The 57,720-nt window shown below is 44.5% G+C and overlaps 4 protein-coding genes and 1 long non-coding RNA gene across 7 annotated transcripts; 4 read left to right on the forward strand and 1 right to left on the reverse strand.

Annotated features, from left to right (window-relative positions):
* Nucleotides 1-334: 334 nt before the first annotated feature.
* LOC101048744 (beta-defensin 106A-like) lies at nucleotides 335-3,168 on the forward strand. The gene is made up of 2 exons (XM_074384252.1): nucleotides 335-353; nucleotides 3,017-3,168. Exons 1-2 carry the CDS (start codon nucleotides 335-337, stop codon nucleotides 3,166-3,168), a joined length of 171 nt encoding a protein of 56 aa, XP_074240353.1.
* A 4,347-nt stretch (nucleotides 3,169-7,515) lies between these two features.
* On the forward strand, nucleotides 7,516-12,263 carry LOC120360612 (beta-defensin 104A-like). The gene is made up of 2 exons (XM_039461118.2): nucleotides 7,516-7,576; nucleotides 12,056-12,263. Exons 1-2 carry the CDS (start codon nucleotides 7,516-7,518, stop codon nucleotides 12,214-12,216), a joined length of 222 nt encoding a protein of 73 aa, XP_039317052.1. The 3' UTR covers nucleotides 12,217-12,263.
* Nucleotides 12,264-16,068: 3,805 nt separating this feature from the next.
* LOC141580882 (uncharacterized) lies at nucleotides 16,069-20,335 on the reverse strand. Its single transcript, XR_012513328.1, has 3 exons — nucleotides 20,141-20,335; nucleotides 19,906-19,983; nucleotides 16,069-18,342 (listed from the first exon to the last, which is right to left on the reverse strand). It is a non-coding gene; the product is annotated as an uncharacterized LOC141580882 (long non-coding RNA).
* Nucleotides 19,223-34,624, forward strand: SPAG11B (sperm associated antigen 11B). 3 transcript variants are annotated; one of them, XM_003944606.3, is made up of 4 exons: nucleotides 19,223-19,415; nucleotides 19,992-20,144; nucleotides 31,563-31,640; nucleotides 34,330-34,624. In XM_003944606.3, exons 1-4 carry the CDS (start codon nucleotides 19,223-19,225, stop codon nucleotides 34,362-34,364), a joined length of 459 nt encoding a protein of 152 aa, XP_003944655.3. In that variant the 3' UTR covers nucleotides 34,365-34,624. The 3 variants fall into 3 exon arrangements, with proteins under 3 accessions (XP_003944655.3, XP_010330886.3, XP_010330888.1); XM_010332584.3 differs by lacking the exon at nucleotides 34,330-34,624 and having other exon boundaries at nucleotides 31,563-31,860; XM_010332586.3 differs by lacking the exons at nucleotides 19,223-19,415; nucleotides 19,992-20,144; nucleotides 34,330-34,624 and adding an exon at nucleotides 30,096-30,202 and having other exon boundaries at nucleotides 31,563-31,860.
* Nucleotides 34,625-54,992: 20,368 nt separating this feature from the next.
* Nucleotides 54,993-56,139, forward strand: LOC101047788 (beta-defensin 103A). The gene is made up of 2 exons (XM_003944605.1): nucleotides 54,993-55,266; nucleotides 55,924-56,139. The coding sequence occupies exons 1-2, from the start codon at nucleotides 55,209-55,211 to the stop codon at nucleotides 56,067-56,069; spliced, it is 204 nt and encodes a 67-aa protein (XP_003944654.1). The 5' UTR covers nucleotides 54,993-55,208; the 3' UTR covers nucleotides 56,070-56,139.
* Nucleotides 56,140-57,720: the final 1,581 nt, after the last annotated feature.

Consider the following 57,720-nt stretch of genomic DNA (forward strand, 5'->3'; position numbering starts at 1 on the left):
TCCCAGAGAGAGGGTCCCCTTCAGTGGATGCCTGGGGGTGATCAACCCATCTACTACAAGAGGTGATAACCCCCTCATGCCTCTTCTGTAATTTCTTTGCATTTTACATTGTTATCGAGGAAGGGCTGTCACAGCTTTGAAAGAATAAAGGAGGGCCAGGAAACATGCCTTTTGGCATCCAATCTCATGCTCAATAACAAAAACATAACTTGGAAAAAAATGAAAAACAAGGATGGCAGTCTATGAACCTTGTAAAATGTAGTTATGGTAGAGCTTGAGACAGGTAAGGAAGAGAGACGGGTAAGGACTGGAGCTGAGAGACACCTCTGCATTCATGCCAGTCACGGAGACAGGTAAGGACTGCCATTTCCTAATCCATCTCGTCAAGCCACGTACTGTGATGAGAAGTTCCCGTAAAATGCATCTAGTCTTCCAGTGCCAGCGCCTTTAAGGAAAACTCTGTCCTGCTTCTAATTTAATGGTAGTTAGAGAAAATCTTTTTGGTTTTGGAGGTCTGTTTCACAAATTTGATTACAGATGCAGAAACTGTGCCTCAGATGGGCCAAGGCTTCTCAGAGTCATGTAGATAACCTAAATAAAGTCAGGGGAGGAGCCCGACAGTGAGGCGTTCAAGATGCCCCTCCCGTATCAAAACTCTCTGGACACTCTCCTGCTCCCACGAACTTCCAACTCCTCCGGTTGTATCCTCTCCAAAATTAAGGCATAAGACTAGGCTCATGACAGCCTTAGAGAGCTGAAGAAAGGGATTCTCAGAACCCACAGTAAGTCCCGGTTTGTGCCAGATGCTAGTGATACATGATCCCATGTGTAATGCGCACACTTTCACATCCGTTGTTCATAGCTCTGGTCTGTTTTGTGACAAGCCTGTCGAGTAGATTCTGTGTCAGAACATGAGGCTCTAGGACTCAAAGTGACCCATACTGTATTCAGGCCACTGGCTTTGATGTGCACATTGGAAATTGGCCACAGGTATCTTTGTCAGATGCCTCATGCTTATTACATAATTAGTCCAAACAATAGATGTTTATATACTATAAAATTATCTATTAGATAATGCTATGTTATACAATTGTAATTTACTATATTCAATTATAGATCATTATTAGCTATAATGATATAATTATTAGATATACTGTAGTATAATACTATACTATGATCGTATTTAGAGAAAATCTTTTTGGTTTAGTATGGTATTATAGTATAGCATAATATATACTATAATAATACACTAGCATTATACTAATTATCTATTAGATAATACTATAATTATACAATTATAATTATTTACTCTAACTATGTAATAATCTAAATTGTATAATTAGATAATCTAATACTTATCTATTAGATATACTGTAGTATAATACCATACTATGATAGTATTTAGAGAAAATCTTTTTGGCTTAGAAGAGACTTATAGTACAGCATAGTATATACTATAATAATATACATATACTAGCATTATACTAATTATTAGATAATACTATAATTGTACAATTATAATTTACTATAATAATTATATAATAGATAATTATAATTGTATAATTAGATAATCTAATAATTAGCTATTAGATACACTGTAATATAATACTATACTATGATAGTATTTAGAGAAAATCCTTTTGGCTTAGTAGAGTATTATAGTATACCATAGTACATATGCATTATATTATGGTATACTATATTATACTAGTATGTTATTAATACTAGCATAATATAGTCGAGGAGGGGCTGTCACAGGTTTGAAAGAATAAAAGAAGGCAAGGAAACATGCCTTTTGGTATCATGCTAACAAAAACAAAAATTGGAAAAAAATTAAGAAGGAAGTAGTATTATATACTAGTATACAGTATGTATAATGCTATAGTATATACTATAATACTAGTACATTATCATACTGGTATAGTAATATAGTATATACTATAATACTAGTATTTTTATGGTATACATATGCTATACTATAATACTATACTAAATTAAAAAGATTTTCTCTGAGTCCTATGCTATAGTCTATAGTACAGTATTGTATTAGTATCTTCCTTATAGTAGGGCAGAGAGAACATAGACCCCAACCAGTGAAAGCCAGAGTTCATTGAGCTTTGAAATAGTGGAGTATTTTCATTTATGAACTGATGTGCTGATCCTGGATAATTAGTGTATATGCTGGCACTAATCCATCTGGCTGTACGTTTTATGTAGATGTGAATTTTATGTTTACACTTATATGTTAACATTAAATGCAATCTCTATACATCTGATGCATTCATTATGTGTACCCAAATTGGGCAACTCTAAAATGCTGATCCTGTTAAGATGCGCTATCTGTCCTTAACTTGAAGTAGGCTGCTCTTGGGACTGCTACTGATAAAGCCCTAAGGTGGGAGGTGGAATTCTGTACAAACTGACCTGAGAAAATCTTAGAAAAACATTCCCAACATGCTACACCCTCCTGCTCTAAAGCACAAGCTTTCCACAGTCAATGCTTTGGTGGAGTATGGAGGAGAAATCAGGGTGAGCCTTCCAAGCAAGTCTCTATCTCCCAGAGTAGACTTGTTTTCTTTTTATATCTTTATCCCTTCCTTTGCTCTGGTCTGGAGCCATCTCCTCAGTCTCAGCTCTTACTCTGCTCTCACCAAGTAGCAACCTCTGAGTGTGCATCGGGGAAATTAGCAGCCTCTGGGGGTGTTTATGGGAGCAAGCAGTTAATTATCCCAACAGATTTTGATCAAACAACCCTAGCTTCTGTTTCCCAAAGCTCCTATGCAGCTTGGTCTCAAATGCTGGAAGACCAATCTGTTCCGTCTGGTATTTCATCCTGTGTGATCAGAAGACAGAAATATGACATAAAAAACAGGTTCCCTACCATCTCATCTACTGGTAGGATATGGCACTACGACAGCTTGTGAAGAAATCTTCACCAACTAGTCGTACAACTGTAACTGGTAAACAGACATGTCTGAAAAGTGAATTAATCCAAATGGCTCCTTCCCTTGTGTAGCCAAGAATGCATTTTTTGATGAGAGATGCCAGAGACTTAAAGGGACATGCACAGATTATTGTAAGAAAAATGAAGAAATTATTGCCCTCTGCCAGAAGTCTCTGAAATGCTGTCTGACCATGCAGCCATGTGGGAAGATGACAGAAGATTAATTCAGAAGATGTAGGTTTCCAGAGAAGCGTACATGACCTAGCATCTTTTTACTCTTGCCTCTGCTGCAAGTAGACACTTTAATAAAAATAAATGACTGTCTTTGCTCAGTTTGTCAAGTGTTTCATTGAGAAAGGAGAACATGACTACCTGACCTTGATGGTCCCTCCATCCTGGCTTATTTTTCTATAATTCTGTGGAAAAGAAATTGTCCCAAAACCATCTGATATTTTTCTTAAAAGGGAGCTAGAAGAGACTAGAAATCAACAAATCTCTAGCTTCTACCCAGTCACTTGGCCCTTGCTAACCTATTGAGATGAAAGAAGTAAGCAAAATGAAAGAAGATGAATAGATAGAGAAACGAGCAATACTTCTTTTACAAGTTTTACCATTATGCCATATGTCCATGTAAATGAGCATTCATTTAGATGAATAGTTACATTAATGACAAATTGATGGATAGGCAGTCCATTTATCAAGGACTTTTATGTGTCACACGCATACCCCTGTATAAATTAATCATCATTACTCCATGTTTTTAAGTAGAGCAAGTGAAATATTTCCCAAGGACTTGTTCCCTACATATAAGTCTGAGATAAAATTTGCTAATGGGCACGGGGATCATAAATATGAGTCCCAGTAACTCCAATGACCTAGATCCTCTTCCCCAAATCACTGCCTACTATTTTCCTAGGAACGGGCTGACAAGTTACCTTCTGTTCTAAGCCTCAAAATTACTGTTATGGTGGGAATGTGTTCTTCCAAAACGAATGCTGAAGCCTAATCCCCACTGTGATTAGAGGTGATTAAGAGGTGAGGCCTTTGGGGAGATGATTAAGTCTTGAGGGCACTGCCCTCATGAATGGAAATAGCACCCTTATAAAAGAGGTTGAAGGAAGCTGACTTGCTCTTCCACCACGTGAGGATGCAGTGCCTGCCTCTTCTGCCACGTGAAGGCTGAGCAACGAGCTGCTTTCTCGGAAGCAGAAATTGGGCCCTCAGAATATAACAAATCTTCAGGGGCTTTCCAGCCCCTAAAACTGTAAGTAATAAATTTCTATTGGTTGCAAATCACCCAGCCTAAGATATTTAATTATAGCAGCATATGTGGACTGAGACAATTACTTAGTTTAAGTAAGAATTTCCTGTCGTGTCCCCAGTGCTTAAGACTCAGTTTTGGTTTCCTGCTGTGTCAGAAATCTTGCCTTACCTCTCATTTAATTTTTCAAAGTTGACAGATTTAATTCTATTAGAATCAATAATTCTTTTATGACAAGGATGTTTTAGTTACACTTTCTGTTTTGAGATAATTGTACATTCCTATATCATTGTAAAAAATAATAAAAATACAGAGAGATATCCAGATCTTTTACTCTGTTTTCCTCAGTAGTAACATCTTTGTAAAACCACAGTGCAATGTCACAAGCAGGATACCGACATTCATTGACGCATAACATTCCCATCATCAGGATGACGTCTCCTGTTACCCTTTCAGAGCCAGTCCCTCTTCCCCCCAACCTCCATCTCCTTCTTAACCCCTGTATAAGCGATTTGTTCTCCATTTCTACAATTTTGTCCTTTTAGGAATGCCATATAAATGGAAAGTATGTAACCTTATTAGATTGGCTTTTTTTCAGTCAGCATAACTTTCTGGGGATTCATCCAATTTGTTGCATGTTTCAATAGCTCTTTCTTATTGCTGGGCAGTATTGCATGATGTGGATGAACCACAGTTTGTTTAATCACTACCCCGTGGTAGGACATCTGTCTCTGTCTCTGTCTCTGTCTCTCTTTCTTCCTCTGCTTCATCACCTCCCCTTCTCCTCTCTCCCTCTCCTCCACTTTCTCTTTTTCATAGGGGCATCTATTTGTTCAAGCACCATTTGCTGAGTACACTGTCCTTTCTCCATGACATTACCTTTGCTTCCTTAATAGACAACAGTTGCTTTGGTCTTTTCTGAGTTATCCATTCTGTTCTATTGATCTGTTTGATCTATTTGTTTATTGCTTCACCACTCCCATATTGTCTTCATCATTGCAGTTTTATAGTGAGCCTTGATACAAGGTAGTGTAAGTTCACTGTATTAATCCATTTTCACACTGCTATAAAGAAATATCCAAGATGGGGTAATTTATAAAGAAAAAGAGGTTTAATGGACTTATGGTTCCACATGGCTGGGGAGGCCTCACAATCGTGGCAGAAGTTGAAAAAGGAGCAAAGGTTTGTCTTACATGGTGACGGACAAGACAGCGTGTACAGGGGAACTGCCCTTTATAAAAGCATCAGGTCTTCTGAGTCTTATTCATTATCCTGAGACCAGCACAGAAAAAACCCACCCCCATGATTCAATTACCTCCCACCAGGTTCCTCCCATGACATGTGGGGATTATGGGAGCAAAATCCAAGATGAGATTTGGGTGAGGACACAACCAAACCATATCATCCACCAACATTGTTCTTTTCAGTACTATGTTGACAATCCTAGGTCTTTTGAATCCCTTTGGAAATATCGACAACATAGCTTTTTGAAAGTTTGACTGAGATAATATTTAATCTATAGATCAAGTTATAAATAATTGACATGTTAATGTTAAATGCTGTAATATATAAACACAGACTATTTCTCTTGTTAAAATAATTAAATAAGACACCATTAGACTGAGAGAGCTTCAGTGCCCTTGGTTTCTACATATGCAAACTGAAACCCAACTTAGTTTGAATGGTAAAAGAAAACTTTAACCAATCAGAAACCACCAACGAAACTCAACAAGGGACTGTCCACTGAAATGATCTGAATAAGGTTCCTACTCCCCTGTAGCCAATTAGATGCTGTTTGCCCTGCTTCCACTTTCACCCTATAAAAGCCTTTCCTCATGCCTCTTCACCTGAGCCCCAAAATACTTGTGATTTGGAGCCTGCCCGATTCTTAAATTGATATCTGCTCAAAAGAAAACTTTAAGATTCTTATGTACCTAAGTTTGTTTGTTTTTTTTTTTTTTTAATAGTTCTGGTGTCAGAAGAGGGACCCAAAGAAGCCCTAATGATGGTTACTGGGACAATGAGGAACCAGCTGTAGTTACTAGCTGAGCCCACTATACTCACTGCTTTCTCTTTGTGTCTGGATCCAACAGCAACTGGACTGGGTCCAACAGAAGATCTTAAGTAGGCAGGGTTTGGGGAAGACAAAGAATCATGAGCTTATCTGTATTCAAGCAGCTGGAAACCTTTCCCTCTGGGACTGTAGCTACTTTAGAATTTCTTTTGAAGTTTTATTATTCAGTCCCTGTATGTGAATTCCTTTTTCTCTGAAGAGCTGCTGAATGTTTATTATCATCAGAATTTTTCAGTTTTCTTCAGAATCCTAATCACAGAGATTACTTTAATATCAGCGGACTTATTTTTTTTCCCCTGGAGGCTCATCATCAAAAATTACTAAAGCCTAAAATGTGGCAGGCTAGGAGAGTCCCACGGGTCTTGCACGTTGGCGAGGAGAGCACCCCACAGCCTCCACCTGCTGCACATTTGCAACCTGCAGGAGGATTGCCACAGCCACCGCTCTCCCCCCGGCTGCTTCCAGTCGGTGAATGAGCACAATGTGGACTAGACCTGGGCCATGTCTGCCAGTGGAGGACAGTCTTTGCTGGGGTCCCCCACTGGCAATGCTGAAATTTTCTGCACTGCAGTCTGAGGCTACCCTCACTCCAAACCTTTTCACAGGTGTCAACTGGCATCATGGTTGAAAACTCCCCTGCTCAATCTTGCTCGGTCTCCCCTTCATCTTTTTTTTTTTTTTTTTTCTCAGAGACAGGGTCTTGCTCAACTGCCTGCACTGGAGTGCAGTAGTGCCATGGTAGCTCAGTGCAACCTCAAACTTCTGAGCTCATGAGACCCTCTCTCCTCAGCCTTCCAAGTAGCTGGGACTACAGGCACACACCACCATTCCTCGCTAATTTTCCTTTTCTTTAGAGATGGGAGTCTCTCTATGTTGTGCATGATGGACTCAAACCCCTGAGCTCAAATGATCCTCCTCCCTCGCTTGGCCTCCCAAAGTGCTGGGATTACAGGCACACACCACCATGCCCAGCTAATGTTTTGTATTTTTAGTAGAGACGGGGTTTCACCATGTTGACCAGGATGGTCTCAATCTCTTGACCTCGTGATCCACCCGCCTCGGCCTCCCAAAGTGCTGGGACTACAGGCGTGAGCCACTGCGCCCGGCCTGGAATGCTGCCTTTTAATAAGCCTCAGTGATCAGGAGCAGCCTCTGCCTGTAAATACACCTGCCCTGCTCCTGCCTGGCGTGATTCCCTCCGCCTTGTGTCTGCTTCTCACTGGCAACTCTGGCATTATGCAGAGACTTATACTGCTACTCTTAACCATTTCCCTTCTACTAGATCGAGATCTTCTAGGTAAAAAGAGACTCTCAGCTGGAAATATATACAGTTGCTGGGATGACAGGTAGCCAAAAACAAAACACAACAAAAAAAACCCCAAAAACATTTGATTTAGAAAATTCCTGAAGGACAGAGTAACCTTCAGTCTCAGCCTTGTTCTCTTGCTCATTGGGTCCATTAGTAAAACGCAGCACGTGGCAGTCCTCATATGCACCTCATGGCAACCAGGCTTACTAGCTCAAGGAGCAAAAAAAAAAAAATAAAAATAAAAATAAAAAAAAAGGACTCACTAGCCATGCTGTTCCATGGTAGGGCAGTGGAAGTGATTCACTGTTTATTTTGTAGAATGAGATGCCTTCCTCCACCCTCATCCTTCTGAACAGCTTTACTCTGCACAGAAGGGGCGCCTACTCATCCTCCTCAATTCTGCAGCTTTTCCTATCAAGTCAGATGATTAGGATTAAAAGGGATGCAATGCTTTCAGCAGCCAAGAACATAATTTACTGACAACACAAATAGCAGGTGCCTTTGAACTCTGCTGAGGAAATTCTGAAGTTAGACTGAGAGGTCAGCAATCTTCTGACTCCTATGTTGTTCTATGTCCCTTGAAGCATGTATTTCTTAATATATTTGGAATGGATATTAGAGAGCACTTAATCTAATTTCCTTCTTTTACAAGCTGAGTATCATCTTCTACAGTAGAGGGAGAGAAAATGTTCTTAGAGTTGCTTCACAGGTGTAGCAGTGCTGGGATGAAATCAATTGTTTTGACTCATAGAAACCATCTGATCTTCTCTTCCAAGCTATTCAGTTGATGTTCTGCTGATGCCCAGCACTCATCTTTTTCCTCTTTCAGGCTGTGTCTCTGCTGTGATTCAGATGGTTTTTTTTTTTTTTTTTTTTCAGAGGGTAGTTGTTTAGCTTAACTCTTCCTTCTTCTTTCTTTCTGGGTCATTTCCCAAAGACTCTTCTATGAAATTCTGCTATCAGCATGTCCCAGGTCTGTCAAAATACGACAGCAACCAAAGAACAGGTTTTCTTCAACCTATGATCCCAAGACAAAGAACTTTTTGGGATGGAAATCCTGGGTCAGAGATCCCTCCAGATCCCAGAGAATGTACCGCAGGGCTGGCTGCCGTTACCCGCACTTGGCTGCTGAGGGCTGGGTCAGACTGGCTTCCGTAGTCCAATTCTGAGAAAGTTCCTTAGCCGGAAGAGGATTTGGGAGGGAAGTGGCAGAAGCGGGTGAGGCTGAATGGCATGCACTGGCCACCTCATCTGCCGCCCCTGCTTTGGGCAGGTCTGGCTGTCACACACTGTCAGCTGCTCAGATACCCACAGCAACTGGGGACGGGCGCTGTAAACCAAAAATAAAATTCTAAGCCCCCTCCGCAACCATCTAAATAGACTACTTCCTCAACCCGGGCTCTTAAAATTTAATCGGAAACACTGGTTCAGGTCATGAAAGGAAGTGGGGGTCAGACATGCCTCATTATCCCTCCAGCATAACATCAACACAGACAAAGTCTGATAAACATTTTACAGCCTATTCTCTCTGAAGCCTGCCAGCTAAAAGCTTCAACTGCATGATACACCTTTGGTCTCCATAGCACAACCTGTTATTACAATCCAAACATTCCTTTCTATTGATCCCAGGTCTTTAGACAAATTCAAGTTTGAGTTGTCCCACCTTTCTGGAACAAACCAATGTAAACTGTCCAGGTGTGGTGGGTCCCACCTGTAATCTCAGCATTTTGGGAGGCTGAGGCTAGTGGATCACTTGAGGTCAGGAGTTTAAGACTGGGCTGGCCAACAGTCTCTAAACCAACTAAAAATACAAAAATTAGCTGGGTGTGTTGGCAGGCATCTGTAATTCCAGCTACCTGGGAGACTGAGGCAGGAGAATCGCTCAAACCTGAGAGGTGGCAGTTGCAGTAAACCTATATCACACCACTGCCCTCCAGCCTGAGCAAAAGAGAGAGATTCTGTCTAAAAAAAAAAAAAATGTAAACCTTACATGTATTGATTGATGTATTATGTCTCCCTAAAATGTATAAAAGCAAGCACGCTGTACCCCAACCACCTTGGGCACGTGAACCTGGCGCCTCCTGAGGTTGTGTCTCAGGCACATTCTCAACTTTGGCAAAATAAACTTTCTAACTAACTAACACCTGAGACCTGTCCCAGATTTCCTGGGTCTACAGAGCAGAGGAGGGGAATTGCTTATGTAAGAAAGAAACCAGTGTAATTTAGTCTATCTTGGAATGTATTTATTGCTTAGGATGTATTTATTATTCAGCTTCAGGGTGTAGATTGTATTCTCCCTTTTGCATTCTGTTTACTCAGACTGTAAGACATACCAACTAGGTGTTAATTTCAGCTCTGACAGATCAGTTGCTGTGTGATCTCAGGTTAGTCACTTTCCTTCTCTGAGCCTTAACTCTCATCTCTGAAGAGATGGCCCATGTGAGGGCTTGCTTAACACTGACAGTCTAACATTTGAACGTTGGTATTCTCTTCCTAGCCTATTCTTCTTCCCTAAGCTAAGCCTCATTTTCCCTGAGCTAGCACGGCATCCTCCTTTTCCTCCTCTGACTCCAGGTTGTAAAGTGGCCTGCCACAGACATGTCAGAAGCCATGTATCCGCTACCCAACCTCCACATACTCGCTTAGTGTGATAGACATTGCAGCTCACCTCACTGCTTTCTTCATTGCCTTGTACTGTGACCACAAGGGCTTGCTTTTGAACGAAGGTTACAGCAAAACAGGCTTTCCTCATCACCCACTGTGGGCACATTCCAAACATAAACCTCTTCAATATCCTGTCCGGCCCATGAATTGGTCCAACTGCCTTTAAGTCCTGCATCCAGGACAAAGAACCCTGACATCTAAGCATCCAAGAGAGGAGGCTTCTCTTGACCAGAACAAAGGAAAGACGTAAAACCCTGGTGCAAGGATTAGCAGCCTGTTTCACCTCTGCTGCCCTTCTGCTTTGTGGAAAATGAACAAACATGACAGGGGAAGAAGGACTCAGGACTCAGGTGAAATTAGGGCCTTGGGACCTCTGCAAAGAGAACCACTAGCAGTCCGGACTCTCCTCTTCTCATGGTTCCCCGATACGGTCCCCCAAGGCTGGCTCCTGCTGAGTTTGCTGGAGATCCTCACACAAAGCTCTCTCCAGCGAGGCTCTCTCGGTCCGCCTTACACTCTCCTTCCTAACAGCAGCCTTGCTTCTGGGCTTTCCTGATATCTCTGTAAGATGCTACCAGCATGGCACGTGAGATAATGAGCTTTACAAAGCTGCTTTCAGCCTCAGAGAGCACATTCTGCGACTGAGAAAACAAATCAGCGTCTCCTGAACACTGCTCTGGGCCAAGGGCCGAACAACCAGGATTCTGCTCCTTTCTCGTTTCCTCTGCTCTACTTGCAACCACTCTAGTTTTTTCTGGTCTAGTCTATTGAATCATTTACTCACCAGATCCTTACTGAGTGCAGGCTGTGTTCCTGGTACAAGTTACACGATGGTGAGCAACATAGCACCGGCCTTATAGTCAGGGAGCTCATGGTTTCATTGAGAATAGCAAACTACCATATATATATATATATATACACACACACACACACATATCTATATCTACACCTCTCTCTATATATACTCTATACAGTAATATATACTACACAGTGCCATATCCTGTTATCTAGTGAGAGGTGAACTGGACAGAATATGTGGTTACTATATATAGTAATATACAGAGAATATATATATATATATATATATATATATAGAGAGAGAGAGAGAGAGAGAGAGAGAGAGTATATATAGAGTACCTCTCTGTATATAGTTATATATATTTATATAAATAAAACTACAACTTGGGATAGGTGATATAAAAGAATGACAAATGCATAGAGAGAAAAATAGTTTTGGGGCATTTAAACACATGAAGAGGACAGAGAAAGGTTTGTCTTTAAGGCTGAGATATAAAAGTTCAAAGAATCCACTCGTGGGAGGGAAGAAAAACCTTCCAGGCACAGGGGACAGTGCACGTGAAGGTACTAGGATAGCAAAGAGTAAGCTCACAGGGAACAGAAGGGAGGCCGGCGAGGTACAGAGTGAGGGCCACAGTGGAACAGAGTGAGGGCCACAGTGGAACAGCGTAAGTTTGGAAAACGTGGCACAAGATCAGATCAAGATTGCTTTGGAGACCCAGTAAGGGGCTTGGTTAGATTTCATCAAAAAGCGATAGTAAACTATTGCAGGGGTTTTGAAAACAGGTGTGACATGGACTGATGTATATTTTCAAATAAAATCCATGCCGGTTGGGAATGAGAGGGTCAAGTCAATCATCTAGGAAAGTGGAGGATGGGGGTGCAGGAAAAGCACCACCACCATGCACTGGCATTCTCTGTCTCCCTCTGAAAACACCTTCTGCCAAAGCCTTGCCTTTGGGTGCCAGTGCACAATTAATCACAGTGCCATATCCTGTTATCTAGTGAGAAGTGAATTTGTACTGGGCGGAATATGTGGTTATGGGACTGCCCGCTGCCGGAAGAAATGTCAAAACCAAGAATACAAAATTGGAAGATGCCCCAACACCTACGAATGCTGTTTGAAGAAATGGAATGAGAGCTTACTGAATCTTACCAAACACTGAAACGCAGCAGCGCTGGTCCCTAGAGTCACTGGAAGCAGGACCTCGGTGACTTTTCTTCCTGAGGCTTTGCAGCAAGGCCATCCCCAGTGCCATCACGGATCCTTATCAAATGAGGTTTGCTGAGCTTCCCCTCAATGCAAAGCCAAGGCAGGAGATGGAAGAAGAATACAGGCTGAAAAGCCACCTCTGGTTGTGACAATGGAGGATAGCAATGCAGATTAAACATGAGTTTCAATGCTTTACAAGCTGGACAAAAAAATATGTCTACCGAATCAGCTGCAAACCTAAGAAAAACATTTTTATCCGAATACCGGTTTTCTTTTCTGATCAAAAGTGTTGCTCAACAGTTACATATATCTTTTTTAAATTAAAATGGAACTCAATGTTCAGTGTGCCTTGTTTGAAATAATGCTATAGTTCAAAACATTGACCTCTGTGGAGGAAAACGAGACGTGATGTGTGGTGACAAGCTTGGGAACCCATGGGAACTTAAGGGGTTGATCGAGTGGGTGTCTGTGGAGACTCCCATCCAGCAGAGAGCAGCCCTGCGCCTAGCGGTGGCTGCTTCATCCTGAAAACTGGTGAAGGGGAGTGACAGAAACATTTGACCTGCCTGTCTTTCCTGTCCAAACCAGATTTTAAGGTAGTCAAAAGCTTCTCCCCTCAAAGGTAGTGCAGCTAATGAATGAGGAGTGTCGCCATTTTGCAAACACGTAGGGAAACAGGGATCTAACCAAGGAATGTCAACAGTGATTAAAATAAGCCAGAAAGAAACCTGCCGCCGGGGCCTCCTAATAGAAGGACATAATGCCACATACGAGCTTCTAGTCCTGGTAAGCGGCATCATCCTGACCTTTTCGGGGTAAAACGAAGGCTGGATTGTGCCCTTTCTGCCAAAACAGTGTGATGGCCCTTGGCGTAGCCATCACCTGGCCCTGACATGGGGTCAGTCTTGTTTCATCTCTTGGTGAGACCCTCTCCCAGATTATCTCAAATAAAAAATAAATTATTTCAAAGATGCCCATTTGCAAATACTTGAATCAGGAGGAAAACAACTCATTTTGTAAAACCGAACCGAAATACTATTATCACCCCTGGAAAAAAATCAGCCCTGGTTGTTTAATACAATTTAACAGCCAATCTGCGTTTAAATGACCCTGAGCATTTTATAAGTGCCTTTTTAAGAGTTGCTTTATTAGAATTTGGATCCTGGAAGGTCGACACACTGCCTTAGGTTGTTCGCCTCCAAGGCCTCTTGTGTAGATGGTCATGTGTATTTGCTATTCCACCTATAAAATATTGTGGTGAAAGTTGAGTGCATATCTGGGCAAGCCCCTAAGATCTCATCACTGCAATTACAGGAAAAGAGAAAACTATTAAACCACCCCCAAGGATGCCACATGCATTTGCATACTCCAAATGCAAGACACAGAACACGCTATAGGACAATGTGACATGTATTCTTACATTGTTTTAGACCCTTTTCATTCTTATATTCTCATATTTCATTATTTAGACCCTTGTTATTCTCATATTTTATAAACTACTTTTAATACATAATCTCCTGTAATCCTCACCACAAACTCTTGAATCTAGGCATCTCATTATCCTCACCTTTTAGGCATTGTTACTAAGGTTCAGAGGGACTAGTGGTTTTCCTAACATCGGTCAGGATATTAGGCAAGACCAGGCCTAGACCCCACATCTCAAGTGCAATTCAGAGGCAGCTGAGCATGGCTATACAAATACACAAACCCTTGAATCCCAGCCCTACTGCCTAGCGGGTGACCTTGGGAAGGTGACTTATCTGCCGTGTGCCTTGATTTCCCCTCCTGCCCTATGGGCATTCTGCTAAACAACACTAAACACAGACTCAACTGTTGACCCTGTGCTAAAGTTATTTTTGTCTCCTTTTAAAATTTGACGCCTTGCCAAGAAAGGCCATCTTGTACTTCCCCATATAAATACAGAGCAAGCAGGGACTTCTGCAGACTTTAATCAGTGCCACCAGCAGTAATGGCCAGAGAGGCAATAACAAGCAGAAAGCAAAGCTATCTCATAGTCAGATAACATCGAATGGCCTTGTATTGTGGTCTTCTCTGAAGAGCCCTGCATTTGGCTTGCTGTCCTCCTGTTCCATTCTTTTGCTTTCTAAAGAGGCTGGATTCCGAAACAGCGTCCCTCATCCCCAGGTGTGATTCACATAGTCATATTAATGAACTACTTTTCTCAGTACTTAAAAAAAATCACAAAGTCACCCTTCTTTAATTTCACGTCTTAATGGTAAAAGAAAAAAGATATATTTTTCTATTTTATTGTTTCCAGAATTGGGAGGAAATATTTAATAATTTGTACTTGATGCACCACAAACACAATCAGAATAACATTGCTACTTACCTTCTATCTCCAAAGGATGATCTGAAGTCTGTTGTTCACAATGAACCATCAGTAACTCTTTGAAATGTGCCTGACGAAAATCAACAGAAAGAAGGATTGTTTGAACATTTTTCACTTTATAATGTATGCATTTTTTTTATTTGAAGTTGAGAGAGAGAGAGAGAGAGAGAGAGAGAGAGAGAGAGAGAGAGAGATTGACAGAGAAAATCTCTGGGTGAGCAGATCCACCACGCAGGTCCTTACTGAAATATCCCAAAGTGCAGAACTTGAAATTTTCAACGTGCAGGAGTTAAGATTTTCAACACTGGCATATTCTATTTCTTGTCTTTCAAGAGACATCCCATTAAAGCCTGGAAAATATGTCTGTGAAAAGAGGAAACATATTGTAACCAGGTCTGTGCTCAGAAGTTGCTATATAATCAACCTTGAACTCTTCTTTTACATTACCACATGGCCCAAAGAAAATTAGCCTTGAGGAGTCTCACAGATGATTGAAGTAGAGATTCCTATGTAAATTTTCCTATTCCTGAATTTTAGGTTATGGTATGTTGACTCATCCACAATAACTTCAGGGACTTCATTTTCATAGGCACAGAGGGCCCTGTGGGTAAAAGGAGGTGGGGTCCTGAGGCTTCCCAACATGACAAAGTCAGAAGCAGACACATGGTGAGTGGTAGAGCTCCCTTTGTGGCTGAATCTGAGAGAAAAAAATGGTCCACCTCTGAGGACTAGGAAGGGTGTGAAAAGCTTTCCAGTTATGAGAAACTACAAACATACAAAAATAAAAGCATCAGGGAGAAAAGAATAAAATCATCACCATTCCTGTGAAAAACTGTGTTTCTTATGTCTATGACCACCATGAATTCCTGCCCTTTCCCAAACAAATTTGCTGCCTTTCCCTTTAACACTGAGCACCCTTTATTTATTTACTTGGATTCCATTTAGCTAACTATCCTAGTGTCTGCAGTGCACAGCCTGGTCCAGATCTTTACATCGCTTTTTCACCCATCTTCCATTTCCTCTTCTTAAAATATTGTTTAGATCTCTAACACAGTTTTCAGTTCTAAAATGTTGTGATTGTTTCATCAGAATTGGCAACCTCAGCTGAGTAATCCCAGCATTTTGGGAGGCTGAGGCAGGCAGATGACTTGAGGTTAGGAGTTCAAGAGCAGCCTGGCCAACTTGGTGAAACCTTGATCTCTACTAAAAATACAAAAATTAGCTGGGTGTGGTGGTGGGTGCCTGTAATCCCACCTACCTGGGAGGCTGAGGCAGGAGAGTCACTTGAACCAAGGAGGCAGAGGCTGTAGTGAGCCAAGATGGAACCAGTGCACTCCAGCCTGGGCGACAGAGTGAGACTCTGTTTCAAAAAAAGAAAAGAATTGGTAACTTTAACACTTATATTTAAGATGATAAGAATGCCATGTTTTTATTTCCAAAAAATGGTGTTTACGCCTTAGAGCTCATATAGGGATTTCCTGTGTTCTTTTATATGCAGCCTTAAGAGTGCTCTTGGGATGGCTGAAATTGCTACAGATCAAATTGACTTCTGAAAACACAATTCATATTGTGATTCTGTGCATGAAAAAGAAACAAAATGCCAAATAATATTTTGCCCAATTCTCAAAGCCGATTCTTTTACCATGATCCAATTATAGAGAAAACTGCTTTCCAAAAGCAGTTTGCAAATTCTTTCTTCTTTTTCCAAAGAAGATTCTAATATTTCTGTCTACTTTTCTATGTACCAATTTTTTCCCCTAGAGAGTAAGCTGTGCCTCTGTAAATGATGTGCTAGTTGTTCTTAAAGATTTGTTAGCATGGTAAAATCTCAAATTTAAGAATAAGAAAATCTACATAGGAATCTTGGCTTCACTCATCTGTGAGTCCCATCCAGGGAAAGTTTCACTGGGTCATTTAATAATGCAAAAGAAGAGTCTAATTTGATTCTGCAGAACACTTCTGATTCCAAACTGGGCTACAATTTGGTTTTCCTTCTCGCATTCATATTTTCCAGGATTTAACAGAATGCTACTTGGGAGGCAGGAAGGAAGATGGGCCAGTGTGGAAAATGTTATTCCCTGCATGTGTGCGCATTTTCCAATAAGATCCTTCAGGAATATGTATTTGTAGAACATCTTCTTTGACAATAAAATCTTGATCATTTTACTTTAGCCCACCTACTTAGTACAAACGAGTCAAGATGCCACATACTAAGCAGCTTAAACACAAACAAAGAATACTGTTTATTAGTTGCACGGACCAAAAAAAAAAAAAGTATTGAAACAATGATCAGAATATTCTATAATGGGTTCTGCCATCCTCCCCGATTCAGGATGGATGTGGTTTTTAGCAAGAGAATTGTTCAGATATATATATTTTTTAGGACACAGAAAGCTGGGAGAAGAGGCCAGAAGCTGAGAACGCTGTTGAGTCAGGACAGATGTAACATTAATTACCTTTATTATGACTTCACCAGCTTTTGTCTATCAAACGGCAGAACTACGTTTTCTCCGGATGCACGTTTTCAAGGTTGTTCTTTTCAGAAGTGTGGGAGAGTGGGCTTATTTTATCTTAAGATCGAGACAAAGGAAGTGAGATCTAACCATTTTGGGCTCAGTTTCTTCATCGAAATTAGACCAAATAATTTTAATGACTTAGAAAAAGATTCCTTTACCTGGGTAGAAATTACTCAAATGCTGTTATATTATCAGTCATGATTTTGATTAATGATTCATTACTATTAATACGTGAATAGTGGAATACATTTGTTTTTTCTTTCCTTTTATAGAGAAGATAAAAGTATATAGAAATAAGTTACCAATATACTCCAAAATTTGTCACTTTTATAAAATATCCCCATTCCAAGTTTAAACAATTACAAATACAAGTATAAGAAATCGCTATTGAACTAGAATGCAAAAAATATATACAGCATGTAGGTGAGCGAATAAATTTTCATTTAGGGTTGAGATAGCAGCAGCTGTCTGCCTCCTTTCTTGACAATCTATGTTCTTCCAACATCCAATTGTCAAACATTGGTGCAGTAAACGATCAAAGAAACTTATCACGGGCCAGTTGCCATGGCGTCACCCTGTGCTCCCGGAATTGGAAGATTTCCTAATTCCTGAAAATGAAAGGATGTGACTGTTGCTCCTGGCTCTCCCTGACCAGCACCTAGTGCTCTGAGACCTGTAAGATAGTGGCCCCCAGTGCTGCTGGGACCGCTGCTGTGCTCACCTGTGCACAGCTGCAAACCTTCTGTCCTTCATTGTTGTCTCCCCAGGTGCTCAGGTCTCTAGCGTCACTGCTGCCTCTTTATCTGCTCCCAGCTTTCTCCAGGTAGAGAATAAGGATTTTCTTTCTCTCTCACTCCTTTTTTTTTTTTTTTTTTTTTTTTTTTTGAGACGAAGGTTTACTTTTTTTGCACAGGCTGGAGTGCAGCAGCACGATCTCGGCTCACCTCCACCTCCACCTCACGGGTTCAAGCAATTCTCCTGCCTCAGCCTCCTGGGTAGATGGGATTACAGGCACGTGCCACCACACTTGGCTAAATTTGTGTTTTTGGTAGGGATGGGGTTACATTGGTCAGGCTGGTCTAGAACTCCTGACCTCAGGTGATCTCCCAAAATGCTGAGATTATAGGCGTGAGCCACTGCACCCGACTGAGTATAAGTGTTTTCACTTACACAATTGATCTAAGATGTTTTCTCTGTCTGGTTCCAAATGTACCTGCAAATGAGACACATGAGATAAGCACTATCTTTTCCAGAAGTCGCTGATGTTATATTGGATGTTATGTGATTACACAACTCTACAACCGAAGCCTTCATCACTTTAGTTAAGTCCAGAGCAGCCTGCCTGGGTTACATGCATGCCTGAGCTAAGGCAGCCAAACGAGAAACACACACGTGGTTAACATTTTTAAAAAGACGAAGGGGAAGGGAAGACAAGCCTTCTGCTTGGATATCACTACAGGAGAAAACCCAGACTCGATCACAGATTATTTTTTCTTTTTTAAAAGAATTGAATTGGACTCAGTGACATCAACAGGAGGTATCTTGGGGAAAAGAAAATAAAAAGGAGAGAGCAAAATGAAGACAACACAAACAAATTAAAATAGAAAGCCAGGGAGTCCAAAGAGGAGAAGGGCAGGGGACCAAGAAACAGGGAGAGAGATTCAAGGAGAAGAAAAAGTAAGTAACGTTTTGAACAGCCTTGGAACTCTGTAGGTAACTTCAGGAAGTGACAGTTTGCAAAACCACATCACACCTGTTATGTTGTATGTTTTATGCATATTTTTTAACACTAAAATAAACAATAAACATATTCAGCAGGCAGGATAGAATCAACATGACAGTTTATTTATGTCACTGTTCTCATGAACATCAGGGGACTTTCGAGAAGCATTTGAGGACACTGGCAACTTTATGATAATTCGTGTTTGTTCTGTCCCTCCCTGCCTTTCATCTTTCTGTTACTCTCTGATCTTTCTTATTCACCAAACCCAACCAAGGCATTCAGGCATATTATCTGCTTCCTGAAATACGTGGCTCAAGTGTGTGTTCCACCAGCAGCGGGATAGAAGCGCATCCACATGTGTCCTCTGAGAATGGGAAGTCATTCTGGAACACAGCTCTTCCCACGCTCCGGGCCCACGCACCCAGCCCCACTCCGTAAAAGGAGTCCTGCTGCCTGCCCACCCACCCTGGGTGCTTTCTGGCTTGCAGTCTGCTTGGCAGACATGAGGCAACGGTTGCTCCTGTCCTTTGCCAGCCTTCTCCTTGTGGCCCTGCTGTTTCCAGGTAAAATGGAAAGGTGACCCGACCTGGGTGCCAGAATCTCACTGCAATGGTCATCTGGGGTATGGGAGCCCAGGCTGGGCGGGAGAGACAGGTCCTGGGAGCAGGTATTGCTGGTGGAGCTTTGGGTACGAGTCTCGAAGCTGGGTTCGTAAGTGGCATTCTGAATTGAGTGATGGCACCTGCTTCCCAGGAGAAGGGGTCCTGCCCCCACTCCATTTTCTTATTCTTTTAACATTCCCCTTTCCCTTACAAAGACATTACGTTTTAGGGAAGCTCAACAAGCATTAGTGACACCTGAAAGAAATTCTCTGGATGCCTTGGCTTTGAGGAGGTGCTCAGTCTCACTGTTCACGGCACACCTTTCTTACATGTCATTCACCTTCTCTTTCTGTCTCTACACGGGTGCATACACATGTGCACAAATGCGCACACACACACAGGACACCAGCACCCCTCCCAGCTCCCCCACCCAGTCACCCACGCTACTCACCTGGTAGAGTGTAGGCACCTCATGCTGACGGGTCTGCCAGGCGGAGGCCTCAGAGCATCCTCTGCTGTGTGTTTCTACCTGCACAGGATTGTCCCAAGCCAGATATGTTAACCGCTCAGCCATGGCGGCTCCCAGAGAACTCAGGGAAGGAGCCCCGGGGCAAGGCACAAACGGGTCTCAGCTGTCACATCATCCAGTGAAACGCGACCTCTTACCACCTCGCACCCCACCTTACCAAGGTAAGTCAGGGTCCAACACGTGTAACAAGTACATCCACTGGGAGATGCAGAGGGAACGAACAGAGGGTCTCCGTGCTGGTCTGGGTGGGTGAGCAGTCACGGTTTGGGGAAGACGTGGTGTGGGTGCACTGGGATGCCCTGCCTGGCAGGGAGGCCACGGGGTCTCGCGGTTTCCCCTGGGGCTGCATCGCTGAGGGCCTCGTGGAACCTGGGAGTATCGAGGGGCCAAAAGACTATCTGAGGCCACATCTGTCATTGCTGACTTCCTCCAAGCACAGAAGCCAGAGGAGATACTGGTGGAAATGTTCCCTCCTACCAGGTTGAAGCTCTATGCCAGGCGTCCCCAAACTATGGCCCACGGGCCGCATGCGGCCCCCTGAGGTCATTTATCCGCCCCCCCTCCCCCCGCCGCACTTCAGGAATGGGCACCTCTTTCATTGGTGGTCAGTGAGAGGAGCACAGTAGGTGGCGGCCCTTCAGCGGTCTGAGGGACAGTGACCTGGCCCCCTCTGTAAACAGTTTGGGGACGCCCGCTCTATGCCCTTAGCTTTGAAGGTTGTCCCCCCACGGGAACTCACCTGCTAAGTGCCAGGCATCAAACGAGGTCTGGGAAATGCTTCCTGAGGCTGGGGGCAGAGAACACACTGTCCTGTCAGTCAACTCAGGCGAGGAGGCAGCCGGGAATGGCAAGGGACAATCGAGCCCACAGCCACTCTTCTGGACTCTTCTAGAAGGGCCAGCCTTCTGGTCGGCCCCCAAAGCCCTGGGCAGGACCAGCTTCAAATCCAGAAGGGCCTGGAGGAGCCTGCACTTTCCAAGATGATGCATGATTCCCGAGCTCATTGCTGAACCTACGACAGGGAGGACTAGGCTAGCAGCTCAGTGGGCAAGAACCAGACAGACAGGAGGCTGCTGGGGAACAGCTGTGACATCCAGCAAACGAAGTCCTGCGGAACTGGATTCCTGCAGCATCCTAGCCAACCTCCCATCCCCTTCTAATAGGGCCTCAGTTCCAAAGGACTCATTCATTTGGATCTCCTTCCAAGGAAAGAGAAAAGGGAACGTCACTTACTGCACTGCAGATACAAACAGGCGCAAGAGTTGGATAACAGCATTCCCATGAGAAAGGGTTATTACTTCCTTTGGTTAGAGGAGATTTAGCAGGGCAGAGCTATAAATCTGGAGTTGATGTTTCAGTTTAGAACTTGAAGCTATTAACTATGGAAAGCTGTTTCATCCCCATGCCACCCCCACCCTATCTCTCAGGGCTAAAATGACCACTGTTTGATTCTGGAGATGGTCTTAAGAAGCTCATATTGGATTTTTTTTTTTTTTTTAATGCAGAACCTCCATCGGACTTAAAAGTTGTTGACTGCAAGAGAAGTGAAGGCTTCTGTCAAGAATACTGTAATTACATGGAAACACAAGTAGGCTACTGCTCTAAAAAGAAAGACGCCTGCTGTTTACATCAGAACTGATGTTGCTGACGTAGAAGCAAAGCTCTGCCGCTTACCTGTTCCTCTGGGCCATGATGTCCAGTCAGGTGCAGGTTTTTTGCAGAAGTGTCTGAGCAGCAGGGAGCGGAGGTATTGCCACCTGTGCTAGACAGCCCAAATGTTTTATTGTGGCAGAATAAATGACAAAAATGCTTCTCGTGATCTTACAGGAGATGACTTAGCTTGAGATGAACAGAATCTTCAAAATCACACAATTTGTGCCAGTAAATGTGGATATAATAAACTTTCACTGGAAGGAACTCAAATAATTTGTTCTTTTATTTAAAAAGTGTGTTTTGAGTACTTACTTCTATTCTAGGTACTGTGAAATGGAATATTCTGAGTACTGTGAAACGTAGTCAGGACGTTAGGTGTGCGGTCAAACCCATTCTCCACCAGCCCCATCAGCTCCTACATGAAGGTTGGTTAAAAGCCACGTTCTCTAGCCCCGGCTGAGAGAGTGTGAAGGCAAATGCCTTCTGGGGAGAGACTGGGAGCTGGGAGTTGCTGCCTGTTTTCTCTGGGCTAAACCTGAAGGAATACCCACTGGCAGTGCTCTCGTGCCCCTTTAAAACTACCGATTTGTTCTCAGTGGCCTTAGAAGACTCACAAAATGCACAGCCCCATCTGTGACCCGACGGTGCTGTGCAGCTCCAGGCTTTCGGTGTCCTGAACAAAAGGGGTGTCCCACACTTCGGCTGCTTGCTTTGCTAGTTGATGTGACACTCACCTAGCAAAGCGAGCAGCACAACTGTGTGACACACAGCATTACACTCCCGGAGAGGGGAGAGTGGGCTGAGCTCTGCGAATTGAGATCAGCATTACTTCGGTGCACTTTAGGTCTTTCAATGTTGTTTTTTCCTTCTTCCCTTCCCAAGGCTGCCTAATCTTTAGCTGGTGTCTGGCTTTCGATTGATAGGTGTGTTGCTTACTTTAGCCTCTGCAGGCTTACATGTTGCCCCCAGCCCGTAATTTTAAGTATGTGTATGATATGCAGTCCATATGCATGGGCTTTAATGAGCTGATTATCATACAGGGTCAGGTTCAGAATACTTTTTCTCTTTAATGTGCATGCCTATCCCTGAAGAGCTGTCCTTCACTGGTTTGGTCTGGATCTTGCTGGCCATGGGGTCCTTGCTCTTCTATCTTTTTGTTTTGGCTGCTTAACTTCTGCCTCTTATCTGGCTTCTTGCTCACCCACCCCCTTCTCCTTGCTTCTGATTTCTGTTTTTATTCATTCTGCCCTGTATCCAACTTCCAATTCACTCTGCGTTTCTCCTGCCTCACATTCACTTCCAGAGATCAGTGGTGTAGGAGCGAGACCCTCAGGTGGCAGATTTAAAAGTATGCTTGATGTATTCTCCTTCTCGGGAGAAGGTGGAGACCTCGACATTTTGATGGAGCTAGCTGAGAGGAGCAGGCACAGTGCCTACCTGCACTCCTGTTCAGGCTCCCGCAGCGGGAACTCCTGCTCACCCTGCCCTTTTGGCTCCCAGATGCAGACTCAGAAGTCAACCTTCAGGCAGCAGATGGGAAAACTCCTCGTAGGTAGAAACCAGGAGGTGGGCATTTGCCTGCCTGCTCTGACCTGAGCCCAGGGAGACAGCTGCCAAAAGTGATTGCAAATCTGTGTCAAACCATCTCTTTGGTCTCTGTGGTTTAGGGACACCTGCAGACACCCACTTCCATCAACCTCATGCTGGGTAACAAACCCCTGGGTGGGAATCGTAAAGACCAGGGTACCATGTGTAGCCCGAACCCTTCACTCCTCAGGGAGAAGCCAGGAGTTGGGAGTTCTTACCAATTATAAGGTGCTATCCCTGGGATGGGGATTGTGGTGGGAGAAAGTTTCAGCTCTTCCCACATGTTATCATGTGAATATTTTCTCCGCCGCTTGATGTGTAGGAGTCTTTCAACTAGTCTTTCGCTTTCACTCAGAAAGAACCGATCTGTGTGTTGATATTTCTTTGGTATATCTGTGGAAGAAAGGAAAGGCAGAAGCCTCTTATTCCACGATCTCAGAGATGTCAATCTGGCCCACCCTTGATTACTGCGTAGTTGAGCATTTTTTCATTTGTTTATTGAACACTTTTTTTCTCTTCTGTAAAATGTAATAGTTTTATTGGGTTACTACAATATTCTTATCCAGGTATCCATGCTCCTTTTACGTCTAACCTTGTATTTTCTTTCCTTTATCAATTATCTACCCTTTCTCTGGAATGCCTCCTGCTGAAAGCCCAGTTATCCTTGAAATAACCTCTCATTATCTTTCAATTATAATTTTCATGATTTTCCCTGTGCTTTCTACTTTGCTGATGTTTATTTTTATATCAGTTTCTCTTTCTGTAGAGCCCTTCTATTTTTTACTATTTTTGGATTTTCAAGTTCAGTTATTAGACTCTTAATTTTAAATAGTCTTATATTTGCACATAGTCTTTTTCTTTCTTGAAGTGTGACTTTCTCATGGGACCTAATTTTCTTTTTGCTGACCATAGTTTCTCAAATCTCATTAGAAACAAGTATGTATTGATTTTTCTAAAAAATGCATTTTCCATTGAAATAGCATGTACTCCAGTCCAGTTAAGTTCACTTTCACTTTTTAAAAGTGCTGACTTTACTTCTAACAGTTTTATACTGACTGCTAACATCTACTTTCTCATGCAGACCAGCTGTGGAGGATTTCTCTGGTAGGGTAAGCAAGGGAGTGAGAGGTGGCAAAGAATGAATGAGGGTACAATCTGCTGTGTGTCTTAAAATTTTCCGTGGAGTATCTCTACTTAGAAGAAGTTTCATGGATATCTTTAATAAATAGTGAAGAAATAATATTTGCCTAACCTGTCCATGAAATCTTTATAAGTGGTGATTATTTTAGGATCAAGTTAATACATAAACTGCACATCACAAAACTTTGAGCTCCTCATTCTCTTTGCAGCTTCCTTTATTCCTCTAAATCAAAAATTTCTGCAAATATTGTTACGTATTAGGTTGGTACAAAAGTAATTGCAGTTTTTGCCATTGAAAATAATGGTCAAACCAGCAATTACTTTGCCACCGGCTTAAATATAAGTATCTGAGTAACAATCAGCATCCCAGGGCCCAGCCTAAGAAAAAAACTAGGTACACAGAGCCCTTTACAGAGTACCGCCTTTCCAGACTCTTTTGCCGCACAAAGATGTTCCTAAATCAGCTTGCACACAGGCAGATGCACGTGGGGCTGATGCCCAGCGATAATGAAGGCATATGAAACTAGTACTTAAATACAAAATCAGCAGCTCTGGCAATTTATATAACCTCTTTGCAAAACAATCTTAATATGTGTGTAAGACATGAAATACTTGTTCTCATTGTTTCAGTTATTCTGCTCAGAAATTATATTAGGAAATAAAAACTATTTTGAGACACCTAAAAAAAATCTAAAATGTTCAAAATAGACCACTATATTAGCAAACTGTAATACATCTAGTCAGAGATATTACAAATTCCTTAGGTATAAGTATAACACAGTGAAAAACCATTTAAATGCATAGTATTTTCAAAATACTTACCTTTCCTAAAAATTATGAGACCAATGTTCACATATCTGATGTAAAATTAACTGTGAAAAGTATGTTTAAAAACAATAAAGTTTCTAATGTTAAAATTGTTGGTGATTTTTAGGTATTTGTACCATTAAAATACCATCAAGTTATTGCATTACTCTTAAATTTTAAATGTACATTTGTAAGAACAAAATGAATGTGCCATATATATATATATATATATATATATATATGGCACATTAATATATATACATATATGTATATATATGTGTAATGTATATATATGTATATATGTAATGTTTCTATACATAATGTATAATGTGCATATATATAATGTATATATGTGTATACACACACACACACACGCATATACACACACACAAATATTTCACTTAGTCATAGGCAAAGACATTGTGTTGTAGACTTAAGTTGCACCCAGAAACTCAGAGGTTTCACATAAGAAAGCATTTCCTGGCCATTAAGATAAGACTCCTTGTTTGTATAGCGGTGAATGGAAAAAAAAATAAAAATTTTTATCAAAAGATGATATGACATTAAAGCATGTGACCCAGGGAGATTTTGGAGCCTACGTGGGATTCACAAGGAATAGGTAAAAACGGATTTTTTCCCTTCCGTTCTTTGGTATCATAATATTTGCAGTGCTGAGTGGGAGGCAAGCGGAGGGTGAGCACGGGGACAGACACCTAAGGCACGCAGGGCTTCAAACCTAGATGGCGGGTTGATGGGTGCAGCAAACCACCGTGGTGCATGTATACCTATGTAATAAACCTGCACGTTCTGCACAGGTATCCCAGAACTTAAAGTAAAGTAAAATAAAAATAAACATCATGGACATTAAAAAGAAATTTGCAGTCCTACTTGGAGACAACGGAATAAATATAATGGGTTCCCAAGGTCAGTTCTGAACCAGCAATCGTATTAGTAATGCATTCTTTGTTCTTCCCACAGCAGCTTTTTAGTACAGGCCCCTGAGCACCGATGAGGTTTTATGGCCACCAGCTGTACCACAGTGGGAAGAGGTCCTCAGACAGGAGCTGTCTGGACGCTGTCTCAGAACCCACTGCAGCACACCTGACTGCTCTGCACGCCCACCTTCCGCCCTCAGTGTCCTTCCCTCCTCTGCGCCCCTGCAGCTTTTCCCGAGATTTGATCCTTCTGACTCATCCATTGCCCAGATTGTCCCTGTCATGAGGAATCCTGTCTCTTCCTCCATGCCTAAGGTCTGTGGAGCAAAGGACAGGTGGGCAGGCTTAGTCAATTCTACCCCCATTGCACCTCGTGTGACTTAAATAATGGCCACATCCAATCTTTTCTTCCTGTCCCTCCATGTCGTGGTCACTGCAACCCTGCAGGCTTGGCCTGCTTTCACCTGGCTTATTCTTACAGCTTTGGGTCATGGGAATTGACCTCACTGCACCCAGGGAATCTTCCTTAGTAATAAGAACAAAATGGAACCTTAGTATGACTTCATAAAGAGAGATTAAATTCATTAATGCAAACCTTGTCTCTTTCTTGAAAGACTAAAAAGTAAAATGAAATCTCTGGAGCAAGAGGAGTAACATCAGCATTGTCCATGAGGACAAAAAAGTGGAGAAAACCCCCAGCTGATTTTTTCATCATCCCAAAAGGAGACACCAGTGAGCAGCAGCCACTGGATTTGCCAGCTGAGCACATTTCATATAGATGAAATCACACAATATGTGGTATTCCGTGCCTGGCTTATTTTACTTAATCAGAGTTTTTCAAGGTTCCTCCATGTTTTAGAATATGGCAGTACTTCTTTTGGGTGTGTGTGAGACGGACTCTTGAATTGTATGGATGTGCCACAATTTGCTTAGACATTCACCAACTGATACACATTTGCATTGCTTCCGTTGACTGTTGTGACTAATTCTGCTATGAACACTACACTCACGTACGAGTTGTTTGAACACCTATGTTCACCGCCTATATGTATATACCTAGGAGTCAAATTGCCAGGCTGTGTTGGTAACTCCATGTTTAACTTCCCGAGGAACTGCCGGACTTTTCCACAGCAGCTGCACCACTGTACACTCCCACCAGCAACCTATGAAGGTTACATCTTCCCGCATCCTCACCAACACATGCTGTTTTCTGAAGGTTAATTTCTTTATGAGCATCCTAGTAGATGTGAAGTGATATCTCATTGTGGTTTTCATTTGCATTTTTCTCATGACTGATGACACTGGTCATCTTTCGTGTGCTTGCTGGCCATTTGAATTTCTTCTTTGAAAAAATCTATCTAAGCCTTTATTCATTTTTAAATTGTGTTGTCTTTTTGCTGTTGAATAGTATGAAGGTTTTTTTTTAAAAAAAAAAAAAAACAGAAACATTTTTCTACTATCAAATGCTTGCAAACCCAAATGTATCTTTTCTCTCTTCTCCTGACTCTCCTTTTCCTTTCGTATGGTGCATATCAGAATAATGATCTTTTGTGTTGAGACAAACTGAACTCTATTTCCTTTTAACTCTGCAATTAGATGAACCTATGAACCTACTACCAGATATTAACAAAACTAACCAATAAGCTTGATTTTCTAGTTCTATTTCTTTGAAATTACATGTCTTATTTTTCAGAATTATCCATGAAATTCTTCCTTGGGGATTGCTTTCTGGGTCTGTGATTTGGAAACGGATTCCAGTCTGGAGGAGAAGATGTGTGACACAATTTGATAGTATTAGTATTTCTCCCTCAGATGAGTTTATTTTCCAACAAAGTTTATTGTTTCCAAACTATACAGAAATTTTCGAAACTATCATTTCATAACGATTTGATTGGTGGCTGTGCTGCTGGAAAACAATATGCCATCCACGTTTACCTCGGATCCTTCCAAACAAGGTGTGGTATAGAAAGAAGAAATATAAAATACAAAATGTGCATTTTATTGTCTTATCTGTAAGTCTTCTTAGTGACTTTTTTTTAAATGACTCAAACTTTTAAATATACACACTGTTTTTAATCAAACAATTATTCATGTATGTATCATACAGCCACACTCTGTCTAGGCACGGGATACATTCAGAATTATCATGACTCCTTGGGACTCTTCAAGTTAAGGTATTACCTTGGTGGGAAAGCCAGTTTTCCCAAGAGTCAAATGAAACCACTTTCCCTTTTTTAAAATGAGATATTTCAGGGATGTCTTCAGAACAAATGCTCCATAGAGAAAGAATTTCACATTTTAATTGATTTTTTTAATGTGCTGAGTTGGACCCTCAGAAATCTTCGTACCTATCTTACAATCACTTAGTTCATGGCTAACATTTAAGGTAACCATTTTTTTTTTTTTTTTGGTGGAGAGACAAAAGCAGCTTGGAGCACCCACTTTCCCCTAAAGTCCTAACTTCAAAGGTGCTTTTACAAGGTACAGAAAGGTCTGTGAATTAGAGTCTCTGCCAGCGCCCACTGTCCCGCGTCCTCTCTCCAGGCGTGGGAAGTTCAGAATGAACACCTAGCCCTTGCCTCTTCAGATGCTCCCACTGTTTACCCATGCAGAAAGTCCAAAGCCACGGTTTGATGTCTCGTTTTCAAAATCCGTTTCTAGGTAAGAGTCATGGTCAGATATGGTTGCTGTAGACAGGTTAAATAAGGCAGAAGACAGCTTGCAGAAAATATGATGACAGTGCTTAGAAGAATAACAAAGCTCTGCAAGATACACCAATTAATATAGGCAAATGCAGAATAATATCTAGAGTCCGCTATTGGTTATATGAAAATGAGCTATGGATTCATCTCTGCTTCCATATACATGGGACATCTCTGGAAGGATTAATAAGATGCTAATAGCAATTGCTATGAAAGCCCAGGGGGATAGACGAAGACACATCCTTTTCACTTTCCACTTTTGCTTAAGATAATTTCAAGAGAAATAAATCTAAATGACCCTGGGACTAAAATCAAATAGGGGCAAAATGTACAGCTTTATCGATTGTGCGTTTTAATACCACACATCATATAAACCCACACAAGAGAATCGTGTCCTGGCAGCCTCTGCTTTCACAACCGCCTTGCCTGCTGTCTCCCACTCTCAAGTGGGTCTCCACGCAGCACCCAGAACCCACAAAGCTCCCTCCAGCCCAGGATGACACAGCCCTACGGTCCCAGTCCCTGGGGGCTCTCTGCATCTCCACTAGACCGTCACCTCCAACCGGGTATAACTCCAACAAATGAGAGAAGAGCCCGTCCTCTTCCCCCAAAGTAGACAACATCCTGACTTCTCATAAGTGCATTCATTTTGCCAAATTTTTGGAATAATGTGGTGTGTTTTCTCTGTCTTTTTTTCTTTCAGCATGGTGTTTGTGAGGTTCGCCCACGTTGTTGTACGCATCTTGCTTTTCTATTCTCGTTGCTGTGTGGGAACACATTGTGTGTTTTATTGCTGTCCCAACTCACTATTCGGTTGCATTCTCTTGGCTGCAAGGAACTGTGCTGCAGTGAATGTTCGTGCTCACGTCTCCTAATGCACGTGGGGCTGTGTTTCTGTTGGTAGGTGGGGGTGATGCTGCTGGGAGATGAGCTATTTATCTGCGGGACTGTGGTGGGCACCACGGCTTTCTGCAGGCAGAAAACCTGTCTTTACACAGCTATGTCTCTAGCACCTAGCACAGCACTTGGCACTAAGCAGCCACATTCAGATCAACACTGGTTCACTTTCCTCTTCTATCTACGTCTATGGAACTATTGTGGATCTCTGCTTCTCTGAATACCAGGAAGCCAGTCTATTTTTAGGCAGAAAGGGAAGAGTAGTCAGTACCTTCTGCCCACAGCCTTACTCAGTAGAGCAGATAAATATGCTCACGCTGATCAGTGTGCTCAAAAATCTATAAATGTCCCATTATGTGGCTTCTCCACTCCATTTCATTCTGTCAGTCATCATATTTGCTTTCCTTCACAGGAGGGCAGGGAGGTTCAAGGGACCTTAAGACATGAAGGTCCTCTTTCTATTTGCTGTTCTCTTCTATTTGGTTCAAACAGACTCAGGTAAATGTTTCCTGGTTAGCCCTGGGGAAGGTTAGCCCTGGGGAAGGTAGGGCAGAAATTCCATTTGTGTGTGTCTATGTGGACAGTGTGTAGGTGTGTCTGTGTGTTGTTAGTGGGTGCAGGTGGGTCAAGTTGGGGCACAGCCTTGGACAATCTTGATCTCTCCTTTGAAGTTTTTTAAATCTAAATACATGTTATAAGGGTCTTAACATAAGACAAAAGAGTATATTTACTCTGATACAAATGGGAAGTACTCACCGAAGTCTCAGAAACATTCTCAGAAGGAAGTTATAGTCATACGAATGCCAGAGCTGGAAGGGAATCAGAGATTGTCTAGAGCAGCCCCACACTCCACAAAAAGGAAACCAAAGTCCAGAGAAAGTATGAACTTGCCACTGTGCAATGAATAATTATGGCCATAGTAGGTCTTCGCACTTATAATATTCCCCCTGCTTGCACATATAACACATTTTACAGGTGGGCAAGCCGAAGTGTAACCAGTTAAATGACTTTTCTAACGAGACATGATGAGATATGGGAAGAAGTAAGACCATAATCAGGTCTCCAAGCTTCCATGCTGGGGGCTATTCTGTCTTGTCTAAAGGTGGACCCCCCCTTCTTCACTTTGCTGTCCCCTCAAGCTGTGGCAGGGTTGAGATGATGCAGAATCAGAGAGCAGACCCCGTTTGGAGCTTGGATGTTGCTAGAGGCAGGAGTGTTTTCACCATCATGCAAGCCCAACACTGTGGCTTTGTCTTTGCTGTTGCTTAAGTCACTGTATGTGGCATTTGCAGATCTGACATAAGTGAGATCTTTCTTTCAAACATCTCTTGCCCAATATCCTGCTGTTATAAAAAATTTGGGTGGTCCTTTGTGACTTAAAAGCCCACAGGTACTGGTGACGACAGAGGTTTTATTTTCTCCTTTTCATTGTGGTACATAAAAGTAAAATTGGGCCATAAGCTAAGAATTGGTTAATATTTCTAATTTTCTTAGAGACCGCGATCCATCCCATTCTGGTCATCTTCTGTTTTCCGAAGCTCCCTTTGCTTCCTCCTAGTACACAACTCTTTCCAGGAAGCTTGAGGACCCTGATATAAGACTGGCATGGGCTTTTTAGAACCTACACTGGCCAGGTGAGCATGCACACAACACACCCCATCATCCTCCTGGCAAGATTTCAGATATAAATTATTGTTCCTGTTTTAGAGCTAAGAAGCCAAAGCTCAGTTAAATTGGGACTTGTCCAAAAGTACTGAGCATTGTCAGAATATAGTGACCCTTGGCTGTGGGCCGGGGTCATCTTCTAGTCTCTGAACTATGTGAATTAAATGTCAACTCTCTTCTGTTGTATCCATAGGGGATGTTCCACCTGGAATTAGAAATACCATCTGCCTTATGCAGCAAGGGACCTGCAGACTTTTTTTCTGCCATTCTGGTGAGAAAAAGCGTGACATTTGCTCTGATCCCTGGAATAGGTGTTGCGTATCAAACACAGAGGAAGAAGAAAAAGAGAAACCAGGGAAAGACGGCAGATCTGGGATCTAAAATATAAGCTCCTGGAAGACAAGGATCTTGAAGTATCCCAAAGGCTTAAAGGAATGTGTGGCTTATAGTAGGTGTTCAATAAATATTTGTTGAATGAATTTAGCACCAAAGGTGAAGAGCTGATAAAAAAATTTTTTCTTAACTTCCTTACTTCTCCATGTGCTGCTTTTTCAAAGGGGTCTCAGAATTTTGTGACATTCCACTTGCCTTTCATAGTCCAGGGAATCTCTCTCAAGTACTTGGAGATGGTAATAGTCTAGAAACCAAGCCCCACACTGATTTTCAGAGAGACATAAATGCAACCAATGTGCTGCTGTTTTCCATCTGATGGCATCTTTCTTATCACACCCAGCACGAGTTTTCTGCTTGTACACCCAGATTCTAATGCACCTTGTCCCTTTTCCCTTTATACCTCCTCAAGCAGTAACACCGAGAGGTTGCGTTTCAGTAAGACAGTATTGTTCTCGAGCATTTACTCTTAGACTATTTCAATGGATTAATACAACGGTCCGATAGTATGTATAATAAGGTGCAAGCAGGCCCATTTCAGGAATGAAAGAGAAATGAAAATCATAAGGTTAAGCACATTTCCGCAGGCTAGCCGCTCATAAAGGGCATTCTCGGTATGCCTATCAGTCACACCTTCTAAAAAACCTATTTTTATATTCTTTCTAAAAAACCTATTTCTGAGCAATTGAAGCAAGGCAGGGCCCCTGTTCATGAAGGTTCCTTGGTGCTTAGCCGCCTTGTGCCTCTCTCTGGCTCCTGCTTGAATTTGTTGAATACTAATTCCAAGACCAGTGAATACTAATGACAGGTAAGGAATGTAAGAAATAATAACAACAAACGTACTGAGGGGTAGAGACCACATGCCAAGCTTCCCCGACTCAGATGACCTGGGAAGATATCATGTGTCTCCGTTTCTGTTGCTGCCTGGGTCGTGTGCTCCTGAATGAGCTGAGCGACTTCATGAGCTCCCCAGAATGTCCACTGCGGGGCTCCAGTCTCAGTTCTCAGCTCAAGTTGTAATAAATATTTGGCACAATGCCTTTGGCCTTCGCAGCCTCTTCTAAACTCACTTTTGGTCCTTTTTGTTTTCTAAATACAATCAGACCCCAGGAGTGCACAGAATGAGCCTCTTTTCGGCACAGGCATCTCTGCGGGACCCTCACTCATGCCTTTAGAGGGGAGAGCCATCCTTCCATCCCTGAAGGGAATGACTTCCTGAAGGGCATTGGCCCCAGGTAGCCTCGGCTCAGAGTGAAACACAGCAAACGTCCATGTCTCAGATCCAGCAGATGCATTCTCAGCCGGGAGTGGCACCGCCCCACACCAGTAGGTCTGTGCACCAGAAACACAAAACAACATGAAGGGGCCCTGGGGGGCTGAAGCCTGGTTCCACAAGGATGGGAATTCTGGGCAGGTGCCGTTAGACAGCAGCCCCTTCTCTTGGTCTCATGTTCCTCAGAAATGAAATGAAGGAGCTGGGCCCCATGTCAGATCCTATCAGAGCACAGCAGCCCGGGGGTGTGGAAGCACAGCCTCACCCAGGGAGCTAGGGGGTCTCCACCAGGTAAGGTGGGGAGGCTGGGAGCCCCATCCCTCCCTGCCAGGGTGGTGCAGGTGAGAACCCCTAGGGAGCCCTCACAGAGTCCAGGGCTGGCCAGAAGGGCGCTCGCATGGGCCCTCTGCTGTATTATTTAGTATTTTTTAAGGTGGACCCTGGGCCTCACCTGGTCTCTATTGTGGAAAATGTTATCTCCCCCTCATGTAAAATTTCTGCAAAGGAGGCATTTGCCCACCTGTTGGGCATGGTAAAAACTGGTACCTATGGCATTGCCCAGCATGAAACAGGCCTGAGGGTATTTGCTGAGGCTTCCGGGAAGTGGAGGGGAGGGGAGCCCGCCCAGGCTCACAGAGTCCTCAGTGGTGGGCTCTGGAGTTGCTCTGCTCCTTTATTATTATTATTATTATTTTACTTTTTGGCTGTTTGTCTTTTTCTTTTCATTGTAAAGTGTCTCTGTGAGGCCTGAGAAAGAACCTGACTGGATTAGCCCAGAGACCAAATGAGCCCCACAAACTGGAGCTTACATTTTCGTTCCGCCCCTCTGGGATATTGGGCAGATCTCCATAGCATCCCTGTCACCGTCTGTAAAGTGACAGGATTGAACTTAGTCCTTAAAAGTCCTGGCCTTGTTCTAAGACAAAATCCCCAAAAGGCTCTTTCACAAAGCCTGGAAGGCCGGGGCCAAGCAGGCATCCCGGCAATACCAACACCTACCAGGCGGGGGCGCACTGCCGCTCTAACGCAAGTTGCAGATGGGCTTTTTTGACCACCTGTTCTGAAGCTGGGCACTGGGCTAACGAAGGAGCAGCTGCGGTCACCGCAGGGGACAGCCAGGGGGCCCGGCTTAACAACGCTTGTGGCCTGAATGTCAGTGGCACTGACTACAGTGCCTTGTTCCTCTGTGCCCTGCACCAGGTACCATTCATGCCAGGTGTGTGGACATGAGTTCAGACAGAAACTGCTGGGATATTTACTGAGGGATTGTAGTGCATTTGCTCTTTTTGGGGAACAGGGACTGGCCAGCAGCATAGAGAATGCTGTGGATAGGGAGAGTAGAGCCCTTCTCTTCCTGCTTCATGTCTTCTGGAGTCGTGACCGCAGGGTGGCCCAGGTGGATGGGCCTCAGAGCCCAGCAGGCAGCTCTCTGCAGCGGGAGAGCCAGGGCCTCGCCACACATTCCAGGGTTCTAAGCCTGGGCTGCCTCCCGGCTGTACTCCATGGACCGCCTTCCCCGGGCTCCATGTAAGAGACTGGTACATGATCCTAAGTTTGACGATAAATAGAAAGTAGTGATTGCATCCACCCCATCCTGCCCTCAGTTCAGATCTGTTTTCAACCTGAGGATTCATCTGCCTTGTCTTTGCTAAGACACCTTCAGCCTGTGTTCAGGGGAAGCTGGGAAGGGGTGTTGGGAGACCCAGGCCATTGCAAGTTGCTTCTCTGCCTGGCACTCGGAGGTGTGTGAACCCTTTGCTGACTCCAGGAGAGGCAGGAGGGTGCCCGGTGGTGGGCTGGGGCCCCAGCCAGCAGGGGCAGAGCCTGGTCCAATGGGGGCCCAGGATGTTATTCCTGGCAAATCTTCATACTTTCCACATAGCTCTTTCTTCTGAGATAAGTATGATCATCTCCACTTTATCTCTAAGGAATCAGCTTCCTGAGATGCCACAGTAACCAGGAATGACAGAGCTGTTCCCTCCTCATACTCAAACTGACTCGAATTTCAACTCCACTCTGAAGCCTTCCTGGCCCTCTCCCCGCTTTCCTGCCTGGCATGGTCTACTGCTCTACGTCTCTGCCCCTCCGATACTTCGGCGCATCCTATCGTAGGGTCTTGTCACTCTGTTGCCATTATCCATTTACATATTTATAGTCCTCCTTCTAGACCTTGGGCTTCTCAAGGACTGAGCCTGGAACTCATAAATACTCACATTTACACTTTTAGCAACCAGCGAAGAACAGTAAGTATGAAATAGAGGAAGGAATGAGTCAATTATTCTAAGCCTCAAACCCGGTCTTCTTCAGTGCACCGTCACTGTTCTTGTCCATCCAAGCGCTGGGGCAGGTTTCACTAGGGGATGCGGGGAAACCCCACGGTGGCCGCAGCCACATGCTGGTCACAGCCCGCAGCCTGCATCCCTGTCTTATCTCTCACAGCCCCTGGGTTTCACTGCCTTCTAACTCGTCTCATTCCAGCTGCTCCCGCTCCCACGGGGGTTCTCTTCTCTAGAACCCAGTCAGAAGGTGGGGTGAAGCCTTTATTATAGAGCCTCACAACAGAGCTTATTGTGAGACCCCTTCATTTTCAGGGGCTTAACTCTTACCCCATGGGCGGAGGGACTCTCAGCGCGTGGAGGCTGGAGCAAGGGCTGGAGAAGTGAAGAGTCCCCAGCCCCCGAGTCTCCACCCTGAGCATCTGCCCTGAGAGCGTGACATGTGCACCCTGCCGAGACCAGCTTGGTGGTAGAGACCCCAACCCAGGCGGTGCCAAAGGAATTAAGAATCAGAAACAAAGATAGAGTGAAAAATTGGGATCAGAGTGGGACATCAGGGGTCTGCCAGCATTTCCCAGCTGACAGCCCAGAGCAGACTCTGACCCACGTTATGTATTCTTTGTGAACAACTGATTATTTTTAATCAGCAGGTGCTCAGTGTTTCTTCACAGAATAAAGATAAACAGGCAGATAGTGCCTGTTCTCTACTAAAATAGAAACAAGCCAGAAAGCACTCTTTGAGAGCCAGCAATGGGGGCAAGGTCATGTGTCCTGTGTTTTGGGAACTGGTTTAACTCGTGCTGACCCGTACATACTGCTTATTCTAGCAGTTTCCTGCCTGGGGATGGCTCAGTGTTCTTTGCCATTGCCTCTCAGCAAACATATACTCCATCACACACATGTCAATACCTCCTCCCAACAGCACCCTCTGTCCCACCCTCATGGAACCACAGACAGAAAAGGGGCCCAGGATGCCATTTAACAAGGCCATCTCCTGGTGGGCCTCTGGCATCCTGGAAAAGCCCTGAACTGAGAATCGAAGTGCCTGTATCCTCGTCCTGCGTCTGCCATCCTTGACCTCACTGAGCGTCGGCCCTTCCTTGATAATTTGAACACACGTGTGTGCTCTTTGATTTTGAAAACAAAGGATACATGCAATTCTTTGTGAACCATACAGGATTGGGACTATAGAGGTGATTCATTTTATTATCTAATATTTGAATCTTCTTGATTCAAACAAGACAGCACATGCGATTGGAGATTATTGTCAACCTCAAGAGTACGTACTGCATTTTAACATCACACAGGTGGAGTAATTTAGTGACTAAAATATACACATGCATATACATGTATACCTTTACACAGGGTGTCTCATTATGCAATTATAGCCAGAATGAATTTTTTTTTTTTTTTTTTTTAGACTGAGTCTCACTCTGTCACCCAGGCTGGAGTGCAGCAGTAAAATCTTGGCTCACTGCAACCTCCGTCTCCCAGGTTGAAGTAATTCTTCTGCCTCAGCCTTCCCAAGTAGCTGGAATTACAGGCATCTGCCACCTGGCTAACTTTTGTATTTTCAGCAGACACAGGGTTTTGCCATGCTGGCCAGCTGGTCTTGAACTCCTGATCTCAGACGATCCACCCTCTTTGGCCTCCCAAAGTGCTGGGATGACAGGCGTGAGCCCCCGTGCCTGGCCCAGAATGGTTTTTTAAGTCATCCACACGTGAGCCAATCCCCCAGGTAAGCTCCATGTCTACACCTTTTAGATTTCATCTGGCCTCTTCAGATTGAGGCAGCCAGGTCTGTCCTGCCGCCTCTTGCAACCTTTGAATGTGAATAATCTTCACAGAAAGGTGAGGCTCTTGTCCTGCCACCATGTCAGAAGGTGATTTATTACCACCAAGTCCCACCCCTGTGACAATCCTGTGCTGGGGGAGATGAGCAGGTCCATCCCACCGGAAACTCCTCCAAACCCGTTTCCTTGTTGACACGAGGCAGAGATGGGCAGCACAGCTCTCCCATCAACTACCTGAAAATCCCTCTCCATAAGGGACAAGATGGGTTTTAAACAAAACAAACAAGGAGACCTTTCAACGTGCTACTCTTGCGGTCGATAGGCTATGCGCTTTAGTAATAACCCTGCAATAGCTCAGAATATAAAATTCCTCTTTTGGAACTGCCTTCCGCATCTCCCTCTACGCACACAAATAATGTCATCTGTGTGGAATGAAGCTAGTCTACCATGAACATTTATTTCTCAGCCAAGGACACCTGGACATTAGGAAATTCACCCAAGGCCTTCGGCTTCCTCTCTCATTCTGGGGAGAATCAAGTGTCCGCACACTCAGGGATGGGCCTCGGGAGGGCAAGATGCCAGATGTTTAAGCTGTTCCCAGGATTCCTCCCCATGGGACGCCACGTGTGTGTTAGGTCACCAGCAGGCTGTTCCACAGGTGACTCCACTGGAGGCTTAGTCACAGGTCTCGCCTGCAGGGAAGATGTGCCTGTACTGCCTCAATCTGAGAATGTGCACAGGGGAGCAGCCTACCCTGTAGACAGGCCGGCAAGGGCTTGGTGGTCCCCATGGGGGAGGCCCCTGGGATGGGACAGGAGTACCAGCAGACAAGGCCCAGGCGAACGCAGAGCTCAGACCAGATCTGTCTGCGTACAGGTATAGAAGAATTCTGGTGCTAAACTCTCAGAGGCCCAAGCACCTACCGCAGGTGTACCTAGCCACGCCACCTCCCCCAGCTCCTTGGAGATCACTGAGTGCTTTCTCCACACCAGCTCCTATGCTGAGCACAGCTCACGCATTTATTGCAGGCCACCGATGGAGTGTCATGAATATGTCTGCACTACAGATGAGACACCTAAGCCTCAGAGATGTGAAGTCCCTTACCCACAGCCACACAGCCAGGACCCCACAGACTTTTACTACATCTGTTTTCAGGTTCAAGAGGCATGTCTGCAAGGAGCAAGTCAAGTCGGACCCAGATTGACCTGGCCCACATTCCCTGATGCCACACGGTTCCTCTACCATGAAATATCGGAGACACGCTGTTGGCCCACAATGTCACTTCTAGCTCTCCCTTCCTTAATAAATAGTGCTGTGACAATCACTGCGGTTGTTAACAAGGTTAACAGAAGTCCATGCATTCTGAATCGCTTTTCACATTATACACTCGATCTGCAGTAGGTGGCCATTATTACCTAGCCATGAAGAAACGGAAACTCGCCCAAGTTAAGAAGCTTGCTCAAGAGCACACTGCTGGTAAAGTGGAAGAAAGGGTGAGTCTCCTGTTTTCGCTTTGGTGGGAGCGTGTGAAAGGCGTTTGGCATTTCTGCCAAGTGCCTGTATTCCTGGGTTTGGGCAAGGTGGAAAACGACTTGTGGGCTTTGCTCCACGCCACTCTAGGAAGCCACCTCAAGGTATTTCAGAGCTCACCTCAAGACGACGGGATAAGGGACCCTTGCCCTTTCTCAGAACAAAGGAGGCAGACAGGAGCCTGGCGGGATGGTCCTGGAACGAGGGGGATTTGTCTGTCCGAGTGGTGGGTACTGGGAGAAGCTGGTGAATTATTTTGTCACCCTCCCTTTGATCCATGTTAGCATAGCAGGGTTCTCCCCCTGCCATGTAGACTTTCAAGGAGAAGTTTGAATCAATTGTTCATATTTCCTACTCAAAAAATCAACAAACAAACAAATGGAACTAGAGGCACAGACACCGGCTTTAGCCTGCTGTCAAGGCCTAGAATTGCCGCCTTCTCATATCCCAGGACTGCAATGCAGGGCCGCAGAGAGAGAGAAGGGTCAGGCTCAGGCCTGAGACCCATCACTCCAGCAGGCTCCCCTGGCCCCGGAAATGGGTCTGCAAGGTGCAGAAGAGAGAGAAGCGTAAACTTGATGCAGCAGAGTGAGCTGGCTCGGCCTGGCTTGCTACGGTGGGATCCTGGGAACAGCATGGAAGCTGAAAATGACAAGTGGGAAAGAATCAATGAGCAAGCACAGGGAGGCCAGCAGAGAGCAAAGCCAGGTCCCAGCCGGTGGGCATGGATTCAGAAGGGAGGCCAGCAGAGAACAACGCCAGGTCCCAGGTGCTGGGCATGGATTCAGGAACTGGTTTTGTTCTAAGATCAAGACAGAGACATCAAAACCAAAGCCAGGGGCGATAAGCACCAGGCAGGAAGGAGTTCAGGAGCCTCCCCGATGCTGGGCCCGGTGCTCCCCCACCTCCCTCGGTACTAGGCTGAATGTCCTGATGTCTAGTCTGACCCTGCATGGACTGCCTAAACCTCATCAGAAACCGCTCACTGTCCTCCTGGTTGGCCCCAAACTTCCCAGCGGGGTCCCCAAGACCCCTTGAACAGAAGCCCTTGCTAAACTCCCCAGCCAGCACCACAACCTTGCTCATCTCCAACCAGCCCAAGGCCTTGTTTGTTTTTTTTGTTTGAGACAGGGTCTCATTCCGTGGTCCAGGCTGGAGTGCAGTGGCACTATTGTGGCTCACTTCAACCTCCACCTCCTGGGCTCAAGTGATCCTCCCACCTCAGCCTCCCAAACACCTGGGAGCACAGGCATGCACCATTGCACACTGCTAATTATTTTAGGCAGTGAGCCGCCACTTCCAGCCCCAAGGTATTTTAAATTTCCGAACACACATGCTTTTTAATTCTCCAGTTTTGCACCCTCTGGTTCCTACATCTGGGACATTGCTCACATTTCCCCCTATCCACCCTTTAGGTCACAGCTCTGGCTACCTTTTCTCTGAGAAGCTGACACTCAGGCCGAGTGTGGCAGGTACCCCTCCTGTGACTCCTCCACTGCCAGGCCCTCCCGGAGCTGAAGTCTGTCACCTCGAACTGCCTCCCATGTCTGCTGTGCTCTACAGACTCCTGTGCACCCCACACCTGTGACCTGTGCACCATTTATTTTCCTGAATATTTAGCTCAGTGCCTATGTTTGTGGAGAGAAGGAAGAAAGGTGGGGAGGAATGAAAGTGGGAGGAAGGAAGGAAGAAGGAAGTTAAGGACTAGCCCAGTGGCTGGCACCCGGAAGAGTGACAGATCAGCCCCACCAGACTGTGGGGAGAGCCAAAGGGACACTGTCCTCTCTTCCTTCCTCCCAGTTGACTCAGTGCCTGGATCCTGGGTGGGGGCGCCCATGGAGGAAAGCATCGGCTTCAGGGCCGGGTGGAGGGGCAGCAACGGGGGGACCAGGTAACAAGGAGACTCTCGGCCTCTCTGTACGATTGCCCAGGCAGGCAGCGGTGCCTGGAAGTGGGGAAAGTTGCCAGAGCTGAAGAAGTCTTGGACGGCAGCATTTCGGCATCATGGTGCTTCTCCATCCTTCTTCCTCTAAAGAGGGGGTGTATATCTATCCAATTCCTTCTGCAAGACTCACGTGTCCTCCTCCAGGTGAGGAAAGCCCAGCAGACTCTAGCATGACTGGGAGTCAAGGTGACGGAGCAACCTCAGCAACAGGAATGCGCATTCACGCCACGAGACAGAGCAGGGGCTGGATCTGTTCCCAGCAGGAGGATGCGCCAGCCTCGGGCTTCCCGGAATTCACATCTGCCTGAGCAGCTGATCGCAGAGAGTCATGGTGACTCATGGGACTGAATATTCAGCTGCGATGTTGGGTGCTAGGTGTGGTGCACGTCACAGGTGAGCATAACCAAAGGAACTGGAAAAGCCTCACATCTGACTTCATCGCTGTCACTGTGTTGTTGTTACAGGGAGGAGCCTGAGGTGCAGATGGGACCAGCTACAGGCCGGGCTATGTCTCTAAGCCCGATGAGTGTCCTCGTCTTTAAGGAGTCATCTTCCTCTACTCCTGTGGTTCTCAGTCCCATCTTGGCAGCTTTTGAAAATTAAGTATTACGCTGAAGCACTTCGGCAGTGTCCTGCCTTCCTTGTCTGGGGTGGACCCCTAACTGTTTTTATTAGATACTTCGTTGTGCTTATTCTGGGTCCAGAGCTCAGAACCACTGCTTGAAGCACAGAGTGGCGGCTCTTCCTGAACAAATGTTTCTGGGTCCTCCTACGTGTCGTGAGCGTTCCCCATGACCGAGGCCCTGCCATGGGTCATGGTCTTCTGCTGGCATCAGCTCCATGTAATAGGTGATACCTTCTCTCCAGGCACACACAGGAGAGTAGCAACGGACCGCACTGACCCTCCCCTGACCACGAGCTCCCTCAAACTCCCTCACGCTTTTGTACCTGACCTATGCCACACAAACAGAACATTTTACTGAAGTTTCTGGAGATTTCACCAAAGAAAGGCAATAAATTAACATCTGGAAAACGTATGCTTTTCCCAGATTCCAAGAGCGAAGTTTCTTTGCTTAGGTCCTTTAAAAGGCCAGTGGGTTCTTATGTGTTCCAGCCTCAGTCTCTTGACCCCAAATTGTCCTCCTCCTTCGTTTACCCTCCCTCCCCTCCTTCACAGCTTGGGATACATCCCTCCCACCTACCAGCAGTGAGGACACCACTTAATTGTCCCAGCCTCTCTTTCCATTCACTTCAACAGGGTGGAGCAGTCACCGAGAACAGCAGCAGGAACATCATGGGTGTCTAATGACACCAAGCTCCCAGAGCATTAAGCCTGGAGGGGCTGAGCTCTCCAAGGCACCTTGTCTACTGGGGACTGTTCCAATCCTCAGGCTTTCTCCATGCCTGTGACTGCAGACAAGCTTATTTCTTAGCTCATGAACCTGTTAGCTAGAACATCAGTACAACTCTCCAGGACAAATGTTAGGTTTCGAGGACTGTGCATTCTTAACCCACAGCGAGGAAAGAAATATTTCCCTGATGACTGAGATGTTTCTCACTTCCCCAAGAGTTAGAACCTCATTGTCTAGCAAAGGAGCATTTGATTTCTTTCCTGCTCCACCTCATGCCTGCTTGGATCCTTAAGGCACACTGTCACCCTCTTTTTCTACCTCAGGAGGTGCTGAACCTGGATTTTCAAGTTAGGATCTAGTTAAATATTTTGATCTTCCTGGAAAAAGCAAAAAGGAGTTGGAACCTTGAAAAAAGAGCAAATAGACTGCAGGATAGGAAAATAAACAGCTATCTCATGTATTTGGCTGAGTAGCTTTTATGGAAATAAAAATAGATTTCCTTTTCAAAGAGGCTGTCCCCAGAAAATGGAGAAATGCCAGTAACCTCCCACAAGGTGGGCGGAGATGGGTTTAGGATGATTCAAGTGTATTAATTTTACACTTTATTTCTATTATCACACTGTAACATACAATGAAATAATTATGTAACTCCTCACAATGTAGAATTGGAGGCAGCCCTGAGGCTGTTTTCCTGCAACTACAGAGTTCCATCTGGGGGTGATGGGAGAGAGTGACAGATCATCAGGCATTAGATTCTCATAAGAAACATGCAACCTAGATCCCTTGCACCCAAGTTCAGGATAAGGTTTGCACTCCTGTGAGAAACTCGTGCTGTTGCTTGTGTGACAGGAGGTGGAGCTCAGGTGGTCATACGAGTAACGAGGAGCAGCCGTGAATACAGACGAAGCTTTGCTCACTTCCTGCTGCTCACCTCAGACTGTGTGGCCCGGTTCCTGACAGTCCAGGGACTGGTACTGGTCCATGGCCCAGGGGTTGGAAATCCCCAGTACAACGGGACGAGAGAGTTTTGGGTCCATCTTGGTGTTACATGTAGAAATTGAGCCCTGGTGGCTTAATCATTGAATTTTTCTGAAAAATCCAGAAAGCTGGATTTTTATATAAAATTTTTAGTTTTTTAAATGTTGATAGCTAATATTCAAAGTATGTTGGTGGACTCTATTTTACCCATGGGTTTCCAAAATTCATGACTCTGATTTAGATGCAGGAATCAGCTTGACTCAACTCAGTGAACCATGAAGACTTAGACCTGTCATGACCTCAGAGATCTGTGATTCCTTTCCCTTTTGTATGCAGAATAAAAAGATGCAAGTCTATACTTGGTCAACAGTTAGCCTAAATTTACACGGTATATTTGTCAAAAACCTGGAACTGGAACACAGGTCTCCCAATCTCTTCCATTCTTTGCACTATACCTCAGTATATTAGTTATCCATTGCTACATAACGTATCTGAAAACTTGGTGGATGACGACAAAGAACACTGCTCATCTCACGTGTTCTGTGGGTTGTAGAAACTAGGCACGGCCCAGCTGGGTGCTTCTGGATCAAGTTCAGTTATGAAGTTGCAGTTCGGCTGTCAGCCAGGGCTGCAGTTTTTTCTGAAGCCTACACAGAAAAGGATCTACTTTCCTAAACTGACTCACATGGTTATTGGTGGGAGTTACTTAGTTCCACATGGGCTGGTATTTTAAGAGCCTGAGTGCCTCCCTGGCTGGTGGCCAGATAACCCCCTCAGTTCATTGCTCTGTAGGTCTCTCCGTGGGGCAGCTTTAAACAGGGCAGCTGGCTCCCATAAGGGCAAAACGAGTGAGAAGCAGTTCAAAACTGAACCCACAGCCTTTTCCTAGCCTACTCTCACCACTTCTGAGATTAGGGTATAATCTAATGATTCATTGACTTACAATCTATTTATTAGAAACGAGTGAACGAAGTCAACTCATAATCAAAAGGAGTGGCTTACACCAGAGCATGAATACCAGCATTTCACAAAGACAGGGATCACTGGCGACCATCACAGAAGCTGCCTCACAGATTTATGCCAGGGGTCAGAAAACTACAGGCTACTGGCTAAATCCAGTTGCCACCCAGTTTTATGAATAATTTTTTACTAGAACAAAGCTATGGCCATTTGTCTACGTATACTTTATGACTGATTCTGCATTATACCTGCAGAATTAAGTAGTTGCAACAGAAGCCACACGGCCAGCAATGCCTACAAATATTTACTGTCTAGCCCTTTACAGAGAAGGTTTGCTGGTCCCTAATACATGCAATCATAAAACCTCCTGAAAAACATGTAAGATTGAGACAGAGATGTCAAATTCATCGTTTTACTGAATTTTTCTAGGCGCTCTTGGACCATAAATACCATGCTATATAATTTCATAAGGCAATTAGCTGGAAATTCTCAAAACCAGAGTAGCCCTGTGGTCTGGGCCAAGTGGGTGAGGTGTGGCTTGCATTCCCCAAGCCCTCTCATTTATTCTTCATCACATATAATCATTCACTTTTCCACTGGGAAATTCCACACCAAAAGCCTTTGACAAGAACATGGATATAAAACATAACTACAATAATCTGAATAATAAGCAAGTGGTTAGCATAATCTGTGTGCCTGAGGTCCTGGGTTATTTCATTTGCCTTAACCTTAGTTTCCATTTTTTTTTTTGTGGGGGAAAACAGAGTGTCACTGTCACCTAGGCAGGAGTGCAGTGGTGCGATGCTGGCTCACTGCAATCTCCACCTCCGAGGTTCAAACAATTTTTCTGCCTCAGCCTCCCAAGTAGCTGGGATTACAGGTGCCCACCACCACTTCTAGCTACTTTCTGTATTTTTAGTAAAGACGGGGTTTTATTGCATTGGCCAGGCTGGTCTCAAACTCCTGACCTCAGGTGATCCACTTACCTTGACCTCCCAAAGTGCTGGGATTACAGGCATGAGCCACTGTTCTGCCTCCTTATCCTTAAGTAAAAACTGTGATACCTACTTTATGTTTTTGTCAGAGAAATGCATTCAAGCACCAGCCGCAGTGCCAGGCATGTAATAACAGTTCCACAGTTGCCAGCCACAATGTGCAAATCATTTCACAGTCATCCATTGCCTATCCCCACAGCAGTCAATAGGTTCATTTCAATGACCAGTTCTGATAAAAGCATAGTGGCAGATGACCTATTTTAACAAAAAAGTCCCCTGGGTCACACCTTTTGCCCTCTGATGCATCACTTCCCCACCTTGGTTGCCAGCCCATTGATGAGATGACCTCATGATTGTTTTGTAAGAGCCACCTGTCCCCTAAAAGTCCTGCCTGAGGAGGCAGCCAGCAGAACTGTGTAGGCTGGTGGCACCAGGTACTATAGTGTGAGTTTTCACTGGGATGGGGCATGATGAAATAGAAAGAACCTAGTTGGAATGTAAAAGTGTAAACAGAAGGTGAGGCGCTCTTAAGCATTTCCTTCCATTTATAGTGAAAATATTGCTGCCAAATGGGTAGAAAAAAATGTCTTTAGGATAGCTTAATATGAGTTTCTGATATACTTATCTCCTCCTTGATTCTGCCCACAGGAGTCAGGATAGTCAGTCCCTGTCTTGTCAGGCATGATTTCAGGGACTCTGGGAAAGGCATGCAACCCCACATCACTGCTAAGCCTATAAATTCCTAAACTAGTTTGAGCCTGTTTAAAAATTATGTCATTCGTTAAGCCTGGCTCTTTCTCCCGGTCATGTCTCGCTCAGTGCCTGCCGGTATCACCACTTTAATTCTCATTATTGGGACCGCCATCTACCCTGGTTCCTGAAGCGTCTCCCTAGCCTGCCTCCTCTCTCAATTCCTTCTCTCATACTCAACTGCGAAGTTAACTCTTGATTCCTTCTTCTAGATGGTTCTAGCACTCAGGTCTACCCCCTTCTCCCACTGGCATCCGAAACATAGCAGCCCTGAGTTCCGCTCTTGGGCTTCCGGCCTTTAGTCTCGTAAGCCTCTGCTCCATGCTGCGTATCGTATCTGCACCAAAGCATGATGCCAGCATTCCCTCAAGGCAGGGGTTACCGGGGGCCACTGCAGTGGCTGCCTGCCACACTCAGTATCACACAAATGTATGTAGTGTCAAACCCTAGTGTGTTCAGATTGTTCTCGTGTTGTAAATCATTTGTTGTCTTTGCATTAAAGCTGCTGCTGGTCTCGCCCTATTTCCTTGCTCTTCTGGAATTCTTTCTTCTTTGTGATATGCATCCCTGAGCATCTTAGGGGATACTCTAGGATTTGAAAATAATTCTTATTATCCAAAGGGTGGAAGCAACATAGGACTTGAGGATGTACTTTCTCATTAACATAAGGACTTAAATGAAAAGACACCATTGATTAAAGATAGGAAGAACTGTTCACAAATAGTATGTGGCATGAAACTTGATAGAAACTCCAAGTGTCACGCAAAGTGAGCTCTTCAGAACTGCAGAGGAGGGAGGGACCACTTTCAACCGGGGTGACTGGGATCATGAGGAGCTGGTATTTGGGTTGGGCCCTGAAGATTGTGCAAACCATTTTGTAGAAAGAATTGGCAGATGCCCGGCCAGGTATGGTGACTCATGCCTGTAAACCCAGCACTTTGGGAGCCTGAGAAGAGCAGGTCATTGAGGTCAGGAGTTCAAGACCAGTCTGGCCAACATGGTGAAATCACATCTCTACTAAAAACACAAAAATTAGCTGGGCATGGTGGCACATGCCTGCAGTCCCAGCTATTCAGGAGGCTGGGGTGGGAAAATCGCTTGAACCTGTAAGGCAGAGGTTGCAGTGAGCCAAGACTGTACCACTGCACTGCAGCCTGGGAGACAGGGTGAGACCCTGTCTCAAAAAAAGAAAAAAAAAAAAAAAGATGCCATGAGTGATGATGTTTGAGCAATAAGGAAGAGAAGAGGCAGAAAGAATCCGTTTCCAGCCCCTATAACCAACCAATCTGGGGAATGAAGTTGACATTTACAGAAAGAGTTAGGTATAAGGTATTAGTATTATCAAGATGGCAATGATCCTCAAGTGATGTAAAGATTGGCTGAAAACATTGAAGAAATGGTCCAGACCAGAGATGAAGAGGGAAGGTAGCTGCATGCAGGCACAGGTAACCACATCCCAAAGACTATGAAGCCAGCAGAGGCCCGCGAGTAAGCATCTGGAATAGTTAGAAGCATGCAAGCATCACCTCGCCTCAGTTTCCCCCTTTATGAAATGTAGATAAGTGTATCAACATGATCAAATTACTGTATGATTCAAATGAAACAAATGCAAGTAAACTGCTTAGCACAGTGTCTGGAACATAATATGTGCTCAACGAATCTCAGTCATGATGACATACCAATGACCAACAGGAGGAGAATCATTACCATCATCATCATCATCATCATCATTGCCGTAAAAATGTTAAATACTTGAAGATGCTCCCTTTTGGGGACTTCAGAGTCAGGAGGATGGGAGGAGAAAATGGAAAGTGGATGTCTGTTACATTGTGTTACTATGTCAGTGTGTATCTTTTTCCATTAGACTAAGAAATAGTGAAAATGACAGAGCATAGAGAGTAAAGATTGTTTATTTTCCTATCCTGCACAGCACCAGGTCCTAAGACCCTGACACAGAGCAGATGTCCACGAAGTTCTCTGAGTGTTGAACTGAAGCGGAGGGGTAGGTCTTACAAGGCACATATTGCAACGTGGTCAGGTCAGGAGATCACAGACAGAAAAGCCATTGAGCTGGGGATGTTAAAGCCTTGGCTGAACCTACGGAGAGCAGTTTGGACAGTAGCTTGGACAGATGTCTTGAGGTGCCAGGATGTAATGGGTTAGGGACAATGGGGTGATGGAGAAGGGTACACGCCTGAGCAGAGGCTGCCACACGTGAGTATAGACCACTCATTTGAGAACTTCAAGAATGAATGAAAGAAAACCATGAGTAACCATGGGAGGAGGAAAAAAGGATCACAGACAGGTTATTTTTCATTTAAATAATTTTGGTTGTGGGTTGCAGTGAAGGAGTCTGTGGAGGAAGGCAGGGAGACAGTGCTCTAAGAGAACGGAGAGCTAGGCAATGCTGCACAGTTTAAACAGGTAGGATCTCAAGTAGAAGGGTCTTAGAAAAAAGAACTCCCCTCTAACAAGAAGGAAAGAAGCAGGAACCATGGAAAATATTACACTTAGAGGGAGAGGCTGGAACATGGAGATCTGATTGGAAGAGAACTGGTCCCTGGTTTCTTCTTCCATTCTGGTTAAGGTGAAACACTCAGTGAAGGAAGGCATTGGGAGAGGCACTTTCATGCCACTGTGCCACTAAAAAGTGAGCCTGGAGCCTGGGCCACTTTCCCCAGGGAAGACAGGGAGCCATGCAGCCTGTGCAGAGCGCATCTCTTTGGGTGGGAAGATCTTTCTCTGCTCCCTCTCAGCGAGCTGCTGTGTTCTGCTTCAGTGCTCGTCTCCATGACTCCCAGCCTTCCGTACGTCAGACCCTACTCCAGCTCCTTCCGCTGCAGCGCACAGTGCGTGCTCAAAACCACATCACGAGCGTGGGCCGCAGGGATCCGCTGGCCACAGGGCCAGACTCTATGCAAAGAGGGGCTCCCGTGTGCACTCTGTCTCTTCTCTTGCTGTAAGTAAGGGCGGCACCGCTATAGCCTGGAGGGTTTGCTGCCTCTTTTCAGCAACCCCCAATCACGACGCTTATCTGCCTTTCAACCTTGGGCACTCAGCCTGGCCTTCCTTCCGGTGAACGTGAAACTAAGGATTACATTTAGAGCCATTTAAAAAAAAAAATTATACTCTCTAAACCATCTGACTGTTTTTTACTTGTAAAGGATAATATCAAGATACCTAAGTTCCAAAGAAATATAGGAATAGCCACACACACACACACACACACACACACACTCACACACTCACACTCTAACTGCATGAACTAAGACGACACTTTTTTTTCCCTGAAGGAATTGACTCAATTGTATCCACAAGGAAAGAGCCTACCCTTGAAGCCACAGCCTGAATATAATTTTATATATTATATATAGTAATCTGTGATATATACCATATGTTATATGTTATGTATATGTAATACGTATATATACACATGATATATGTAACATATTATATATTTATAACACATATCTGTTCCTTTTCTTCCAGCACTAAATCCAGCAGACACTGCCTAACGGCTCACCACTGGCGAAAACATAGTCCTCTAGGCTCTACTCTCCTGGAATTCTCAGAAATTCCATGACACCATGCAATTTCTCTCCATTTTTTTTTGGTTCTTCTTGTAATCCTGTCCCAGGCAACATCAAGTAAGCATGGCACTCTCTTGAGGGAAAGTCAAGGAGAGTAAGTTGGGGAGATCTGGACGTGTGATCTGATTAGCAACCCAGAGGAGCTCTCTGTGGACACTGATGCAGAACGTGGACCTGGAATCACTTTCTCAATTTATTCTTCCTTTGTCAAAGCTGAGCAGTGTCTGGATCTGCTAAACCAAGGGGTAGGATCCTGGGGGATGGCCCATCATCAGTGGCAGTGGTGGGGAGAGAGCCTGGCTGAATTGGAGGGTTCCAATTTTAGAACTTTGGGCAATGAGTCTATGAAAGTAGGACACAAAGAAGATCTCAAACACCGTCTCTTCCAATTAATTTATCTTTCCTGATAAGTAAAGAGAAAGAGAAATGCATTTGAGATGTCTTTAGGATTTGGCCGACACTGAACCTCAGTAATCCATGTGGGACCGCCGGGAAGAGATGCCCAGCTACTCTCCCAACAGTCCTTGAATCAGGATTTTGGCACCTCCCCTGGTTAAGGAAAATACGCCATGCCTTCAGCTGAGAGTCTCTTCTCTCTGGACTGTTGAGTTGTTCTAAGAGCCACAGTAGCACAGAATAGCTGGAAGCAGGTGGACGCTCCCAGGCATCACAGCCTACCCCACAGTAGCCAAGCTCCCAGAGTCATTGACCAACAACCTTGGCAAATAGATTATGTAAGTGGTCTTCAAAACACACAGATTTTTGACAGCATAACTGCCAGGCTCCTCGGATGTACATCTCTCCTGGCACCTCATCAGTCTTAAGGAATTATTGGTGGGGTCAAAAATTGAGATAATTTAAATGTGAGGTCTAGTTTTCCATGCATTCATGGTATGGCCTCCACCTAGCTACCAAATCAAATACAAACTTGCCCGCCACCTTGCCCAGTGTAGATTGTTCCCTATTCCCCCCACTGGCCCTGTGCCTCCCGACCTCTGCTCCTGCTCTGAGAGAGAGCACTTCTGACTGTCTGTCCCACTGGAGCTGCCAGATCTGGAGTCCACGCCTCAGGATGAGCAGGTTTCCTTCACGCCCAGCTTTCCCTTCTCTGCACACCCCCTTCTTGTCTTCGTATTACATTTCCTCTCTCTCCTCTCTCTCTCTGCACAGTGGATGGATCACAGTATCCAACAGAGCGTTTACAATTTAATGGCATTTTCGGGAAGCCAAAGAGCCTCCACTGTATGTACCTACCTGCAAGACGCAAAAATGTCAAGAAAGTTCGCTGCCTCAAGTCAGCATAAAGTATCAGTCCACACCCAGAAGGTTTGGTAGAGACAGACAACTCCATTTCTCAGTGTAAAATAAAGTATACGTATTTCCTAGGCCACTCCCTCGTGCTGTGAAGTGGCTCTTTCTGACGTGAGTTTACAGAGAAGACAATGTCTTTAAGATCTGGAGTCATAGCTCTGGTGCCATCAAGAGATACGCACAAAACAGGGAAAATAAAACAAACTCACCGAGTTGAGTTTTAAACCTCCATGGAGGCCTAATACAATGGCAAAACATAACATAACACTTCCATAGATACTTTCTCTTTTTTTTTTGAGATGGAGTCTCGCCCTGTTACCCGGGCTGAAGTGCAATGACGTAATTTTGGCTCACTGCAGCCTCCACCTCCCAGGTTCAAGTGATTCTCCTGCCTCAGCCTCCTGATTAGCTAAGACTACAGGCACCTGCCACCACTCCTGGCTAATTTTTGTATTTTTATAAGAGACAGGGTTTTGCCATGTTGGCTAGGCTGGTCTGGAACTCCTGGCCTCAAGTGATCTGCCCTCCTTGGCGTCCCAAAGTGCTGGGATTACAGGTATGAGCCACTGAGCCCAGCCCATAGATACTTTCTGACTGAAGGCCTAGAATTTTCCACTTTTCTAGAAGAAAAGGTAGTCTGTAGTGACATAGTTGAGGAAAATCTTTGTTCTTCCTGTTTCCTTGTTTATCTTCTTTTGGAGATAATTAAGCAAAAATAACGGTGATGAAGATAAAATGAGTGTGCCAGGAATGGCCTCACATATGTACCTACACAACTGTGAGAAGGTGTCAACAAGCAGCCACAAGAAAGTGCTGGTGAATGTAACTCTACACTAAGCCAAGGTCTCACGTTGGGCTAAATCATAAGATGCTGATAAAATAGACAAGAAGGCGGTGAGCAGCAAAGCACTGTCCTCGCTGATGAAGTGTGGTACCGTCAGCACAGGGGGAGGAAGAAACAGAGCTTTACTAAGTGTCTGATTACAGTGTGGACTTTGCAGACAGTCAGAGCCCAGGAAGAGAAACGAGTGAATTTACGGATCTCACACTGGTTAAATTTAACTTAGAAGATTGATGATAGAGGTGATAGGAGAACTAAAAGCCAAGATGTATGGTAAGTCACTGCAGAACTTGGAACAGCAGAAAGGCACACCCATTCCTAGGGCCAGAGGGATCAGGCGGGAAGGAAGTAATGGTCTCACAACTTGTATATGGACTACCCAGGAGATCCTGGAGTTGCTCAGACCTGCCTGTGTAAGCTGAGACCATAGATGAAGCAACTTTCTATTAATAATAGGAATCAGACCCACAGAGGTGACGCCTCCTGAAGTATAGGAAGAGAATTACCTTTGCTTCTCATCAGCGCCTGTCCTCTCCCTTCTGTCAGTGCCTCCCTTTGGCCAGTCTATATGGTACCTGGAGGCAGGGTGCTAGGAAGCGTTAGTCATTTCCTGAGGCACAGGGCACAGGACCAGCAGGCAGGGGATGGCTCTGAGAGCAGCGGAATGACTGGCCATGCTGGCTTCAGGTCACGACGCTGCCATTCACTAGAGCCTGTCATGCTACCTTTCTGAGCCTCAGTGACCACATCTGTAAAATTGGGACAATGTCTGCCTTTATCTGTATAACTTATATAATGGTGGTTGTGACAAGATTAATGGCTGCAAAGGAGAATGGCTGAGCCACCCTTCGTCTTAGACTACGTCAGGATGAAGAAGAGTTGACACCCTGGATTCCCATGCTGGGAGCCCGTGCTGGAGTCTTAATATTGTTAACCCAGGGTCACATGGGTGATACTCCAGTGTTACACAGGCCACATGGGAATTTGCAATCTACAAGTCAATTTCACATCGTTAACTCATATGGCTTTCACTGTGACCTAAACAGGAAATGTACTGCTCTCTGTGCTTTGTTTCCAAGTTACAGATGCTCACAGAGCTTAGGTAATTTATTCAGGTAAACCCACGCCATACATGGTAGGGCTGAGTGATAACTTGATGATGCCTCACTTCAGACCTGGTGATTGTCTTCCACGTAACTCTGCCCTTAAGCCAAAAACTTGGACCAACCACATCTTGGCTCCACATTTTAAGAACAGAATTTTAAAAAATAATAATCAAAGGGAAGTCTGACATGAACAAAGATGATAAATAACTAACGTCTGTCTTCCTTGCTCAACCCAGTCAAGATTGTAGAAATGCTGGCTGTGAGAGCTGCAGGGAGATCAGGCACAAAGAATACAACATTCTGCAGGATCTGCAGTTCCAAGGCTGTGACTCAGAGCCCAGGGGCAGGGAGGGAGAAGACCCAGCTCTTGTCAGTGTTGTAAGACTTCACACGCACGAAAGTATTCACTCAACTATTAGTACGTGTGTAATTGTGATCATTTGGGAGGCTAAAAGCATTTATGACATAAAAAGGATTATAATAAGCCAAAAAGAGGGTAATCAGTTTCTAGTGGTTCCCTGCAGTAGAGAAGTAAATTACAGTCTCTCTCTTCTATTCTTTGAAATTTTATCATAAAAATGCATTACTTTTATGATTTACTTAAAACATGTAAGTTTCCTTCAAAACTTATTTTAGGAGTGGAGAGCGTGCCCAGACTTGAAGAGGTTGATTGTCACAACCCAGTCTCTGATTTCCAGCTCCCAAATCAGTTGATAAGAAAAAGTGGCACTTTTTTCCCCCCAAGAAGCCTTTATGAAATAGTGATGTTGCCACAAAGTTGCCTCCAAGTCTGTGAGGGAACAGATCAGACCAGGGGTTCACCTGTGGAGGTCTAGTCTCCATGGGGAAAAGCAAGTCATCCCCAGCGTCTCTCTGCACCCAGGCTCAGAGCTGGTGCGAATCCTCTGCAATACCCAACGCCATCATTACCTCTCACACAGTAAGACAGTGAAGTCAGCACCCACCTCACCCCACACTCACCTCCTTCGTCCACTTATAAATATCTCCAACTGCTTTGTCTCAACTCATCAACTTAAGAGGAAAGTTAGATTTTAAAAAGAAGCATCCACAAATCTGGTCTTAAATCTGCTGTTGAGCTCCACTCTGAGCATGAATTATCTTCTACGTTTCCGCAGCCCTGTGCTTCGGCTTTTCCTGTGACTCCCATTAGAATCCCTCCTAAAGATATCATTTGACTGTCTGCTCATCTACCTGGCCCTACATGGAGCTTCTGGAGAGAAAGATCCAAGACGTATCCCTGTTTGTATCTCACCCATTTCACCCTCACCTACACTGAAAACACGACACTTGTCCCTTCCTACAGTACTGTATCTGACAGGTGTGGTGCACCAAAATTCTGAACACACACTGCCAGAACTAACACACCCTGGATCCCTAGTGGATCTGTTATAATTGCATTTGCACAAAGCAGCAGCCAGGAGACATCACGGTGACTTCAGCTCCCAATTGAGTAATTATTGACTTACTTAGCTCGCAATTGAATAGTAAACCAAATATAATCCACCGTTTGGACTTCCAAACATTTAAGTCTAATAGTCATTTTTTTTCCTTTTTAGCATTTTTCCCTCTAAACATTGAATCTATATCTAGGGGTAATTATCTGGCCCCTGGACTGCCCTGAATGCTCCTGAGTCAAGAGTAACTTGAGGTCTTAAATGTCTATTCTGAAGCCCCTCTTTGTACAAGGATAGTCACTGACTAGGAGGAGATGCCACTCTATGAAATCTATCATCCCAGATCTCTGATGAAGTAAAATTACACACCTTCTTTACTCATCAATTTGTTAGTTTTTAGACAATGATGAAGAATCAGACATAGGCCACACACAGTGGCTCACGCCAGTAATCCCAGCAATTTAGGAGGCTGAAGTGGGAGGATTGCTTGAGCTCAGGAGTTCACATCTGGGCCCAAAACCAATCTGGGAGGCATAGTGAGACCCTATTTTATTTTCTACAGAAAATTTTAAATTGATCCAGGTGTGGAGGCATGTGTTTGTGGTCCTGGCTACTCTGGAGGCTGAAGTGGAGGACCTCTTGAGCCTGAGAGGTCAAGTTGCTGTGAGCTATCATCATACCACTGCACTCCAGCCTGTGCAACGAAGTGAGACTCTGTCTCTCAAAATTAAAACACATGAAAGAATCAGATATGTTTCACTCAACTCATAGCACACTATCATAGGCCAAGGGCCAGAGGGTCAGGGAACCCTGAAGGTAGCCCGTTTTGCTCCCTTGCCTCACTACCAAAAATCCAGTCCTATTGCCAGACACTGAATATGTCCAGAACTGGATTTTTTCGGTTCCCAAGAGGATCTTAGACTCTCGCAACATTTTAAAAAGAGGAAAAAAGCTACAAAATAACACCGTACGGGCAAGTGAGCCCCAGCCACATGCTCCGAGACTAGTCCCCAAAGGGGGCATTCTTGCCCACAGCATCCCTAGCGGTGCCTACGACCCAATCCGACCCACACCCAGACAAGCCCCTTGAGTCCAGAAAGCAGCGGGACAGGCACATTTCCATAGGGAGCTCTGCCTCACCACTGGGTTCCCAAGTACGTCTGGGTGCATGGGTGTGTTCTGCATTGTGAGAGGCACTGGTATGACACACCAGGAAACATGTCATAATGTCATCACTGTAACGTGAAAAGAATTACAGCAATGGCTGGAACCTTTATAAGATGACCAAGCACACTTTTAGATCCAGTCTCAGCCTGGAGTGAAGCCTGGCAGCTATGAGGATCCATTACCTTCTGTTTGCTTTGCTCTTCCTGTTTTTGGTGCCTGTTCCAGGTAAGGTGGGCTGGGAAATCCAAGGGTTGAACTAACTGGGAGTGTATATTCAGAGTCAGTCTCTCTCCATCCTTCAGAGCACTTTAGACCAAGCAGGTTCATTGGATGGGAACCAGGTATCACCATTTTTTCCTTTCAGACAAGAATCATTACGAACCTTACATCAGGTTTCTCAATTTTTCCTGATCCACTCCTGAGAAACTAAATGGATCCCAAAAGCTATCTCTTTCTCCTAGACGATTGCTATGCTTGCTGATGAGACATGAAACCGACACAATATTTTAACACGGCAGGGAAGACCAATATACTCTGAGAACAGAGGCAGAGGCTCCTGTTTTACTAAGTGCAGTGGTTGGAGGCAGAGTGTTTGGGCTGCCTCTGAGGACAGCACAGCCCCAGCACCCACACTGTTCCTGCGGCAGTCACAGGGTCCCACCACTTCCCCACTGCCACTGTGGGTCCACAGCTGAGCTGCAGCCATAGAAACATCACCTATGGGTTGCTTGGTACTACCTTTACCTCCTGATTTTATAGAAAAAGGAAAAAGAAGAATACAAGAAAAGCAACAGATGTGTTATTTGAGGAATTCCAGACGCCTTGTACATGTACCAAAAGTCTTCCTAAAATCTTTCCGTATGTGCCGTTTTGTCATTGCAGGCCATGGAGGAATCATAAACACGTTACAGAAATATTACTGCCGAGTCAGAGGCGGCCGGTGTGCTGTGCTCAGCTGCCTTCCAAAGGAGGAACAGATTGGCAAGTGCTCGACGCGTGGCCGAAAGTGCTGCCGAAGAAAGAAATAAAACACCCAAAAGCATGATGAGAATGTTGTGAAGTGTGGAAATGCCCCCATCATGTTTATAAAAGTAAAATTTTTTTAAAAAAATTAGGAGCTTCATTTGCTTTTTTTTTTTTTTTTTTTTTAAATTCTGGTTATTTTCATAGTTGTTTCCAAAAATGCAATTTAGAAAGTCTTAAGGGCTCACCTTTCATTCAAAGAGCATAGAATCTCTGGAGAAATCTACAAGGGAGCCTGACCACATTATCTAAGGGTTACCAGGTTCTATTCCTGCTTTCTGAACATCATGCCCCAGTGAAGCTGGACTCTTTACTCTCCTGAAACACGCCCTTTGCTTTTGTATCACACAAGCCTCCGATCTTTCAGTCTCTCCACCCTAGATGGCATCTCTCCACCAAATCTATTTCTCAGGTGTTCACGCATCCCTCAAGGGTCATCCCAGTTCCTTCCAAAACCTCTGTCTTCAGAGAAATAGGGAACCTGGCTCTTCCTCAGACATTCGCTTTGACTTCTCTCACCCATGCGTCTGCGCTGATAGACCTCATGTCTGACAGATAATCGCTCCTCCAACTTCATCTCTAAATTTAGCCTGTCCTTCAGGGACCGTCTCACATTTTATCTCCATCTTAAAAACACAGCTGATTTCCCAAATGCTGACAGTCTTTCCTGTAATTCACCACAGGGTTCTGACTTGAGTCCTTCAATCATTCGAATGATATGGAGGTACTGCAGTTTAACTATCCAGTGCTCTCTTAATGTTGATGAAGGATTCCAGCAAATGGAGTGTGTGGTCCTTCATACCTGACACCAGACCCCAATCAAGGCGTTATGTATGGAAAAAAAGACAATACAAGGAGGCTCTTAGGAAGAAAGGCTCAAGGACTCAAAAAAGATGAGCTTCTTTCTCATTTTCCATCCAAAATGGACTCACTGCTATGGGAACCTCCCTCTGACAGTAGACAAGAGGGAACCTGTCAGCAGGTGTGAGATAGCTGTGTTCAGACACTGGGTAATAAGCAGTGCAACAGACAATTGAAATGAGATTTCTGAATGCCCCTAGCTCACTACAGCCACAGGGTCCAGACCACAGCCCACAGAGGTCACACGAAGACCAGCAATTCTGAAGATAAAAGTTCACAAAGCACAAAACACCCCCATCTCCAGGGCCAAATAGCACAGAAAGGGTATCCAGAAGGAAACCAGGCCCACAAGTGTTGGTGGTGGGGGCAGGGGCACATGATAAATCTCCAGTCTTGGGCTATATTTTCAACTGAGCATGCTTAGGGTAAGACTTCACAAGGCCAGAGGCAAACAAAAACACACAAAATGGATTGGAAAGCAATTTCAGGAGCACTAAAGGCTGGAAAAGTTTTCATTTCCACCAGCAACGTGTAGAGGCTGCAGAGCCCTCAGAAACCTAACACATGAGTGGTGTTGCTGTTTGGCTCTACATTAAACCTTTCTGCAACTACTCTAACAATTTTTTCCTAAACCATTCTTGAAAGACTTGTCTATAAGAAACTTAAACGTGGGCCAGAATAAAGTCTAGCATTCTTCAAAGAAAAACAACTCATCTATCACTCAACAATTTGTGCTTTATAATGCACTGAATGTCATCAAAAATTAGCAGGCATGCAGGAAAATATGGCCATAAC

This window comes from Saimiri boliviensis, chromosome 13, assembly GCF_048565385.1.
Source record: "Saimiri boliviensis isolate mSaiBol1 chromosome 13, mSaiBol1.pri, whole genome shotgun sequence".
Classification (NCBI taxonomy): Eukaryota; Metazoa; Chordata; class Mammalia; order Primates; family Cebidae; genus Saimiri; species Saimiri boliviensis.

Bases quoted from the DNA above. Each gene is read 5' to 3' on its own strand.
- LOC120360612 (XM_039461118.2), top strand. From the start codon at position 7,516: ATGCAGAGACTTATACTGCTACTCTTAACCATTTCCCTTCTACTAGAT. The intron at 7,577-12,055 runs GTAAAAAGAGAC...CCTGTTATCTAG, and splicing joins ACTAGATCGAGATCTTCTAG to TGAGAAGTGAATTTGTACTG.
- SPAG11B (XM_010332584.3), top strand. From the start codon at position 19,223: ATGGGAAGTCATTCTGGAACACAGCTCTTCCCACGCTCCGGGCCCACG. The intron at 19,416-19,991 runs GTAAAATGGAAA...CTACCTGCACAG, and splicing joins TGTGGCCCTGCTGTTTCCAG to GATTGTCCCAAGCCAGATAT. The intron at 20,145-31,562 runs GTAAGTCAGGGT...TTGTATCCATAG, and splicing joins TCGCACCCCACCTTACCAAG to GGGATGTTCCACCTGGAATT.
- LOC101047788 (XM_003944605.1), top strand. From the start codon at position 55,209: ATGAGGATCCATTACCTTCTGTTTGCTTTGCTCTTCCTGTTTTTGGTG. The intron at 55,267-55,923 runs GTAAGGTGGGCT...TTGTCATTGCAG, and splicing joins GTTTTTGGTGCCTGTTCCAG to GCCATGGAGGAATCATAAAC.